This window comes from Nyctibius grandis, chromosome 1 (genome assembly GCF_013368605.1).
Source record: "Nyctibius grandis isolate bNycGra1 chromosome 1, bNycGra1.pri, whole genome shotgun sequence".
In the NCBI taxonomy this organism is placed as follows: Eukaryota; Metazoa; Chordata; class Aves; order Nyctibiiformes; family Nyctibiidae; genus Nyctibius; species Nyctibius grandis.
Genome location: NC_090658.1, coordinates 28,589,978 through 28,662,066, shown reverse-complemented (window position 1 = coordinate 28,662,066; position 72,089 = coordinate 28,589,978). Strand labels below are relative to the sequence as shown.

At 40.0% G+C, this 72,089-nt stretch overlaps 1 long non-coding RNA gene across 2 annotated transcripts; it reads left to right on the top strand.

Moving 5' to 3' along the window:
* Positions 1 to 22,308: 22,308 nt before the first annotated feature.
* LOC137665976 (uncharacterized) lies at positions 22,309 to 60,914 on the top strand. 2 transcript variants are annotated; one of them, XR_011048572.1, is made up of 3 exons: positions 22,309 to 22,383; positions 23,538 to 23,629; positions 60,829 to 60,914. It is a non-coding gene; the product is annotated as an uncharacterized lncRNA (long non-coding RNA). The 2 variants fall into 2 exon arrangements; XR_011048573.1 differs by lacking the exon at positions 60,829 to 60,914 and adding an exon at positions 24,233 to 24,308.
* Positions 60,915 to 72,089: the final 11,175 nt, after the last annotated feature.

Here is a 72,089-nt window from a genome sequence, read left to right as displayed (position 1 = left end):
AGAATATTCAAACTAGCTCGATTGTGATGCAGTGTCCTTTTCAAGTGAATGGAAGATCTCAGAGTAATGCATACAAGTACAGAGGCTGGGTAAGTTCATTACTTTGGAGTTTCTGGTGTGGCAATAGCAGTGAAATAGTTAAAAGGTTGGCTTTAAAGTGGTCACAATTAGGCTTCAAAGTTAACACCCCACCCCACTGAGATGAATAGGAGCAGTTGACATTTCTTAGTGCTATTGTTTCAGTCTGGCTTGCTATAGCTTCTAAAATAAGACAACAGTACATCTGTTTACATTCTGCTTCCGCAAACCCAGATGGGCTAGCAACTTCATTGTTTTTTAAGTGGAAGCTTAGATTCTGGAGAATACAGCAATATCCACGAGGTATCTGTAGGAAGAAGAGCTGAAAGCCGCCTTAATCGAAGACATCTCCCCCTTCCCTGTAAACTTCTATTGTCCCAGGACAAATCTGTAAACCACTTGGGGGAAAAATGAAGTGTATATTTGAAGTACTTTTTACTTACTACATGACATGCACACAATAACTTCTCAACAAGTCCCTAGCGTGCAAATTTTCATAAATGGATGTGGGGGTTTCAACTTTTTTCTCTTTTGTAAAGTAGTGTGTGCTGTAAAAGAAGATAAAGCTCCTGCTTTTACTGAGTGTGGTAGCTTCTCTTAACCTCTTCTAACAGAAAAACTCCTGTCTCTAGAGAAGCCAGAGTTTCACCCAGGAGCATTTGAGACCAGGTGTTACTTTCTGTGTTCACATGAGTAGAATCCTTTAATTTACCTCTGAGAGTGATATAAGAAGAAATAAGATTATTGATAAGTATGTCTTGCATTTTTCCGATACTTTAATAAGGAAGCTACATGAACTGCAGTAAGATCTTAGGAGCTGGAATGGATTAATAAAGGTGCAAGTAGGGCCAGAATTTGTAGCAGATGGTCTCTATTACCCCACGCCTCAGTTCGTGTAGGGAGTACACAGTGTCCTCTCTGACTTTTGTTGAGGGGTCTGCACAGTGGCAAACTGCCCTCAGTAGCAGCCAGAACCCTCTGAGAGCTTTTCTGATAAAGGCGGTCCATTAGATATGGTTAGGCTGTAGATTGAAACCAGCTGTGAATCTGTCAGAAAGATTTTCCTCATTGTGCTTTCATCAGGGTGGAATGTTTGTGGCTCATTCTCATATATATGTATTTTGGGCTTCATTGCTCTGACTTTGCAAGTCCTAGAGTCTGCCAGAGCTCTCATGCATATGGGCTCCTTTTGTACGCTGGCACCCAGAGACCTTGCCTGCCTTTTGCCTGTGGACAACACAGCTTGTGCTTCAGAAGTCACATCGTGGGCGCTTCCAAATGGTGTCTCCCAGATTTCAACTCCTGGTGAAGCGTATGGTGAAGGCAAGTGTGCCATCTGTGGTTTGGGCTCGTGAAGTTTGTTTCCTGCCCAGCTTCAAGCAGCATTTTCATCCAAGTATAAAATAAAGCAGCCCTGAGCCTAGAGAGGCCTCCAGGTTGAGACAACAGTGGGCATTTCAAGAGTGTAAGTTGTCTCCTCTCTTGTCCTTCTCTTCAGTTCCTGTGCCAAGTGGAGGAGTGCAGCGGTCTGGTCTGTATGAAGAAAATACATGAGAAAACCCAGGAGGAATATTTATTTTGAAAGCTTCTTTCATGAGTTTGTTTTATCTTTCTATTTAAAGCCATTGCTTTACAAGTAAAATAATGTTAAACGATGCTGGAGAAAAGCAGTTCCAATGTGATAGAACTCCTACCGTGTACAGCGTGAGCCACTCAATACAGCTACAGGAGGAAGGGCATGTTATTTAATCAAACAGAGGGTTAGAGAACAGCATCAAATATGCATTTGTTATATTTGTTTCCACTTTCCATTTCCCTAGTCCATTTCTGACTGTGGATCTCTAGTGTTACATAGACGTGAATTATGTCTTCCGCATCTTGTGGAAGCAAATAGATATTCTATTAGACCTTTCAAATATAGTAAAAGTGACTTCTGCAAGGCTACAGCAGTTCAGTGGCAGAGCTTGGAAAAGAAGTTAGGAGACCTGTTGGCCTGTTCTATATATTAACTGGCAAACCGACCTGCCTCTCTGTATTACAATGGCATTGTGATAACTACGTGTTCAGAAGCCTAAGCTTCGTATTCTCCCTTAACACGGAGAGTTTCCTGAATAGACCTGAAGAAAGTATTACTATAGCTTCTCTGCTACTTGTACCCTAACCTGCTTTTTTGCCTCATATTCAAAGGTGATTTTGATAACAGAATTATCTTTTAGGGAATATGATATACTGGGGATTCAAAGGGACAAATCCGAACAGGGCAAGAATCCACCATCATGATCACATTATATTGCAACTTCTGAAAAGTTAACATGTTATGAGAAACAAAAAATAAATTTTTTAACTTTGTGCTGTTTTATTTTTCTTTCAGAAAAGAAAATTGAGCCTTCCATTTTGAAACTATATAGTTTTGAGTAAATTCTGCATTTCCCTTTTATAGTGTATTTCTTTAGTTGATTTATAGTTTGCATGCCTACTGCTTCCAGTCTCTTTGCTGGTCTGAGCTTTCTTGCCAACTGGTATTTGCCACTAAGCAGCAGAATCTTAGTTCTTTTTGAGGAGCTTCGTACATTATGGCAGTTGTTATCCGGTAGAAGAGGATGAGCGATGCAGACGGTCGCTCTCGTAGCTCTCATGAGAAATGCAACAGGAAGTGTCCAGCAAATTGAAACTAGATTTTTTAGTTCATGAATACTAAAAATATGATTTTTTTTCCAAAATAACCCCAAAGTTTTATTTCTTATTGGAAATTTAAAAAAAAAAAAAAATTTGAAAAAAGTATATATTTACTTAGTCATCCCAGTTTAGAAAAAAAAGTTGACTACCAAAGTATTTTATAGGATTAAATTCATATCTTTTTTTTTTTCAGCTCTAATTATGATAATTATGTACAAAGATTCCCCCCCATTTCTTTTTCTCCTTCCTTTTTCCACCCTAGACAATGAAATTAATTTAATCTAACAGCTTTTACATTGTGGTCTGTGGACCAGAGCTGGCTTGTAAAACTTTTTCTTTCAGTGGTTTTATTGTTCAAGAACTGATGCTTCCTGTTACTTCTGGCTATGCTTTTTGATTTTGTGAATGAGTATGCTTAAAGAAAAGAAGAATACTACTAATCAAGTATGTACCTTTTGTACAACTTTACATTCTTATTAAATTAAAAATGACACCAGAACTGCAGAGGTAACAACTCCTCTGAAAGATGGAGTGAAATCAAAAAAGACAGAAATGGCAGCAGTCAATAAGAGAAATCTGGGACTTCTTCACTTCAGGTATTCAGTAAGGAAGAGAAAACAGCACAGGTAAAACATAACACAGAGTATTGGCTCTTACTGCACATATTTTATACTTGGTAGCATAGGATCTGTGTTTTGGGTTGCTTTTCAATGAACAGAAAGTCAGTGGGGTTCTGGTTCATGGCGGTGACTAACAAACTAAGGAGCGATCAGTTACGATTTAAATAGATAACTGAGAGCTGCGTGATCTTAGCTGCTGCATCATACTGAGTTTTTTGTTTCTGTATTGCCTGTTGTGGTTTTACTGTTCGAATGGTTAATTTTTGGGTAATTTGAAGGTTGTTGTGTATGTGACTAGAGTCACTCCCTATTGGGATATAGGCCAAGATTTTCAAAGTGATTGTTTATTTTGAGCACCTCCATTTTTTAAGGGTCCAAACCTGAGAAATTTTGGAGTAGGGTGCCTTGAAAGGAGTGCGGAGTATATGTCTTCTAAAACGCAGTTGTCTGTGTGGTGTGTCAATATGGCATGGAAAAATGAAAGAAGAAAAAAGGATGCAATCAAAATCCTTGTTCGCTCTTCATCATTTCAGTGTCTGATCTTTGGTTTGCTGGATTGAGGTGAATAGATTTGGATACTGCTGTACTGGAACCTGGAACGCATACCCTGCTGTGGTCCAGGCTAAAGGAAGCAAAGCTGTGCAATGTGACAGCACCCTGGCTCTGCACTTCTCTTCTGTAACGTCCTAATTGCTCTAGGGCTTTATCTAAGATTTAGATGTGGTCTTCTGCTAAGATGGTGGTGAGATCAAGTGCTGACTGTACCATACGGGGAATAGATGTAATGACTACGCAATATCTATTGTAATGCATATGGTGGTCAATGGGACAGAGTCCAGTTGGAGGCCTGTGTCTAGCGGAGTCCCTCAAGGGTTGGTACTGGGACCAGTACTATTCAATATATTCATTAATAACTTGGATGAGGGAATAGAGTGCACTGTCAGCAAGTTCGCTGATGGCACAAAACTGGGAGGAGTGGCTGACACACCAGAAGGCTGCGCAGCCATTCAGAGAGACCTAGACAGGCTGGAGAGTTGGGCGGGGAGAAATTTAATGAAATATAACAAGGGCAAGTGTAGAGTCCTGCATCTGGGCAAGAACAACCCCAGGTATGAGTACAAGTTGGGGGCAGACCTGTTGGAGACCAGCGCAGGGGAAAGGGACCTGGGGGTCCTAGTGGACAGCAGGATGACCATGAGCCAGCAGTGTGCCCTTGTGGCCAAGAAGGCCAATGGCATCCTGGGGTGTATTAGAAGGGGTGTGGTTAGCAGGTCAAGAGAGGTTCTCCTCCCCCTCTACTCTGCCCTGGTGAGGCCGCATCTGGAGTATTGTGTCCGGTTCTGGGCCCCTCAGTTCAAGAAGGACAGGGAACTGCTAGAGAGAGTCCAGCGCAGAGCCACGAAGATGATTAAGGGAGTGGAACATCTCCCTTATGAGGAGAGGCTGAGGGAGCTGGGTCTCTTTAGCTTAGAGAAGAGGAGACTGAGGGGTGACCTCATTAATGTTTATAAATATGTAAAGGGCAAGTGTCATGAGGATGGAGCCAGGCTCTTCTCAGTGACGTCCCTTGACAGGACAAGGGGCAATGGGTGCAAGCTGGAACACAGGAGGTTCCGCATAAATATGAGGAAAAACTTCTTTACGGTGAGGGTGACCGAACACTGGAACAGGCTGCCCAGAGAGGTTGTGGAGTCTCCTTCTCTGGAGACATTCAAAACCCACCTGGACGCGTTCCTGTGTGATATGGTCTAGGTAATCCTGCTCCGGCAGGGGGATTGGACTAGATGATCTTTCGAGGTCCCTTCCAATCCCTAACATTCTGTGATTCTGTAACCTATATATTCCATCTTTCTGTTCATTGTGTGGGTGAATCTAACTAATGCAGGGGCAGCAAGAGGACAGGCTTTTTAAAAGGACAGCGTGAGCATGGATACTGTCAGGCTAGTTGGCTTAGAGTTAACTTTTCCTTCAAATTCTTTCTTGCTAATACAGAGCAGTACTGTTTGGGTTGCAGAAGAAAGTTAGTTTAAAAGAAATACTGGCATTGAATTAAAAAAAAAAAATCCTGGAAGCATTTCTGTAGGTTTTAGCTATAGGTTTAGAATGCCTATTTTTAGGACTAGATGTCAGCTGACATAGCTCCTTTAAAATTGCACTTTGGATTCAAGGAAAGAAAATAATGAAGTGTAAGCTGTGATATCTTAATTGTTAAAAGTGCAACAATAGCTTAAAAACAGGCTGCAAAGTCTGCTCTCACAGCTGGAGGAAGGGATACTTTATTAGTAGTTGCAAGGAATGGGTGGATAGGGCCGGAAAGAGGTAGCAGGGGATATAAAAAGAAACCTTCTAACATGAAACCATTGCCAAAACCCCTTACTGAACAATTTATGAAAGAGCTTGCATTGCATAAGCATCAAGGTAGTACACGATGAACAGGTTGTAACAGCCTCTGGCTGATATGCCTCACTGAAGGGTGCACCAATGCTGCACTCCAGCTCTGCTGTGGTAGATAGTTTGGCGGGCTGGAGTTGAGCACACGTGACTCACTAGTCAACAGCCTCTGTTTTCATGACTCAAAGTTTCTGGCTGGTAAGCCACAGATGATGGTTGTGGTGACTGGAGAGGGCACTTGATGAATAATCATCACGCTTCAGTATTTTATAATCTGATAAGTCCCCCAGGCATCCTTGCAACTGATAGCCTAGCTGCTCTGCTAATATGACCTGGGACAAATACTCCTAAATACTCATTTCCTGGGGGAGGTGGCATGGAAGATCCCTCTCTACAGATATTTCATGTAGCTGCACTCCCCTCCAATTAAATTCCCAATCTAAGCACAACTGCATGTCTTCTGTGGCCAGGAGCTGACTGCATGGGAGATAAGGGGGCTGCAAAATCCCCCTCGTCGCTCCAGCCCCAGCTGCAGGGCCTCTGTGCTCCCAGACCGCCTGGGAGCCCAACAGTGCCTTGTCCCACATTAGGCTTTGACTGGTTGTTTATGACAGATCCAGACTACTGCAATTTTCCAGTCATTCCTTAAATTAAGTCATTAGGTAACTGCCAATAACCCCCAGAAACTGGGAAAGCCTTGGGAGCAGAAGGGCTGCCGTGCTAGGGAAGTTTTGATTTCATTTGAAAGCATATATCCATAAAATCGCTTTAGTGCAGACTCCCTGTCTCATGCCGTGCTGACTCTGTGTGAGATCTGACATTGTTCTCCACTCTTTAATCACGAGAGCTCTGGGCAAGGGAGGTGGGGGTGGAGGGGTGGGCTAATGGGGTGGGGAGGGAGAGGAAATACAAGCAAATATCTGAGCCTGATTTTTACCATCGTACAGATTTAATCCAAGTTGCCTGTGCCAATCATAATCCCTCCTTTCAGGTTTGTCCTTTGCCTGTCTGACAATGGCAACTCAGTGCCTGATACATCAAATCCAGAAAGCTGCTGAGACTGTCAGTATCCCTGGCAGCATCACATTGTGCAGATGACACTGATTTTGACTCTGGTACATGGCAAATGTATTCTCAGGGCCAGTCTTTGCTGTGGGCATGGTATCAGTGTGCCTTCCCTGCTTTGCCTACCACTCCCCTCTGTTGTAGGTGTGTTCCACTGACAGGAAGTGTTGCTTGTCTTCACCTTAGCTTTAGCCATGTTGTTGTGTTGGTTTGGTTGTTGTTTTGCTTTTCCTAAGAAGGATATTTTCCTTTTTCACAAGTGATCTTAGCCAGCTTCACTGGAGTTGATGGGAATCTCTGCTTCTGCTACTCTGAAGCAGATGTCGTTTCTAAAATATTTTGTTTTCTTTCTGTATGCTGTACAAAGCAGGTATACCCTTTGTTTGTTAACTAGTGTTTGTTTGCAAGGGGAATTGACAAGGTAGGTATTTCCTTGCAGTTTTTCCTGCACATTTTTTCTCCATCCTTATTGCCTTCTCTGGATAGCACCAGTAACGGCAGCAGCAGAGCTGCCAGACGAGCTGCCATGTTGTTCAGATTTGCTTTGGGTTGTATAAGCAATTAGCTAGTTAGAAGATCAGCCCTGCATTCATGTTGGTATTTCTGTAGTTACAAGTGAAGTAAAAATGTGAAGGTAGATGTTGCTGGTGGCATTGCTGAGGAGAATTGGTGTTGCTAAGGTGGGAGAGTATTGCATTTCCATGAGACATTTGGATTCTTTACTTTTCCTATACCGTGCAAGATAAATGTTTAAGGGGTTACCCTTTTACATACTGTGTAGGAACTTGTCCAGTCTAGTCATAAAAAGAGGGTGATTGCAACTGCATTCATAACTTCTAGGTTGAGAATTTGTTATGGTAGACACTGTAGAACATGATCAGAAGGAAAGGCAAAGACAAATGCTCTTTGTGCAGCCACTGATAAGATGTATACACACGGTTTTCTTATCAAAGCCATGCTGGCATGTGACAGAAGGAGGGAGAACACCACTCCTCATCCTGTTGAAAGGAGTACATATTTATTATTCCTGTTGGCACAGCCTGAAGTCTGGTTGGATTGTCTTCCTCTGCTCAGGTATGCTTTTGGTGAGAAAGGGCTTCCTTTCTTTCGTACATCCTGCCCATGAATGTGAAGTCATTGTTTGATTCCATGTTTCACCTGCTCCATACTGAAATATGTCCATCAGAATTTCCAGTTTGGTCCCAGGGAGGCCTTCCTTATGGTTTTCTAAATGATGAAAAGTTAATGTTAGAAATCCTGCTAGCCACACATCTGATGCATAGAACATACAACTTAAGTTAAAGGAAATAATTCAACCTTCTTGGTTCTTTTTACTCCATTTGGGTTTAAAGTGTGTTGAGCATCCCAGCTATACTAGAACATATTAATTGCTGCTGTACGTTGTTAATGTTATATTCCAGGAGAAACAGCTCCTTTCAGGACCTACTCCTTATTTATTAGATTAGAAAAAAAATTATGAAAGACATCACATGAGGCTGAAACTGTAGTCCATCTGTTGAGAGACTTCTTGCTGACATCGAAGAGGCATGGTGATGCTGTGCTTCTTGAAATAGCAGGACTATTATTTCCAGTGACTGAGGCATGTTCCCAGTGTGCGGGGGCCCACACCCTGATTTTTTTTTTTTGAGGTAGGCAGCACTGAAAGTGAGGTTATCTCCCTGCCTTTCCTTTACTGGCCTTTTTACTGCTTTTAGGCATCTGTTGCCTTCATGGGTCTTTTTTATGATTATAGTTACTGAAAAATGCAACTGGTTTGGGTTTCCCACCTAAATAGCTTGACTGAGAACCTATGATACTTGCTGTTCTCCCTCTTCTTCAAAGACTGCGATTAATGAAAACTTGCAAGTGGTTTGTTTAATACACTATTTTTTAAAAATATTTTTTTCTTATCTCCCACTCAGCATTGCAAACTGTGCAGCTTCCTTGTACTTTGTTTCTTTAAACGTTATTCAGAGTAAAAAATAATTTTGCCCCTTACTTGGACTTTAAACCCTTTGAAATAAAATCAAGTGAATTTGTCTGTACGCAGCTCGTTAGGATCTTAAGAGCTTTTACTATTTTTCCATGTAAGAAGTGCCATAGCTGATTAAAATAGATTAGATCTTTTGTTTAATCCTCTCAATCAGCAGGTTAATTTGTGATTTTTGATCTACATCAGTATCACAAAGTTGTATGGTATCACTGCAGTCTGACACTCCCATAGGAAAAAATGTAACTGCACTGGGTTTAGCCAGGGTTTGTAAATCATAGTGATTCATATAAATGTATCTGAAGTTAGAGTCCACGAGTGCAGCTAGGCTATTGACTCTCCTCAATCTACAGAAACAGAGAAGATGGGAAACCGATGATAACCGATGATTCCCATCACTGTCTCCAAAACCAGGACTAAACATGATGACATAAACACAAATATATATATGACTATATACACAAATATATAAAATATATAAAAAATACATATAAAATATATATATATGTGCAATTCTGTACATATTCTCCGTCAGCTCTGGCCTCAGTTCATTAAGTTACTAATATGCATGCCTTACACATGTGATAAACATTTAAAAATTAGACACAGGAAAAAATGCTCTGCAGAATTTGTGGTCCGAATGACAAGATTTATCCCATATGAATGCCTACAGTGTGGTAGTTTAAGTTCATTCCTCTGCTGTTCTAGTAAGTGGTAGCTGCTCTAGAAAGCCCTCTAAGCTTTTCATAGCCAGACGTGCCACTAGTAATCTTTCCAAAATGTGATGTCAATGGAGCTGCAGCTGGTTAAAGGGCTATGCAGGGCAAAAAGTGGTATTAGTGGCTAATAAAGGCTAATTCTTTTGCAAGCAAAATTAACTCACTTCACTAGCTTGTTATGACTTGAAGTGTCTGGCCATTGAGCTATGCATCTGGCTCATTTGTTGCTCTCAAAGAGATCGCACCCTGACTGACATCTGTACTGGACTGGAAAAAAGTAGCCCAAATGAGTAAGAACAAGGGGACTTCAGTTTGTGCGACTTTAGGATAGTAGCAATCCATGCAAACAGCCTTAATAAGTAAAAGAGATGAACCCAACAAAGAATGTGTGTGATATAGTTCCTGGCTCAAGGCACTAATTTTCCTTAAATAACTGGTTCCTACTGCAGAACTTTGTTGCCCACAGGTGCTGTCTCCTGCTCATGTTATACATGACTACCTAAAAGACACAAATGACCAGTAACTGGTTGAAGCAACCCTAAATAATCTCTAGAAGACTAATTTCCAGCATGTCCCAGATCTTGTGATGCTCTAAAGTGATTTAAGCTGTACCAGAATAGCCTAAGATCTGTGGATGTGTATTTATTTTTACTCAGTGATGTTTTGTGGTAAATGCCACATCAGAGTGTTTTTATTATTGAGTTCCTGTTCCTGCACAATGCAGCTGTACCTATTCTAAACTCCTTCATCAAAGGGGACCATTTCCTTTTTTTCTTAATCTCAGATCAGTTTACCGAGAGCAGTTGTCCCTGACTTCCTTACGCTTGCCCTGCATAAAAGCTTTTTTAGTCTTCCTACATCCTTTCTTTCCTTAACACATGCTTAGAAATGTGTGTGCATACATATAAACACACAGACAGGCATGTGCCCATGCATATTTTAATCAGTTTCTGCTTCAATCTTGCAGCCTTGTGCATGGTCAGACTGTCAAAGGACTTGTGGAAAAGGTTACTGCCAGACAGCAGTGAAGCACACGCTTCTTCATGTACTTCAAGTGCTTCCAAATGGTTTTAATGCCTTCTTTATTTATGAGAGGGTTCAAATTTCTGAACTCTGTGATAGTACCATGCAGACACATGTGCACTAAGGTCAGGCCTGATTACTTTTTCACTGTGGTATTGTTTTTGCAGGTGATTTGAGACTCAGTGTTAATACAGGTCATTAAGAGTGAGAGGTTGGTGATGTTGTGATGTTTGTAGAAACCACATGGAAATATTGGTTTATGTTGTTAAGTAAATTCTGGGTCCCAAACTTTTTTTTTGTTATCAAACAGTATCTGAGTTAAAAGGAGACCTTGGAGTGATGAATGAGTTTGGCTTCTGTAGCATGCCTGTGACATTGCTGTCTTTGCACCACAGATCCCTGCGAAGTGCTGCCACCAGCATTTTGGTAGAGGGTGGAACAGGAAAGAGAAATCTCCCAAAAGAAGACCCATGGGTCCAACTCATCACCCCAAAAATGGCAAAGGAGAGAACTACTAACTTATATAGAAATATGATGCTTGAAATTGGGCTTTTGCATCTGCATTGTTTTGTTCCTTGTGATTTTTTTTCGAAGTAGCCATGGTTGGGTACAGCCTGGATGCCCAGCGCTGTGAGAGGCTGAGAGATGGTGAGAGACAGTAGTATTGAATGCTCTTTTCTTACTGAGGATCTCAGGAAATAATGCAAGATGAAACCCCCAATATTTTCTTTTCACACCAAAAGGGATTTTTCTTACACATAAAAAGAAGTAAAGGCTTTTTGATACAGTGGTAGACATAAAGATATAGTTAAGTATTGCATGGAGGGGAGTCTAACTTAGGGTGTTTGGTAAATGATAACTTTGCACATTGAAAAGATAATGAGAAATTACAGGAGAGAGAGCTCTTGTAACAACCAGGATGTCAGAGAGGAGAACTGGAGCTAACATTGAACCCAGAACAAAACTAGCCAACCAGGAAAGCTTTTGTGGAGATAAGTTTCTTGCCAGGGTACACAAGTTATTGATGCTGAAGAGCCCCCCTCTGTTTAGATGCCACCCCATTTAGAATGGCAGAAATACGTCAACACTGCTGACCATACTGAGGCTGCAGGTGACAGCCACTTCTCCTCTGAATCTCAAGTATAGAAGTATTAGTACTATGTATTACCAGCAAAGACTGGTAGAAAACTTTTAAAGTTATCTTGACCTGACTGAAAAGTCAGAGTAGTTTGTTTCTTGCTGGATCAGAGAGTTTCTCTGTAAGGAGGCAAAGTAGTACTGAAATAATGTACGATTTGACATCTTCCTGCTCCCCTTAGCTTTTACCATTGTCCTTCCTTTCAATTTCTGTCCCCTAGTAGAATAAATCTCAATTTTAAGTCCGATACAGGGAGTGGTAGGCTGGGATCCTCTTCACCTTTCTCTCAGTATGGGCTATGCTGTGGCCAGTGTTGTTACCTTTCCCTCTCCTTTGCCTGCTGAAGAAATTCAGCTCTATATGAATATTCCTGATTATGTTCTTCGGTTATTACTGTACCTCCATGGTTTCAGTTCTTCTCTGTACCCTCTCATCAAAGGCGACAGAGCTGCTCAAACCTTTTTTTACTTCTACAATCTCCCTGGTTTCTCCTGCTGTAACTCTACATCTGAAGTTTTTTCTCTGCTTTTCTGTCTTTAGTCTGTGAAACTGTTTTTGTGCAAAAAAATAACACCATGCTACACAAACAGCCAGCACTGGTGCAGTTACCCCGGTGCTAAACTGATAATGCAGGCAGTGCTGAAGCATTTCTACTGCTGTGCTTTGAACATCTCCCTGGAGCTAGTTTCCTGATTTGTCTTGTTAGCACTGATTTGCTTTGTACTCTGAGGGCAGTTGCTCTGTTGGTAAGAGTTACAGCAACTAGATCTCCATTTTGCCCTAGCATAGGCAAAGCAGCAGTGACGACTGCCTCTCCCTGGTTTTTCCTTGGCAAACTTCCCAGAAAGATGTGTACTTAATTGTAATTTGCTCTCTGTGGTCAGCAGCAATAACTCAGCTTTTAGTATCTCTACAGCATCTCTGTATTTAACTCTGTATGTGTCTAAGGCCTCACCTGCTCTCATGCAGAGTAACTCTGTATTACAATTACGTTGAATATAAGCAGCAGAAATGATCGCATTTATTGTATATACAGTTAATTCCCCTTTCGTTTGCTCCTTCATCTGCTTGTTATGACTTCAAAACAAACCAACAAAACACCCCCCACCCCGCCACACCACTTTCTTTGGTAAGAATAATACAACTTTCTGGGGAAGGCTTCCTCTCCTTCCTTGTTAAGAATCACAATGCCTGTGCATCTAGTATATCATACTAAGGCTGTTACTGAGTTTTAGGCAGAGAAGCAATTGTCTGTCAAAATGCTTCAAAAGAAACCACGAAATGAGCAGGCCATAAATCCAGGAGCAGCGCCAGAGTGGGAATATGAGACCTGCAATATGTAATATGAGTCTTTCAGTGTAACCTACCCTATTTCCACCCTGGTGCTAAATATACTGCTGATGTCCTTGCAAGAAAACAAATGCACTAAGCTTGGACATCAGTGTTTTTTTGGAAGGGCAATGGTCACTGTTAGTTTAGGGTTAGTTTCATTTCTGTAAATTTCCTAGATGACACACTGAGAAGAGAGAGGCTAAATTCTTGTAATTGCATTTGTGACTATGGTGGTGAAGTCTGGCAACTATCGATCATCTTAATCAAATGTTTAATTTTAAATCTAGCCTTTCAATTTTAAAATACATTTTTAATATAAATAAAACTGTCAATTTTCAGTGCAAGTACATACCATGCTCTTAAGGAACTGCTATTCTGGATTAAGAAAAGTAAAATTTGCATTTGAAATGAATTAGTAACTGTTGTAAGGTAAGAAGGTTTTTTTCAAAATATTTAATTTGTCTGTAGCATTTGCATCAGATAAGCCAGCAGTACTTTGCTAGCCACTCTTGTGGTGTGTTTTATGTAGGAGACAGATAACCGTCCCTGTGTGTCCTGGAATGAGCCTTTCTCTACTGTTGGTCAGGTGGTAGCTTTTTTTTTTTCTTACCTCTAACCTCAGGGAATGGAAGGAAAAGTGATATTGTTGAAAAAAAGAAACAGCTTCAGGTTAACTTGAAATTAAATGAAAAACTCTGCTCAATTTTTTTTTTTGTGTGTGTGTATAGATAGTATGTCATTTTTGAAACATAATTATCAAGCTTTTCCAGATTTCATGTCTTTCACCCATCACCATCTCTCCTGTCCAATTTTATAATTGTGATTGGTCATCCCCAAACTGACTTTTTGGGGAAATGTGTGATTTGGCACTTTGTACTCTTAGCACTGTTAATGCAGAACAGAAAGCCCATCCAGCGCTGTAAATGGCACCTCTTCAGGATTTTGCAGCTTCTTCTGAAACATTCTGCATTAATGACACCACTCTTGTTTTGAACTTTTATATGTAACTCTGCTTTGTTTTGTAATAGCTAACTAGGAATGGTTTATCTTAAAAATGTTGATATAGCTTTGCAGCAAGCTTTTCAAGATCTCTTTCAGAATATCTTTCTGTTGCCATTCAGTGAATATTCTAGTAACTCCATTGTTAAATGAAGTGTTTAATGGGTTTTAAAGTAATGCATATTGGATACAAGTTGCTTATGAAATCAGGTAGGTTTTGTTAATGTGATTTATTTCAATGTGTTTTGTATAAACAGTAAGTTTCACTAAATAATTATGAGTGTCTCACAGATGAGTAATACTTTTTATAGTTTTTTTGTAAAGACTTAATGTGCTTCCCCAGTGCATGTGGATTCCTAACATCTGAATCTGATGCAAATCTCAGGGGTAAGGACTGGCCTGTGCCACATGTCAGACGTGGTGGGTCATGGCTTGTGTGCGGCAGCACCCACATCAGGTCATGCCTCGCTGTGCCCCTTTCTTTCCAGGGGCACAGTGTCAAGTGGCAGCGGAGGGGCTACAGTGTCAGCTTGCCGGGGGAGCAACCCTCTCCCTGGCCTCTGGGGGCGACACTCGCCCCTGTTCAGGGATCCCCCCCAGAGGCTGTCGCCTCTAAGGGGATTACAGAGCAGTGTCTGGCAGATCGGGATCCCAACTTCAGCGAGGAAGCAATGCTGCCCTGGAGATGCACAAAAGCAGCATTGCTGTGGTGCAGATTAGGGTGATGCGATTAGAAGTGTAGTCTTTTGTGTGTGAGACCAGATAGGCTCTGTAAAGTTTGGGCAGCGCTGCTTTTTGCTGTTTTTTCCATTCTAGGCCCTACAGCGAGCTTACTGCTGGCTGACTCCAGAGAGTCATCTCGTGATTCTGAGCTGCAGTTTCTCCATCTATAAAATCAGGGTTAAGGATCAAAGTATCTTGAGATAGTGGGATGAAAAGAACCATGGTTATTATGATTATACTGCTTGCTGTTAATATCAGAAAGGGAGATACTATGTTCTTACATTCGGAAAGAATCAAATGCTGTGAAACTAGTGGAATTGTAACAATAGCATGAGGAATGCTGGTAAAATACCAGCATGACATGGCTTGAGTTAGAAATATTGTATTTTTTGCCACATGTTAGGAACCACTAACCCCAGTGGCTACTGTAACTGATTAAGAATTGTATAGGAATCTGTTTTCAATATCTGTGTTTTAAAAATACCTTGGAATGTAACTTTGGAAAAGAAAATATATTTCCTGAAATCTGCTTCAATGCTGTTTTGACACTGTCTGATTTCTGTTTTTCTTCTGTTTTGTGGTTTGTTTTTTTTTTTTTTTCCCTTTTTAATTATTATTTTAAACACCATTTCTTCATTTTCCCAATGAACTGACATTTATCAGAGGTCAGTATAACTGTGTAGTTATACATGCTCTTTTTTTTTTAGGGGGAATGTAAGCATTTCAGGGAGAAGAAATCACGAAGACACAGATTCTATAAGACAAAATGGAAGGAAACTTGAAATGTTTTCTGTATACTTCTGTTATGTCTATTGATTATTTTTTTTTCCTTAAAAATTTAATCATGATGGCTGAAAGGATCTGATAAAACACGTCAGGTTTTTTGCAGTTTGTATGGTCTCTACTTAAACTGCATTAAGCACTTAAACTCAGCCTGACTAAGCTGGAATGGATGCTTTAAAGTAAAAATTATCTTCCATTTTGTAATAAGGAAATGGAAACTGTAGAGCTACAAGTATCATCATGGCCACTTTTCTTCATAAAGAACTCAAAGAGCTTTAACTCACTGATAGTACCGTTTCTGCCCTGTGGACTTGAAAGCTCACTGAGAAGACTTTCCCATGCCACAGAGAAGAACAGGATATCAACAGTTCTGAGTCCAATTTCTAGCTCTGACACAGATTTCTTCTGTGGCTTAGAACAAATTATTTCTTCCTCATATGTTTTAGCTTACTCACCAGCTATATAAAACCTCTGAGGTGTATGTACTTCCAAAATGCTTTAAAGCAGTGAGGTGAAGTTTCAAAAATTCTTTAAAAAAAGTTTCTGTGAGACCTCAGTCTGCTTCTGCAATTGTCAGTGGTAGTTTTACCATACACATAAATGGTCAGCGTTAGGTTTAGACTAAGTTTTGTTAAAATCCCAGCTATAAAGAGCTACGTAAATTTAAAGTATTGTTGTCAGCAATTGCTTTCACTTAAATCAGTGACTTTATGTATTTATTCATATTAACAAGGTTTCTAGTATTCCTGACACTTCTTTCAGATTAGAACTTGATTCCCCTGAGCTGTACTAGGAAGTATTCAGGCAATTAATTCAGTTGTCCCGATTCTTCTCCTTTCATCCACCTAAAAACATACCTTCCGTCACCCTCAAAGCCATATCAAAAAAGCAGCTCATGCCTGAAATGTTCACCGTATTTAACTGTTTTTTTTTTTCTGGAGGTGGCAAGGTCCAGTGTCGCTGAACCTCAAAAAGCAATGACAGTATTCCCTTTGTTTAATAAGGGATTCTGGCTTTAAAGCCCTTAAATGTGATATGGAAGTAGGAGCAAGTGCTGTTCAGATACCAGAACATAGGCTATAAGTGACTCAGTAGGACCAGAGGATTGGCTCTCCCAGCTCATGAGCACTGTAAACCTCCCAGGAAGGTGTCCTGGTCAGTAAGCAAGGAAAAGCGTGGTGTACTAGCACCCATGTCTGCTGCTGAAATTGATACTGCCAGGAGGTTGTCCCGGGACTTGACAAGTTCAGCATCTACATATCTGTCTATGGACCAGCAGTGAGCTGATTATCTCCTCCTGCTAATTGATCCTGGATCTCTCATATATCTGTTGGCTTCCTAAGGTGTGTAGTAGGTACCTTGCTGCTTTGGAAGGCTCAAGTGTGTAGGTCATATGGCCACATATGAGAGGGCTGGCCACAGCTATGCAGATAGTCCCCAGTTGCTTCCTCAAGGTCACTGTGCTCAACTTTTGTTTTTGTTGAACTCCAGTGAGCTTGCTCTGGCCAGTGCTTCAATGCTTTGTTACTGGCTGAAGCAGATAGGACCTGAATGATAACATGCATCAGCTGCAGACCAAGAGCATGAGGCCTCCTGCTGCCTTGCTGTCTGTCCTAATGGCCACGTAAACATTTTATGCAGCAATGATTTCAAAGTGGCATTCCTCTACACTGCACGTCAAGAGGAACAGTTCCACTAGAGAGCAGGCCTGTCTGCCTACTTCTATCAAAGACTGCAGTTGAAGGCTCCAGATAGCGAACTAGATATGTGGCATCCTATAGTAAGCCAGTGGAAGACGCAAACCTAAATGCAAAAATAGGAATTCCATGAAGGCAGAACTTTTCTCAATGTCTAAATGAATCTAGTGGCTCTCCAGCCTGGAAGCAGTGCTGCCAAATGGTTTGTATACAGTAGTAATGCTTAGCAGCAAATTACTGAGCAGACAGATGGAGGCACAACAAATTCTTATAGTCTCAAGAAAACTTTCAACTGCACTATTCTGATTTAGGGAATTTTGTCCTCAGTGTCAGGAAAACAATTCCCCTAGATGGACTTGGTTTCTTAAAAGCTCTGTGATTTTAATAAGGTTCTTTTGGACATCAGAACTTCAAAAACTGAGAAGATAGAAGGTGTTAGAATAAATGTGTATGCAGAGTTCGGTCTTCGTGGCTTTACAGAATTACTCAGACTTCCTTTATTTAAAAAAGGAACCACGTTTCCCACGTCCTAAAAGTAACAGTCCTATAGTGAAAAGAAGAACTTGGTAATCCTCAGCTTGATAATAGGGGTCAGTGAGATGCAGAAATAAGTGTTCCTTGAACACACTGACCCAGATGCATATGCAGGGGTTAAAGGGTTCACAACTCAGAGGAAACGGTATAGTGGCTAAAAGCTACCTGGCAAACAACATCAGCATTGAGGCTATTGTGAGTTTTCTACTCAGTGGCCATAACACTCCTACTCTAAAACAACTTATTTAATTGTCACTACAAGTGATGAATGCCCAGATAAAGCAGTTCTTTTATATTTGGAATTGTCTGAGTTATTTTTCATGGTTGGAACTGAACTAGAGAAATGGTCAAAAATATTTGAATGGTCTTGTCAAGTTAGGTATGTTTGTGTAACTACTGACAAAATATAAATGATTACATGGCAGCTAGAAAGACACATGCCAGGTTAGTAGTGTGAGAATGTCTTGGCAAATTAGATTAATGACTGCATGGGAGACACTATGATAAAGGTCCTGTTAGTCATATGAGCGTGTTTGATGAGAATGAGATGTGTCCAGAAGCTTGAGCAAACACAGTCTGAACCAAGTGCTTATTCTGTTAATAGAAAAGACTCCCAGAGTCATACCATTGTGATCTGTCTTTCCGTATGTGTTCACATATCCTGTTCTCTGATCCATGAAGCTGCAGTGACCAATTGGGGCACTTGCAGTCAGTTGTGCAAAGACACTTAGAGCAAATAGGTGTTAGTGGAATTGCCAGAAGCTATCAGGTACTTACTACTTTTGACTTAAGAATGATTTTGTGAAAATCCAACCCAGGGCTAGGTCCACCAAAGAGCTTCTGTGTTCCAGTGCACCTAATGGAATTTATCCAGAAAAGATGTACTATAATGCACCAAGGAGCACGCCTGGGCGCCTTGTGAGGGAATGCACAAAACTCTGCACATACTGAGGAAGAAACTGCTAGCAGGTGGGAATTGTTTGGAAGAAAGCTAGGACTTGGTTTACTTCACCTTTCTCTGCATTCAGGATGCAGTTCAGCATCCTTCCTCCCGGGATCCTCCGCCATGAACTGTTGTTGAGTGATGCAGCTCAGCACTGCATGGCTAACATCTTCTGTAGCTTCCCAACGTACAAACAGCTCCCCAAAACTCTTTAGACAGTTTTAGGCCCTTCTTCGGCTCCTAAAAGAGTGTCCTTTTCAGTAGCTTTTCAAAGTGCTAATTTGCAGCCCACTACTCCTTTTCTCATATTGTCTTTACTCCCTCTAAAATAAATCTATCCTTCCCGGACCCTACTTAACTGTCTTGTAGCGGTTACAGAGGCACCAGCCTCCCAATTCAGTGGGACTAACACTGATACTGGTCTACTATTTAATTTCTTTGCTGATTAGAATTAGTCTCTCCAACTGTCATCTCTATGATCAACGTCATTCTTTTTGTAGCACTGATATTTTTCAGCTCTACAAACTCTTGCATTTTCTAGCCTGATGAACAGTCCACATAATCAGCTAGTGTAACCATTTATACAACATAATCCATGGAAATATACATTATGTGAAGGGAAAACTTCAGTCTTTTTTATGGTCATTTATGGTCATGTGCTGAAGTACTGTAACTGGTTTTAGATATTTCTTTAAAAAAACTTGGCTAAATCTTGAGCTATGTAAGAAAAGCGATGGTAGGCTTGCAAAATAAGACCCATGGTATGATGTTGAGAGAATCATGTTATTTCCAGGAAGTTTAAAGTGACCTATTGTTGTCCACAATAGAAAGGAAATGAAAAAGAGACGATATTTGATTATTCTCATTAGTTAACAATACAGAAAGAAAGAAAAAAAAAAAAAGTGGCCTAAGCATTGTGAGGGAAAAATTAGGATTATATATCAGGGAAAAGTTCATAAACATAAGGACTCATAGCCAAGGAAATCAGCTGCCAAATGAAGATTTGGAGTCAGCACCACTGAAGATATTCAGGGCTCAGCTAGATGTCCATCTATCAAAAAAGGATAAAAAAATCAGTCTAGCCACAACGTAGAGATAATTCAACAGAGTTCCCTGCCAAATTTCTACCCCAAATAGAGTATGATTTAGTTGGAATGGAAAAGGAAAGCATGTTGACTTTCTAGATCTTTCGCTGATATAATCTTAAAAGCACAAATTCTTTTGTCTTTTTAAAAAAAATATTGCTAGTAACATTTTAAAAAATTTTATCTATTGTAACAGGAGAGTGTAGGCTTTGCTGTAGTTTCAGACACATTGATCCTGGCTTAGATAGTCGTTACATTTTCTTGAAATTAAAAAAAAAAAACCTATTTAGAATAAAAAAATAGCTCTTAGATTGAAAAATTTTTTCACATCTTTTCATAGCAATTTTCTGGATGTTATCAGATCATTCATACCAAGCCTGAAGAAAGACTGTCAGGAAGATATTTATTTTTTGCATGCTTAATTAGAGCTATGAAGGATGGTAAGACTGGAGGGTTAGGATGGCTATATGGTATGGTTAGCTTTTTACCTCTATGTCACAACTTCAAATACAGGCCAAGAGGGATATTTCTCATTCATTTACTTCTGAGTTACTGTTCAGATGGGTGATAATGACCTAGTTCTAGTGGGTAGGTAGGTACACTCATACAGTACAGTGTTCAAGTCTGAACTGAGCTGGCAGGCTAAGACTACTGGTCCTCAGGAACTGGGGTTCAGATTTTTAAGAGCATTTAGGCGTTTGACATTCTAGTTGCTTATTGCAATTTTGAGGAGTTTGAAAGCACTCACCTTGAGCTGAAGTAAGTAGAGTTAATGTACCTAAGCTCTTTACAGACAGCTAACTATACATTTATCTAGAACACTAAACACTTTTAAAATTACAGCCTAGCACCCTCAACAAATTTTCAATGAAACTCTGGTTCACCACTTCTCAGTGCAGTCTCAATGAGCCTCTGATTTCCCCATTGTTTATATCAGCACATACTGTGAAAGAGAAGATGGATGGCAGTTTGTTAGCTTTCAAGTACACTGCTGCAAGCATCGTCTCCTTTCACGGCAATGTCTTCCAAAGCATCAGACATATCAGAGATAGCAGGCTAGCACAAAGATGAAGCAGATAATACAGTTTTAAAGAGGCTGTTTCAGAAATGGAATTAGCCTTAAATAACAAATGAATCTTCAGACTAATTGAATGAGTACTGATTTTCTGCAGAAATGTAACACATAGAATTTAATATTTGCAAGCACAGTACCATCCATACCTTGCATTCCCCAATTTATACTCTAAAAATTAGTGCTGGTTTCTAAGAAATGCTGTAAAGTAGATCAAGGCTAATCCTTTGCAAAAGTAAGTCTGCCACGTTGTCACTCTGCAGTATGAAAATGTGTCACGAGATGGAAGGGAAGTATGAGTATCTGATATCTGATGTATACAACAGAAAAGGGAAAACACAGAGTGAAATCATCAAGCCACATTAGCCAAAGTGAACAGATAAGAAAGGGTATAACACTGGAATTGTAAACAATCAAGCAGAGATCACACCTCTGTGGAACTGTACCTGATTTTTAGATGTGAAAACTAAAATGGTGATAGTAGAAAATAAAAAAAATCTAGCACTGTTTATCACAGAAAATGTTCAAAATGTTGTATAGATGGGGCAGTAATTATGTGTATAAAAAATGCTATTTTGTGTGTGACTTGAAACAGGTCTGCAAACGACACAACTTATAAGCAGGGAAATTAACTGCCACTGGACTCCAGTTGGGCTCCTGTACGTATGTGCATCCTGTGTCCCCACACACAGCTTCTTGCCACAACTCCGACAGTGTCACTGACTGTGTGGCACAGCTATCGCTGCTGCCCCACCAGCCTGGCCTGGCATGCAGCACACCCTTCTCAACCACCACAAGAATCAGGTCATGCATGTGCTGCTCATCGCCTATGTCTTCCCTTCTGAACGTTTCTGTGAAACCACATGTGCTCAAGTTTGTAAATGCGGACATCAGATAAAATGCAAGAAAGCCTCACCATCGGATGATCTTGCCTTTGAATGTGGCAGTCTCTGTTTTCCTCATTCCTTCCCCCTCCACCACTGAGAGAGAAACCATGATGACAGGAACAGCACACTATTTCCTCTCGAAGAGACTCATTACTGCTGTCAGTAGCTCACATTTACCCAGATTTTGCTCTTTCAGTGTTGACACAGTTTCAGCTGCACAAAATAGGAGACTTACCTGCACAATTTAGGTTGCTTAAATAGGACGTTTTGGTAGAGGAAACAATCAAATCAGGTTACCACATAATGGGAGCTTTTACAGTTGACCATTCGGGCAGTGCTGCTGACTGCTGAGCTAGCTCTTAGTAAGAATGTGCAAGTTGTGCTATTTTTACTTGCTACTTGTCTAGCACTGGACTTGTTTGGAATAATTAATTTATTCTTGCATATATAGGTGTATATCTAGGAAGAAGAATTTAAAGAATTTTCTGAAGCTAATAGTATTCTCACAAGACTTCCATTGAGGAGGGAGAGAGAAAAACCTTGCTGAAAGAAGCTTTGAGTGAACTTCAGAAAAAAATATCCAAATATATTTCACGTTCCTCTCAAAATACTCATGTTTTTGCCAGTGGTGAGCTAACTTCTTGTTAACTTTTTATATTTACCTGCTTGTCTATTTCAGTGGGTTTTATTCCCTGGTTTTCAGCCACTACCCTTTTCCAGTTTTCACTGTTTCCATCTTGCACAGAGACACAGTCTGGCTTTTCCCCCAGGGTTTCCTAGACAAGGGCAATCTAGTTAGCCTTGTGAAATCCAAACCCCAGGCGAAACAAAAACTGTAGAAAGCCTCCACAAGACAGGCTTTCTCACTTCTGTGTAAGGGGCATCTACATTACCCATAGCAACTGTCAGAACAGAAATCACTTCTTGAGCAGTAAGATATCTTCTCAACCAACCTACTCTTTTCCCCAAACTTTTCCTTTCAACTGACTGGAGTTAACTACAAGTCTGTTTCAGTCAAGAGAAAGTTTGACCAGTGTGTGTGTGTAATTACAGAGCTTCAGAGTAGAACATAATGTAAGAAACTGTCTATAAAAATGCTTGGAATAAAGTAGATTGAGAACAGATTTACTAAAGAAATTAGGAAGTCATTCCAGTGTTCTTTTCTGTTCTAAATAACATAGTGCAAATAAATCTCTGAGGCAAGATTCTGGACAAAGACATTCCTTTGAAAAGAGACCACAAGATTCCTGGTCTTCTTAATGGAGAAAACAGAATTGGTCTCGGTCTGGGACACTCAAAGTGCTGATCCTTTTGAACAATGTGGACAAGTACAGAATATTGTCCAATGTATTCATCCTTAAGCAGAAATAAACTAAATTTGTGTGCTCTGACTGTCTCATAGGAGCTGGAAAAAAAAAAAAGAACACTCCCTGTCTTTTTTATGTTTGCTAGTTTCCAAAGTTTCTAATGGAATTTATTTGGGCAAGGCATTTTGAGCTGTATATCTGTTTTTCTCTGAGAAATTATGATTTAGTTGCACAGTTCAGTGGTTTGGAGCCAGATATTCTTTTACTTTAGACTTTACGAATCTAAAGTCAGTAGGGAACTGCATATGTACACAGGTGCGATTCCCCCTGGCCACAGAGTGAGGACTGAGGTGAGTTCTCCAGCACAACACAGCCATCCCAACTTCTAAACTATAAAAACTTCATTTTTATTTTTCATCGTTTGTTGTATTTTGTTGTATCTCCTGACTTAAGTTACTCCTGTGTGTCTTCACAGGAAGAATGTGTACCATAGTCCTGCTCTGACAGCATAGGCTCATTGAAATGAAGACGACAAACAACTTTTCTACTGTTGTACACGATGGAAAGGTAAAAATCTAATCAGCCACTTTCTCTGCTTGGCAGTCACAAGATTGGAAAGGAGGGTGTATGTAGCAATAGTTGGGGACCATTGATACAACTAGTAACTTTCAACTTTGTTAAATGCCCTGTGAAAAGCACTATACATTTCTGTCTGCTCTCAATATGGCTGAGCTTGTATGACATTTAGATGATAAAAGATGGTCATGTAAGAAATAGGTGACATATCAGATGTGCTGTCTTTGCTTTACAATGTTCCTCAGTGAAAACCACAATTTCACTTTGGTTTAATGAGCATGCCCTGACAACATTGGTGGGTTTACATTTTGACATAATCAGAAGAGTTAGAAGTAGACTGGCTAATGTTAGCAGGAAGCAGTGTCTGATATTAATTAGGTAGTTAGTATTTTGCAGTCTAGAACTGGGTTTTTTGTTGCTCTATGAGCTTTCTTCTAAAATGGTGGCCTTTTCAGTCAATGCTGTACAGAGAAAAATCTTGCTGGTTGAAGTTCTTGTGTCAGTTAATAAACTCAATTATTTAGCAGCAGTCTTAGAAGGGTGACTTTTAAAGGATGTGAGTTGTAAATCAGTAATCTCTGTTTTTAATCACAGCATAGGTTCCCTTTGAGTCCTAGTGAAGGAGTTTGGAGCTGGAGACGACAACACGTTTAAATTAATTTTGATGTCCATTTCGCAGATTTCCAAGGTATCTAAGATGTGGCTAATAATAATAGCAGGTGTTGTCTGTTTCTCTCAGCATGTGGCATGAAACTAGTGTGGTCACACAGCTAGACATTATTTACATGGTGTCAACACGTCAGCAAGTAGGGTGGCAGAGAACCAGATTAAATCACTTCTGATTTTAAATACAGGACACTGAATAATAATGCTGTGTCACACTTGAGGACACTGGAATCTTGCAAATCAGCAGTAGCTCAATGTGCCAAGCTCATTTGAACAGCTTCCCGCACCCCCGAATGATGAAGGAATCAAAATCAAGAGTCAAGAAAACTATATAAAGTTGGTTGGTTGTTTTTCTTTTTTTTTTTTCCCCTTGAGGCAGAAGATTGTGTCCAGTAAAGAGACACTCTTTGGTCACTTAATATAAAGATGTATGGGTCTCTGCCCTCATGCAGGAGTGTCTACTCCTGAGAATGGGCAACCAACTTATGGTACATCTGTTTGCCGTTTATCTTTGTTGTCTCTGTAAGTGGTAAATCTGTTTGGTAAGATTACTTTCTTTCATTACTCTTTTGTAGAAGCTAGTGCAACAGGTCCACAGTCTCAAGTGGTAAGTGTATTTGTAAGAGGCAATCACTTTATTCAGAATGGGTGCTTTAAGGGTTTGAGGTCTCCCAAGAAAATCTAGGAGTGCTGTTCTCAGCCATTGCTTCTGCACCAGCTGTGATTTCTGTATCACCCTTAGAGCTGGTTCACCTTTCTAGCTGGTAGATAACCAACTCAGCAAAATAAAAACATGAATACTTTTCTCTTCGTTTAGTAATCCGGTGGGGTTCACCAAGGAGCCACATGAAAATCAGAGAAAGTGGAAGGGAAGGAATGGGCCTGCATGCCAGTGAAGGAAGAATGAAGGGAGAAGTGGAGGGAGCAGGACTGTTAGATGAGCAACTCCTGCACACAGCAACTGTCTACAGTAGTTGAAGGAAAAAAAATGTGTAATAGAAGTACTGTAAAGAGAAGGCTCTGTCATGGGATGTACCTTCAAATACTTGACCCAGTAAAGTGAATGTCACTGTCCTCATTTTATAGGTGGGGTAACTGAGGGTCTGATGCAACTTGTTTGTGGTGGCACAGTAGAGTTGGGACTAAAGCAGAAATGGCCTTAACTCCCAATCAAGGACACTGCTTGCTGGCCCTCTGCAACGAGTATCCCTGGGACAGTGAAGTCAGCTGTGTTCATGGGGAAGATGAGACCCCAGCAGTGCACTCTTTTAGCTAGTGCTCAATGGTCTCTTGGCAGTGTTGTGTTGCTTCTCGCAATCAGCTCTGCCAGGTAATCTTCTTTGCAGATCTTATCCTCAACAGCTTTCTTTTACATCCTTTGCATAGAGCTGAACTCTGTCCTGGATAGGAGCTGAACATTTAGGACGAGAGGAAATGGCCTCAAGTTGCACCAGGGGAGGTTTAGATTGGATATTAGAAAAATTTCTTCACCGAAAGGGTTATCAAGCGTTGGAACAGGCTGCCCAGGGATGTGGTTAAGTCACCATCCCTGGAGGTATTTAAAAGACATGTAGATGTGGTGCTTAGGGACATGGTTCAGTGGTGGACTTGGCAGTGTTAGGTTTACAGTTGGACTTGATGATCTTAAAGGTCTTTTCCAACCTAAATGTTTCTATGAATTCAGCCATACTGCAAAACCTCACCCTAGAATCATTAATGCATAGGGAGGGAGCTGTTGGAAGGTTAAAAGAAGCATCCAAACCACTGGGATTCATTTTACCTTGTCACCATAATACACTTTTTATGAAACTAGAGCTATGTATGCTCATAAAAACCTTTTCCTTTTTTTTATTTTAAAGGATAATGCAACCATTGGAGTCTGTGCACAGTTTTTTCAAGTTAAATGCTTAGTTCAACATTCCACTTCCATTTCCTGGTAGAAAATGTTTTATATAAAAGCAACTTTAACCTTTCAGAAGGGTTCATTTACTGTTACGTTTGGTATCAGCTTTCCAAAAAATGCAGTCTACATTTGGCGTGTTATAAGTTCTGGTTTTAATATTGGTTTAGGAAAAAAAAAAAGAGCCATATGCCATAAGTCAGAAATAAAATATTGCACCAGAATTCTCTCTATACATGAATTCACCCCATGAGCAAGTGGTTTAAAGTAAGTCTGACCACTTAAAGCCAAGACTTGGGCTAAATCTATCCATGAACCAGCTGGTAACAAATAACACATTCAACTCTCAGTCACAGGAAGTTGTTAGGTTGCCTTTTTATAGACAACTACAGCCCTACAGCTCCTGAAGCACAAGGGAATATCATAAGGAGTTGGAAAGTGTTGAACACCTACCATATGCACATAAAGAAGGGCAATAAAGATGAAAGGCCTGAACTGAGCTTTAATTCCTATTTTTCTGCTTTTGATTTATCAGCTGCTTCTGCATTGCTGCAATTTTCTTTGGCCTAAAATTAGGTGGAAGATGCTTGAATTGCTTAGTTTGATCAAATCAGTCAAACTTAGGCTTCCCTCTGTCAGTGTAACAGATGATAAACGTAAAACTTTAAAGTACTTTCTTGCTTTCTTTTCGGCATTATTGTGCATTCATTTCTCAAGCGCTGACTGCTATAACAATTCACTGCAATGGGCAGTTCCCGGCCCTGTGTCACTGTTATGGAGGCGCTCCAGTCATGGTGAGATGGGCACTGAACTGGTAGAGCTGTATCAAGGTGACTCTGAGCTAGAGCTAGGGCTGACTTGATTGGGTGTAGGGCTATAAAAAACATGGCTGAGCTGCTTTTGGGACCTTAACAGCTTCTCTGCATAGTCTGCAGTATGCTGTGGGACTATCTCAGCTGTCAGGTTTGCTCAGGAGTCTCTGCACTGTGGTCCGTTGCCATGTATGGATGTATTCTGGGAATTACCCTCCACAGGACTTCTGCCATCAATAAGCATCTCTTACAGAAAAAAAGGGCCTTCAGACAGGCCTGTCCATGAGTGAGACAATAAAGGCTAATCCTCTGTGCTGCTGAGCCTTAACTTCTAATAAAGGACTTAGAACTTGTAAGGGTAAAGCTTCAAAGTAAGTACAGATTTACAGAGGGAGAGCAGATAAGAGGGTTGTAGCCCACCCATTAAGACCACCTGGTCTTAATATATGGTAGCAGTCAGCATTTGCGCGACACACTTTCCATATACTAACCCTCTTCCAGGGAGTGAAATTTCCAAGAATTCTGCTGGTGATGTACTTGTCAAAGTTGGGTGCACTACAGAGGCTAAGTCTGTCAGTCATATATCATAGTTTTATCACCCCTCGAACCATGGCAGCTAAATCTGCCAGTGATGGTGAAGCAGAACCTTAGTAAAGTAACATTTATGACATTTAATTTCACTAATCTTTTCTGATGATGAATGTATGTCCAATACTTTGAACATGGAAAGGTCTGCAAAAATGCAAATTACTATTTTATCTGGAAATGTGTTTTGTGGCATCCCAAAGAATATTCACATTTCTTATTCCTTTTTTGTGCATGTGCAGGAGTTCTCATGAATTTTCAGCAATGAGTCCATATGGGAATAATTTCATTGTGAGAAGAAGGCTTCCATTCTATCATGAAAAAAGGCTGCATGGAAATCACAGAAAGCTACAGAAGAAAGTATCCGTCATTGTTTGAAAGCATTGTGGCCTATGGAGATGGAAACCAGAATGTGGATTTGCCTCCAAATTTTATAAGCTTCTAGAAACCCAAATGATGAGAAACAAATGTGAAAAGTTCACAGAAGTAGTGGCTGTGTAAAAAAAAAAATTAATTCTTAAAGCCCTGTTGCTTTTATGATGAACAGACCTGGTGAGAAGGATATTAGTTATCTCAAATACCATTGTTTAAACAGGTGGAGCTATTCCCAGTATTTTTTGCTTGCCACCTAGATTAGTGTTATACTCCTCAGTGACTAACAATCATTATCAGCCACTGGAACAAATTATTAAGAGGAACAGTGAGCTTACCATTTCTTGAAATCTTCAAACTGAGAGTGGATGGTATGCTTTAGCAAACAGTGGAGACACAGCTGGGTGAAATTATATGGTTGCACTAAAGAGAAGGGAACATGTGATTTTCTATGTGGCCCTTTCTAGCCTGAAGAGCTATAGGTCTATAATTTCACAAATATTGTTACAGAGAACTCCTTAGAGGTAATGATGACTGTAGCAGCAATGTGAATCCATCTCCTGATTTGGGGTGGCTTATTCCAAAGTATTTTAAAAAATTACAGACTGTAGTACAGTTTCTACATGTTTCTGTCACTACAAGTCATATTACTAGCATAATTTTACAATATTGGAAATCCCTTTTTGAGGACTAGAGACCCTTTCTCTCCCCCAAAGAGCTCAATGTACTTCAGTTCATGAAAGAGTGCATAAACCAGTAAGCATGCATGCTGCTGCTTTCCTACGTGATGTATTTCAGTTATGAAAATCTGAAATAAGTAAGCTAGATTCACTCAGTGAAATCAAAGACAATCCCTGAAGGAAATTCTAAGATGCTTCTCATTATTGTAGACCATTTCTAAGCTGAACTTTAATTTTCTCCTCCGTGTAGGGTGATCTGGCACGCTGCTTAAAAGAGAACATTAAAACAAGATTATTTCTTTTTCCCCATAGTAGTCCTACAGTAGAGAACAGCTAAACCATTTTTTCCTCAAATTTCCAGTGTTTTGGGGCATCAGGCACAGCAAAAACTTAAATCTAGCAGGATAGTTGGAAGTTTGGGAAAGCTGTACCTGACTGAACAGCAGGACATGAAGAGAAATAGTTTTTCAATGTTGAGGTGTATTTTTCTTGCTATAAAGAAAGAAGGAATTAAGTGACTACATGCTTGGAAGAAAGACCTTGCCATTTCACGAAGGCTCTCAAACATCATCATCTTTGTAACTCCATTGAACTGTTTCTCTGATAAAAAACCTGTAGCCTATGTTACAAAGGGCTTTGAGTATACATATAGCATATACCTTTATCAGCTATCACCACAAGGGTCACAAAAGGTATTCATTCAGTACGGTTAAACAGTCTCATTAATCAAGACAAAATTACTCCTGTGCCAGTATGTCTTCCACCCACAGAGGTGGGTTTGGCAGCATAGCTAGGACAGCATAGTTGGGATGTCCTAGCTAACACTAGAAGATCTCAAAAACCATCATGGTATAGCTTTTCAACTATTTCAGGGAAAGCTGACGATTTCATGTCCAGAATGGATATGCATAATTCCAGAGGCCGATTTTTAGTTTTTAGGTTGTAGTTTTAGGTTGTAGTCAATGGCTAGTTACCCTTGTTTCTGTGGGTGTCTAAAACTGTCTTCGTGGCTCACCTCTTCTATATATGTACGTTGTGCCTAAATAAATATCTCAACTGCCCCTCAGCTGGAGAGCTGTCTGCAAGACATGCTTTAGCCAAACACAGTGTGTCACTCAGATACAGTGAAGGGAGCACAATATAAGAGAGCCCAGAGGAAATTTGATAAGCTTGTCATATGCAGGTATTCAGATTGCTTTGTCAAGCAGTGTTTTCTGGTCTTACGTTCTATAAATTTATAACTTGTGCTGATTCAAATAAGTTCAGCTTTCTCTTGCTATTGTGTTTTGTGCTCTTGAGAAAAGATGATTGGAAAAGCTGGATGCTGAAAAAGAGAAGTGGCCTCTGACTGCTCTTAAGCTTTTCAAATATATTGTCCTTTTAAAAAAAACCAACCCAGTTTGTCATAACAGTTTCGGCATCTACAGTGACTAATGTATTTGCTATGCAAAGGCCATACTAAAATATAGGTGTGTATGTTTAATACTTTGATTTCATTAATCATTAATTCATTTGGGTTGATTTGGTTGAAGAAACTCCTCAGTCTTAGTCCCCTAAAGACTATCCCTGTAGCTTCTTCTAAAAAGTATAATAATAAAAATTTAAAAAAAAGGAGAGGAATAAGAAGTTCACAGAATCACAGAATCAACCAGGTTGGAAGAGACCTCTGGGATCATCGAGTCCAACCGTTGCCCTGACACCACCCTGTCAACTAGACCATGGCACTAAGTGCCATGTCCAGTCTTTAAAGTTGCTAAACATTTGAAAGGTTGGAGGTCTAGACTATGTTTCCATTCATCAAGGTGGTTCTCAAAAGTAATTTTTGAGCCACCCTGCAAGGAAACTGGGAAGAGCTTGAACTGCTAATGTTCCCTTTGTTGTGTGGATATACAGAAAACAGTTTTCTTGTCACACAAGGATTCTGTTGGTTTTGAAATTTTAGGCCTGGCATGGGGCTTAGTGAATATATGAGTGACTTAAGAAAGAAAGAAACAAACAAACATATTTCATTTTAATGCTGACCTTTTTTTTTTTCTTTTTTAACCTTTTAGTATAAACTAAATTAAGTTTCAACAGGAGAAGATGCTTTTAACCACAAAAACAAGACTTTTTGTTTTAAAAATGTTGAAATGGCACATTTCTAGAATTTCAAAACCTGTTTTTCCATTTTTTTGGAGGACAGGAAGCTCTTCTGGGAATAATTTCAGTTTTGATGAATTGTCAGTTGTGACCATCTCTCCTTTTCTCTATGAAAGCCCTGTTCTCACTCCCAACACTAAACCCAGGCTCCAATATTTTCCAGAAGTCTAAGGTATGATTGCCTTAGTTACCTTACTGATGCATTAAAGTGAGACATAGGTTTTGGGCAACTATCTTTATCCACTGGTGCAATAAGACAACAGCGAGAGTGTTGTGAGGGTCTTAATTTGGATTCTTCTTCCTCTACAAGTCTTTGAGATTGCAATAGTTATGTGTTTTGTGTTTCTACATTTCACATACATTTCATGTCAATTATTGGCTCACAATTTGTAAACAAGAAGATATGAGTTACATGTATGCTAGAAATTAATTTTATTAACACAGAGTGGTTTTTTCCATTACATTTGTTGAGAAGGATTATTTTCCTGTAACTAATGACCAAGGCTGTGTTGATAGGACAAAATTTGATACCGTCAGTCAAGGATTATTAATAAACCCTGCTTTAAGAAGTCTGGATGTCTCTTATACCTGGAAACGAACACTGGATTTTTTTTTCACTTTTGATGGCAATATTTGTATATATTTTGCATTACCCCAGAAATAAATTCCTTTAATGATTTGACTGAATAGACCATCTGTTCTGCTAGGAAGAAACTAAGGCAGCCAGAGGACGCACCTGCTCTGGAGGTGGAGGAGGCGCCAGTGGTGGAATGGAAGCACCAAGGGCTGGGTAGGGTCTGCACAAATACTGCTGAATTGTTCCAGTGAAAGTCCTCATGTTTCTCTCCCATGTAAGAAGAGAAATCCAAGTTGAGGTGTTCAGAGCTCTGAAAAAAGAGGGGCTGGTTCATAGGGATTGAATAAGAAAGTTATCAAATAAGTGAGAAGGGGTTTCTTCCTTTCTGAAAACTAAAAGGCCTGGCACTCCGCAGGCTCTTCCCTTCTTTCCTCCAACCGAGCATTACTCTATAATGTCTACCATTTAGTAAATGTATGTTACCTTATATGTGGACAAAGTACTGGCATTTTTAATAGCTTTAATGTCTCGTAATCGTGCTGTTCGGCAATTTTTAAAATGTGTTTTATTCATAAAATTCCATAATTTACTCAGCTGTACTTCCATAGGCATTGTTAATGAGGACAGCTTTAGAGTATCAGGGCCCTGAGAGCATCAATAGGCTGCAATGTCCCTGCCTGGCCCCCGGGACTCCCTCACCTTGCCCACAGCCCAAGACCCCATGTCAGCCCCCGGGGCCATCAGCCCCTGCCCCAGAAACGCCACTGCAGGGCCGGTCTCCATCTCCCCATGGCCCTGCCCTGCCTGACCATGAGACCCGATGAACTAGGCCCACTCGCAGGCCCACAGCCCAGCCTGGCTTCAGCCTCTCTCTGTCCCCAGGGAGGTGCCCGATGCTGGGGGCTGGAGCTGCCCCAGTGCCCCGCAGCTGCTCACTCCTGCCTGGGGCAGTGGGACAGGCCCTGGCTGGTGAGGCCCTGCCCTGATGGACCCCTGGAGAGCCCTCCACTGCTACCAGCACCCCTGCTCCAGGGAGCCGCCGTCACGCATGGCACTCTGATATAGAGTTTGTGGTCAGCTCTTGCTACCCACAGTGCGTAGAAGTACTGCCCTTGTGTCCAGATACAGCAGACGCAGCCTTTTCTAACAATATATTCTTGTGAGGCAGCGTTGACCTCCAGAAGAAAAGGGCTCCTCATGGCAGAGGTGCTATCCTTCCTTCTCAGGAATTAACCATGCTTCCGATGAAAGCAGGTATTGGAAACTGCCTTTTATCTTACATTTGTTGTAGTGTCTTCCCTTGAAGTACTCTGACATGCTGTATGACAAAAACGCATCTGGACGAAAAGTGAAGTTTTCAATCATCAGCTTTCTGAAATTAAGTACAGGTTTACAGCTCTTCAGACTTGAAAATAGCTCTAATCTTTTGTTTCAGGCTTAGTTTAGAAAGAGATGAGATTTCCTAATGTAGATATTATCTTTACGTAACAGCTTATATCACAAGTTTTCCATCAGAAGTGGTGAAGGCCTTGTGTGGGGATGCCTGGCTTCAATGGGGCTTCCAGTGTGCTATTCAGTCACAGTAAGTTCCAGCATAACCCATTCTGAAGCTCAAATGGCGTTAAGGATACACTTTAAGATACATATGCATTCTCAGGTCTCTCTTTACTCTTTCTTTTCTTTTTTTTTTTTAAGGCAAAATTTTGAAATTGTAACAAATAGTCTGAGGCCCATCTGGAGACCAATTAACACTGTCTCTGGGATCAAGATGTCTTCATTTCTAGACAGCTGAAGGGAAATACATTTTCTCCATTTCAGGGTGTCTGTATATCCTGCATATTATCAGGAGCAGTGTTCTGAGCCAGAGAAATTAGCAGTGGCCTCTGTAAAGCATCAGCACTTCTCTGTGGTTCCAGAGAGGGATGGTGCTTCATGATGCATCTTTTTCCAAGTAGTAGTTTTGGAAGATGCATCTCATTATCCTTGCAGCCTAGGAAACCAGAGTTCTTTTCTATTTTCTGTGCTAAGACCTCCTTCCACCCATACTGCAAACTGGCAATGCACAAAGAGCAGCTAGTGGAATATCCCATTAGCCAAATGTATTACCAAAATTAAATGCCCTACTCATGAATTAGCCTTCACGTAACAGAGCATCGAGTTTTGTCCCTTGCTGTCTGTGCTAATCAATAGCACTCTTTTGCTATCCAGTTCATTTCGTATTGTTTCAAATCCTGAATTTGTAGCATAACACCAGTGTTGTTTTTGGACTGACAGAGCACCAGTGCATTGTAGAAGATCAATGGAGATAGTTTGGCAGCGGAGTATGGAGCAACGGGGGCTTGTGGTGCTGCCCTTTGTGCTTGGAGTGGAGGCTTGTGATGGGGGACAGGACTGCATGCTGCTTTCTGTCGGACACAAGCAGTTTGCAGTTGAAGTAGAGAGGATTTGGTTTTTGTGCACCTCTTGAGCGCCGTGAAAGTGACTAACTGCTTTTTAATTTTGAAACTGAAAAGGAAGCACATCAGCTTGTGGTTCTGCTGCTAAGATAATTTGTTTCAATGGAAATTCTTGTTTCTGAATCCTGATGATCATTTGATTGATTTTGCTGATTGTGAGTTTGGAGCATCTGCAGACTCAGGAAAATTTCAGCAGCTTCTATCTGACATCAGTTTTAGTATCTTTCTTCATGACTATGGGATAAGTACTTCTCTATAAAAAGAATAATATTGCTTCTTGTGTACAGTTATACGACAATTAAAAAAAAGGAAATTATTTGGAGGTTAATGGTAACAGCATTTAACTGCATTATCTACTTTGCCTGCTTACAGCTGACTTGTGGCAGTGTCCTGAACCTACAGCTGCATAAAATGAATGGTAGGCATTATAGTACCTAGAAACCTTGTTGAAAGTAATATTGTCTCTGAAAATCAAATGACCTCTCAGGAGCCTAGTCATAGTACTAAATTTTTACTCTGATCATATTCATGCCTTGCATTCTCACTGTCTGTTGGTTCAGAAGTAGGTATGGTTGTTGCAACCTCATCCTGTTGTTGCATTACTTAAATAGTATATGAAATAGTATGTAAATACTTATGCATGGATGTTGTCAATATATAATATGCATCCTCAAAATTGAGAATACAATTAAATGACTTTATAAATCAGGAAGGCATATAACATTTTGTAATATTGATTTAAGTACCATGCAGAAGGAGAGGCAGTGATGATATATAGTGTGAATCGTTAGGTTTAATTCTTTGTTAGGATAAAACCGAAACACTGATTCTGAATAACTTTATATTGGCTGAATTCACTAAGAAAGGATGCTCCTGACTATTTCAGGCATTTGAGCAAGGGTATATATATACTACAAACTGAATCCAAGCCTTTTCTGTTGTTAGGAAATCATATGCTTAGTACTTGAAGAAAGACACAGTCTTTATGTTGGGACATTTTTTTTTCTTTCCCACCTTTGGCAGCGCATCTTCTATACTTCCACACTCAGCTCAGAATAATATTTGCAACTGTTGTTGTCTAAACTAAGATACCTACTATCACAGATTGGTCTTGACCTGACTTCCTCATACCTCAGCTCCTGCCTTCAGCTTAAATACTTGCAAGGGCAGCTTAAGGGTTTGACTGAAGGAACCTGTTGTTTGTAATACAGCTATGAAGGGCAGCATTTCATACTGGCCCGCAAGAAGAGAAGATTTATTCTGAACTTAGGAGATGTTACTTTTATGCATATTTTGGAAAACTGGGGGGAAACAAGTAGCCTTCTACCCCCTTCCCCCTGAAGCAAAGAAATTTGACAGCTGCAAATGGAAGAGGCTGAAGCCATTTTGGAGATGGATGTTTAAGTTGTACAGTATGGATGGGTTTCTTTAATAAGTATTCTCTCTTTTTCTTTTGTTACATGAGGTTTTGCTTTTCTTGGATCACACAGATTCTTGTAAAAATGTAACAAGCTACTATTCTGAATATGCCAAATAAGAAACAGATGGATCTTTTTAAAGAATAGTCTATCAGTAGTATTAATGGGATCTCATGTTTAGGGATCAGGCACCTCCCTTTCCTCATGTCAGCCTTCTTGGCCTGAACAAGGAGGCCCTTCTAGCCATGACTTGCACATGGCAAAGGAGAAAAAGGAGGTTTTGGTAACTACAAAATAAAGCATGGCATTTTTTCGCTTTTCACAATGTATTTTTAAGGTGTTATACCCTTGGGTATTATGCACAAGGTTTTCTGTGGTGGACTGATTTAAACACAAGACTTGACCCTGTTGTCAATGTCTCTTTCACACAACAATTCAACTGGTGTAACTCCATTGCCTCAGTGGAGTTCCTCTGACTTAAGTGTGATCCTCCCCTATTAATACCATGTAGAGCTATAATCATGTGGCTAAGCAAGAGCCTTCTGAATGAAGAAAATTCCAGTTGGTATAGTGTACAATAGGATGTACATAATAGTCCTTAGAGACCAACTCATGCATTTTAGATTAGAGCTTTACTTCAGGTTTTGCATTATCTTTTTGCTTTAGCTGAAGTGGCACTGTACTCTCCTGTGCTCTTGACTTGTGACACCTTTCTCAATAAAGAAAGCTTAGTGATATGAATGACTAAGTACTGTGTGGATGGCCATCCTCTACTTCTTCATGAACAACAGCTTCATATCACACATAATATATATATTTCTGTGCTAGATACAATCAAAACCTGACTTACCTGCTGTGCTGAAAGTAAACCAGAATAGCAGCTTCAGAAATGGCTGGAGTATGCCCTTTTGAGCTTATTAGACTTCATGAGTATGCTTGGTTTGTAAAGCCTTGGATTGCCTGTGAGACAGCCAAGTGGGTGAAGGCAAGCGTGAGATGGATTCTGTGATTCTTGTAGCCACCCTGACTGCTCCCAAGATGGTTATGGGCAAACCATGTGAGTTGCATAAATGGTGCACTTCAGAAAAATCAAATAATAAAGCCGAGATGTTCCTTTACTGTTGTTATTTTCTTTTACTTGGGATATTTCCAAAGTTGGGCGGGTGGGATGTACAGTACTTGTTTGTTGATGAAATGATAACTTAACCTAGATAAAGCACATACATACTGTTATTTTAATAAAAGAAACAAGGCTCACGTTTAAAAGGGAAATATAATACAGTAAACATCCTTTTGTATGGGCCTAGTTATTTTTCTAAACTTGTGTAAGGCTGAGGTATTTGCCTTCCAAAATAGAATTTTTGCAAGAGTCTGCAAGTTCTGTAATACCTTTTCCAGTATCCGTTGAGTGAGCCAAAGTTCTGTGGTCAAGTGGTCATCTCAGTTACAACTCTTTATTGAGCGTCTAATGCATTAGGATTTAAGTCCCACAGACCTTTCTCTTCCTGAACAATGCTGTTGAGCATTTAATTTTCAAATTCATTGTAGTTCCAAGGAAAACACCAGAAAATGAATCCAGTCTTCAACTGGTGATATCCATGAGTTTTGGATGCCCATGATGTTTTCGTTTAAACTATCCAAAGTGATCAGGAAGATTTTTTTTTAAATTTGATTTTAAAACAACCTGAAAACACAGGGAAAGAATGTACATTTTCAAATTTTAACCCTATTTCCCTTAGAGCACTCTTTTTTTTCAGTAGTTATTGAAGTCTTTTTAGGATGTCTTATTCAGATTTTCTCACCTTTTTGTGCATCTCACCTTTAATGCATTTTTAGAATGATTTTAAAGTAAATATTTGATACGTCCAGTCTTGTTATGTAGATGTTATTGCCACTCCTCTCCAATTGTAGTAAGATTATTTGTTGTAAACAACGTACAGTTGGAATGGAGGTAGATGTGCGTGCTGCTACCCACAGTACCTGGGATGCTCTCACTCAGTGATAGCTCTCATCAATGCATCAGGTTTATAGTAGAATTTCAATGTTAAAATGAACATGTGCCCTTGCTACCTTGTGACCTGTCAGAAGACTTCAAATGGAAACACCCTTCTTAGAGAGGAGAGATTAGATTAGGGACTGAGAACTGGTGTGAAAATAAGTCATATTGCCTTCATAAAGACGTCTGTGTTCAGGATCAGTCTGATGTGAGGCTACAGGAACCTGATGCCACTATCTGTGCTTAGACCTGCTACAATAGCAACCATTACAACCTACTCCAGGCCTTCTGCATTTCTGTTTCCAGCATCCCTGGGATCCTCCCAGATGGCTTAGAGGGTGTTCATTAGAGACATCAATATGGGCTCCCTGTAGAAGAAATAATGTTTCCTTCCTTTACAGCTGGAGCAAATAAAGGAAGCCCAGCAATGCTCAGCCATGATAATGGTGGCCTGAATATGTCCCAGAATGAAGGTATCGTGTCAGTGTGGTGGAGGGAGTAGAAGCATTTGCTATATCTTGCAGGGAAGAAAAGGGTGCATATGGAAAATTGCCTGAGTGTTTTGTATTTGGTATTCTCTTCCTGTAACACCAAGTGTTCTGGTAGCACAAGCTAACTTGCATTTAGAAATCTTCCTAGAAACATTCAAAATAGTTTGTCTTTGCAGTAGATGAAGATTGCTTAAAAAACTGAGCTCCCTGCCTGGTGGGATGTTTGAGGTTTCAGAATATATGTAGTTTATTTTTGTCTTGAATTAGAACAGAGAGTCAAAAGTGTTTGCAGAAAAAAATTTGAAATGTTTCTCTTTGATACTATGAGGTCAAATAAAAGAAAAATCCTCGCCTTTCAGAGAAGAAATGCTGGATATTTGATGATGACAATATTAATGACCTTTGGAAATGCATTATAAATCCAGGGCAATGTCAACATTGGTATTAGTGGTGGATAAGTTTGTTTAAATAGCATTTAAAGCAGCTTATTCATGAAACACAATCTTTTGGATGTTTATAAATGTCTTATTATATTATTATGCTTAGAGCATATAGTTATTATACTTAAAGCTGACCTGTGGCTCATTTAGCTGGAACTGAAAAGTTGTTCTTGTAGTCTATCATATTTGCTTGGAAGGAAGAAAGGTTGGCAGAAAAGCATTGCTGATAACTTTGTTTCCAGTGAGGGAGCACCAATAATGTTCAGGTAAACATCCAAAGCATTAGGCCTTCTCCATCAGAATGGTATTGTGTACTGACATGTTCCACTGTCAATTGTAGCCAAAAAGATCCTAGTTTAGTGTCTCTGAACAATGCTGGTACATTTTTTTTTTTGCAAAGAACAATGCTGGCCACATTTATCCATGGGATAGTCAATAGTAGTTAGATTAGCATTGTTCTGAAATATGGTTTTCCAGCCAAAACCTACAACCTTCCCCTCAGTCCCCCTCTGTGAAAACTATGCTAAAACTCTGTGAGGAACAATGAAGTTTTACAATCATTTAGTGAGCACACTTTTGTTCTTCAGTCGTGTCTGTACAATAAGGGGAAATCTGCAAAGTGATGAACATCCTTATCCCCCACTAAGTTCAAGAAGACGCACCAGAGTTTAATCAGTCTTTAATATCGCTTTCTAAGAACCTTCCATTCAGAATTATCAAGATGACCTTATCAAAATGCTCTCTTTCAGAAATGAGGGAGTGTGTTATATTTTAAACAAAAGACACTATGACATGCTGGTTTGCAAAAGCGCAGATGATTCCATGGCTCTGAGAAATCTGCTGTATGTAAGGACCTATGTACAGGTTGATGGGCAATTTTGGTATTAAAAGCAGGACATAAGTCCAGCTCCCAAATTGAAGAGGCCTGATGCTGCAGCAAGAGCTTGGTACTGAGACATGTCTGGATCTGAGCTTCAGTAGTGCCTGGTGGAAGAAGTGTTCCTTTGCTTTACGAGTTTGGGGTTGATTAGTGTGAGTGATTGCCTCTGCAGCCCGATTTTCTCTTTCCAAGGTCAGCACAAGAGGAAAACCAGGAAGAGACAAGACTAATGCCTTTGGCAGATCATGCAGTACATTAGGATTGAGACTTCCCTGCTTTCAGTCTGTGTTACAGAGGTACTAACCATCATCAACAGGAGTAGGCCTGAGACTTATGTGTCTCTCTAGGTCTGCAGAAAATTAAGCTTTTTGCCAATGGTGGATAAAACCACAGGTATGGATCTATTATAGTCTGAATTTTTAATCATGTCAGGTGGAGATAAGTGGGGAAGAGATAAAGAAAATTTATCTAGTAAAGTTTGCTTCTGTGTTTTAAGGCTGGAATAATACTTAGAATACCGAAAGATGCATGACAGCCTCCTCTGTATCTGCTATGGTGGCGAGCACTGAGCTCATGGCATTGATCATGCAGTTGCCACTCAGCAACAGAAGCTAGCAATTCCCAGCTTTTAACTGTCTATGGACAAGACTTGATATCATGAGGTCAAGGGTTGGAGCCTGTTGAGAAGTATGGAAAGCTGTGAGAGATAGTTGCCCAAGCTATCTGCAAAAGAAGATGTGTGAAGGCCAGGGGTGGCTTGTCTGGCTTACCCCATCTGTTCCAGGGGAACTGAAAGTATGCACATCTCCAGTCTCTCTATTGTAGACCTGGTGAGGTTTTCTATTAACAGGAGAGTGTTTTTCTCCATCAGTCTGTGAGCCATCACAAAACAGTTCTGCTCCTTCTGTATCCATCAGTGATGGCAGATAGGGTAGAATGCATGACGTCTGAGCTTCAATAACTTGTTTGTAGCTATGAAAAGTTGCATAGTGGAGACATCCCTTTTAGCTGGCCTCGTAGAGATCACAGAAATGAGTGGACTACATCTTTCTCCTTGATAACCTTGCCTACTCTTTTTCTCTATATCCCTGATGCAACTACAACCTGTAGGATCATGGTGGAGTGTGCATTTTGCTGGCAAAAATCAAGATGTCAACTGATAGTTGCAGCACTTGCTACAGCACTGTACTTCATCCACAGGATTTTTGTCATGTGTTGCCACCAACCTGGTATTGGCTGAAGACTTAGAATGGTAGACATAGAAGATCAGCTCTGTGATCTGACAAAGCTGCCTTTTCTGTGTTCTCTGACACAGCCTTGGGACACCTCCTGCCAGCATCCCTGGCATCACTACTTGCCTTTAAACCTGTAGTCTGGCTAAGGGCTGTGCCATAGTGGATGCTTTAGAATGATGTGTTTCAGCAGAATGAAGAATGCAGTTGTCCTAGCGTACCTCAGAGATTCAAGTCCTCATCCTTTTCTGACATGCAGTCCTCAGAAGCATTTTTAAGGCTTGGGAAGAACTACAGGTAAGAAAAATACTTTTTTCTTTTAATTTGGAAAGCCTCAGCATAAGGATCAGGACTTGGACTGTTATCCCAAACTCACAACAATGCCACATGTCCAAGACTGAGAGCTGCAAGAAGGTGCTAGGATTTTGGTGTAGGCCAAATGGTGGCGTCGGACACGACCTTCTCAGAAACAGTTTCAAAGATAAGCAAGAGGGAGCAGAAAGCGTAGCTATGATTAGCTAAAGTTGTCAGTGACTAGAGAATGGGAAATGCAGAAATGAAAGAGAGAGGTAGTGGGCACTTATCTGCATTTTTTTATTATATTCAGGCAGCACTGCTATAATGATATACACGACATCTTGTGTAAGGCTGAAAAGCTCTCTCTTCTTTACGAAGTTAAAGAGGCTTGTTTCTGCTGAAATCCTGCAGAGATGGAAAATGATGGCTGCCTATCCTGCTGCTGAGAAATGCTTGCAAACCCTGATAACTGATCTTGCAGTACTCACTTCAGTGCCAGTGTGTTACTCATGTGTCCTGTGTTGGCAGTCACAGACAATTATTTGAGCTGGAAAGCTAGGGCAGCATGCATGAGGTGTCTGTTTTTGTGGTTAGAACCTGGGTTTTGGCTTGTTGCAATGTTAAATTATGAGTATTAGTAATCTTCTGAATCTGCTAGGCTGAAAACTTAACCAGCTAGGATCTGGGAGTGAAAGACAATGTGCCATTGAGGTTTCACTGTGGTGCTGCATGGAGCAGGTGAAACAGGGAGTTTGCAAAATATTGTTAGACTGGTTGCAGGGTGAGGGTGAAGTCACAACTATTTATGGAGCATTGCTAGGCTTGAGGAGCTTCCGTGACTAAAAGACAACATTAAATAAGAGCGATATACACACTCACAACCCTGTAAATATGTCCCCTTTCCTGTTCCTGCCTGGACAGATTGCTCTGACTCATCTAGATGCTAATGAATGCTCTTGTCTTCCTTTGTATCTGAGTTGCACCTGATCTCTCTAGAGATACACAGGATCTAGATATTGGGGCCTGTGGCCCTCCATGCCCTGGGCATCTATCCTATTCCTGTCTGAAAATTGTATCTGTCCCCGGATATCTGCCATGCCAGCCTGCTTCCTGCAGGTGCCCATAAAATAAGAGATTATATGACCATGTTCCTGGTTTACGCATGACCAAGCTCTAAATCCTTTAAGGCATGGCATTGTTTTGGCTTGCTCTCTTGCATGTAACCTTCAGTGTCTGTGGTTTGGTTCGATAATGGCCCGTGATCCTGATGGTCCACGTGGCATACCCTGCATGTAAATGTCTCCCATAGCCATTCTGTTCTGATCTAAATCCTTGATCCAAAGGAAAAAGAGGTTCCCCTGGGACCACTCTCACAGTGAGACAGATCAGATTTCGTACACTACAGCTGTGGCCTTACAGTGGTCACAGAGATGAAGGCATAGATGTGGCCATGAAAAGGTTAAAGGCTAGAAGAACACTGTAGAAGTTGTCCATTTTGCAGGAGAGTTGCACTCTGTACGTAGTTGAAGATGGTAGCAGCAGCATGCAGTGAAAAACAGCATTTCTTTCTCTGCAGGGAATAGTAGGAAAGGGGCCTTGAACTTACTTACAAAGGAAGCGGGACATCCAGAAACATCATTTCCAAATCTTTCATGGCTGGAGAAGGGGAAGGAAGGCCTCCAGCTGGGTGCAAAAGCAGTTCAAGGCACAGTGAAGTACGCAGATGATCACAAGTTTTTCCAGAAGAAATGGGTGTTCTGACTTCATCTGAGATTTAGACTGAGTTAAGTCTGAGCTGCCAGAGCCAATCTTTGGTCTGTGTTATGGATCAGTGACCACTTTTAGGTGATTTTACTCATGTTTCTATCATTTTATGAATCAGACAGTATGATGTTATCCGTGTATGAACACTACCCTCAAATCTTTTCAGCAGTCCATAAGCTTGTTAATCTGGGCAGAGGTAACTTGTGATGTCAAAAAGGCACAGCTTTATTAAGCTCTGTTAAAATGGGAAGGGATTTTTTTTTAGCCAATTAGTACTGAAGAAAAAAAGCAAAACCCATGTCTTCCGCAAACACAGCACACCATGTACTCCTCATTAAGGACAATACGTGTGCTGAGTGTCACATTTCAAACTTCAGCTGTTTTTGCTGTTGCCCTATTCAAAAACAAGTATGGTTAGAATTACAATGGGAAGAGTGTGTGTGTATATTTGTTTCCCACTGTTCCATAGCACAAAAACTGCTGGGAATTTTCTCCCGTTTTAGCAAGATGTACTGGTGTTGTGTTTTGTTTTGTTTTTACCCTAAAGTATAAAAAAAAATCAGCTTCAAAAGTGGATAAAGGTGTGAAACCAAGAGGCTAAGGAAGAAATTATTTTCCAACTTTAACTAGTATTGGTGCTATTACTGTGATAGTTGACTGAATTCTTCAGCTAAGGATCTCAAAGTGTATAAAATTAAAGATATAATTAGCGTATGTATTTCTGGAGGTTCAACTGAGATCAGGCTGTTACGTGATGTAGTGTGTTACTTCTGTAAGTAGGTTTATGTGTTTCACTGCAGGAATCTTTTTGTGGCTGGATACGAGGCTTTTAGGGCTCTCTTACGTTATTTCAACCACATTATGTAGGGTGAAAGGGTTAGTGTACATGTCTAATTTGACAAGACAGATGAAGTGAAGGAACCAGTCTTTATTGTTGAGATAGGGAAATGAGGTGAAGGAGACATATGCCAAAGATCAGATAGATTAAGGCTAAGAACTCAGGCCATGTCTTACAATTCCCTTAATGATAAGAGAAAGTATTTCTGTTTGGTTATGGCAAACTAAAACAGGTAGTGTGCTGTACTGAAGTGATGTCTGTTAAGGTCTTTTGGGTTTCCCCTCTTTTCTCCCCTGCCTATTCACAGCAAAAAGTATTTACACTTATAATGATTCTGCAGTGCTTTTGTACTATATGTACAGGAAGCTGAATGAGTGTCTGGGGAGCTTTTAACTGGATCTATAAAAAGTCTGTGTCAATAAAATCCTGTCAGATCTATCCTTCAGTACTGTGATTACAGAAGAGGAAAAAGAAAGGCATTGCTCAATGTGACTGCAATATTCCAGCGCGTAATCTTCTCCCATGTGGTCATGTTTCCTCAGATAAGAAAAATTGCCGTTCTGGTGTCAGTGGGGATGGGGTCACTGAATGGGAACAGGAGCGTTTTGATTTTTTTCACAATGGACAGTTGTTTTATGTGTTTTCTTGACTGGATAAACTATGTCCATGGTTACTGAGCAAAGTTTATTTCTGTAGGAAATAGGTAACCATGTTTGTGCAGTGGGGGTATCAGAACACAGAGGATTTGAAAGGAAGGGTCCAGAGGTCATCAGCAGAGGGGATATGATGAGGAAATGCAATGAGATATATCGTGTGGATTCTGGCATATACTTCATGGGATGCTTCCTTTCAAGCGCTGGTGAGCAAAAGAGGTGAATAGAAGTTCTTTGATAACACAGCAGTAGGGTAAATTCATTTCAGGGCCAGCTCTTCACCTTATATAAAATAGTGCAACTGATTTATGCCCACAGAGGATTTGGCTTGAAGCTTTAATTGCTTTCTTGGCTAAATTCTGTTTTCCTTATGTGTGCTCAGATTATCAAGAGAGTGTTAAATTTTATATTTCACCAAAACCTGTTGCTCCTGCCACCCTATTTGTTCATTATGTTCTCTTGAAGTATTGCTGCAGAGTAACTTTAATTCATAGCTCCAATAAAAAAATGTGTCCAGAACTACAAATGACTTTGTGAATGCCAACAGCGTTCCTAAATTGTCCTTTCTTGTTAAGTGACCAGTGGAATGCTGATAGGCTATAACTCTAGAGTTAATCTTACCAGATAATTTATGCCATTGCTACACTGTTTGTATCCTGTGTTTCCACATTCATCTGCAGGTTTCTATATTGCTTCAGGTGTAACGTGTGCTGTGACCTTGTGTAACATTACTGCCTAGAGCACCAGTTAAACTGTGACTGCAGCTCATGCAGGTATGAGTGTAAAGCCGAGTGCTGTGGAGAGTGAGAAGTGTTTCTCAGAGCAGACTAAAGATTCTGCCCAAAAACTGTGATGGAAACTCAGGCAGTTGTTTTCTGCTGCATGCTATGCAGTTATCCTGCCTAACTTTAGGATCTAAGGCCCTTCCAAATTAACATTTACTTGAACTGGATTTGCTCTTGAATACTGTGTAGCTCTTACAAGGAGAAAGTGATGGTACTTTCCCCAAAGGGTTGACAGTATAAAAGAATAACGGCAAACAAATAGTGGACAGCAAAAGGGACATTTTAAAATCACTTTTGCAGGTAAGAATCAAATGCATAGTGAGACTAAATGATTTACATAGGATCATGCTAAAAAAATGTGAAATGTGGAGTTAAACTGAACTTTCAGGCCAGCGCCTTAATGGCAGGATGCGAACTACTTTTGTTTCACTGTTCCTTTGTGCTTCTTTTGCAGATGAGTGTATCCATATTTTCATTATACTTGAATCATAGTCAAATATTCATGGTAGAAAAAATGGCTATGACAAATTCAGATGTGACTGTATCCCTGGCAGCTTGTTACCATATTTCTGAACCAGGTGGTGGAATGAGGTGCAAGAAAGTGCCTTGTCTGCCTCAGTGCAGAAGCCTTCTGTGTCTGGTTTAGGAGGGAGCTGGTTACCTAAGGGTGTCTGGCTGATGTTGTGGTGGAGCAAATCAAAAAGCATTCACTGAGACCATTTCCATTATAATATATACTATGATATTGTACGATAGGCTAGAAAAACTTGTACTTATTAGAAAACTCATCGTTACATTCCTCATATCCTCCAAAGGATCTCAAAGTTTTTAGATCTTTGAAGTCTCTCTAGAGGTGGTTAGAAAGGTGTGAAATTGTGCATTACACTACACTCATAATAAAAGATCATTTTAGCATGGGTAATGTACCTGTCTGAACTGTAGCAGACTTTTCATGTTACTTTTTCTCTCATCGGATGCATATTCTTGGTATTGGGAAGCTGTAACTCTATCTGATACTAGACAGTTCATGTTGTACAATCAATTTCCTACTCTTATAGCCATAATAATGCCTCATAGTTGCAGCATGTTTTTATGCAGCACAAGAAAGTCAGTGGTCCTCACAGCATGCCTGAGGTGCTGCTGGAGGCTGCAATGAAAGAAAGTGAAATTAGGAATTAGAGTAATTTTTTCATTCATCTGGGGGAAGCAGACAGATTGGAGCTTCCATGTCAGTGGTAAGCCTTTTCCTTGATCGACACTCTTAGGGGCAATGTCAGCTGAAGTTCTGTGTGAGCTGAATGCAGGAGGATTTATGCTGTTTTGTATTACAGATCATGGATTTGATGCAAATAAATAATGGGTGGTCAGCCTGGGGCGGAGGCAGCTTCAAGAGTGGACCAATAGAAGCCCCCAGTGCCTGTATGAAGGTTACCGAGAGGGTGGTGCCAGGCTATGCACAGCAGTGCATGGTGCGAAGGTGAAACCCAACAGATGTGTATTGAAACAAGAGAGGAGCAAACTCCCATGAGGGCAGTCAGGCAGTGGAGCAAGTGCCCAGAGGAGTTGTGTAGTCTCCGTCCTGCAAGGTTTTCAAGACGGAGTTGATCAACAGCCCTAAGTGTTCTGCTCTGACCTCATGGCTGAGCCTGCTTTGAGCAGGAGGTTGGACTAGAAACATCCTGAGGTCCCTTCCAACCTAAAGTATCCTCTGATCCCATGACAATTTACACCACAGTACTTTACCATGTAATTTCTTGAGGAAGCCAATACATTTTTGTTTTAGTGGAATCATACATCTCTTAGAAATTATTACAGCTTTGATTAAAAAATTCTATCCTGTTATAACTATTTTGTTAATTATGCTTGTGGTTTAAAAAACAGATGACAGCTTAGTTCAAAACTCTCCATTCCAAAACTCATAGTAAAACTAAAAGCCTCCTACCTTTTCTCTGATTTTCTTCTCTTCCTCCTTCCTCTCCAGAAGAAGCCCCCAAATAGAATTCAAAAATCCCCTGATTGTTAAGTGAAATACCAATATAGAGGACAATATTTATTGGTCCAGTCTTTGGTTATGTTTTAGTGGTTTTAGTTTGGGCCCTTAAATTAAGGGTAATGTCTTTTGTTCTTATTTAAAGAAGGTTCTGCTAAGTCATTGGGGCACATCTTGTAGAATAAGGGTGAGTTATGGACCATATGGGGCTCATTTTTTTTCAGGCTTACATTGGACTGGCAGCTGGAAGTTCCCATCACCTCATTTTAGGGGTTAATACTGAAGAATAACCAATTATTTTTGTCTGCAAAAGTCAGAGAAAAATATTTTTATATTCTTAGAAATTCTGTATTATATTGCAGAAATGAAGTTGCAGAAACTACAAGAGGAGAATAAATAGCATAACATTGTTCCAAGATATCTATTAGGAATTCTCTAAGTTAAATGCGTGCTAGAAATTCATGCATGCTTTTTGTTTGGATCTTGAAATGATCTAATGATCTAAATGATCTGCACATGGCTCAGTTTTTATTCACCATGTACAAGACTGGGTGTATATTCAAGTCATGAATGAGAGGACAAGATTTTGAAATATTTGGCTTGTTTTTGACATTTAACTAGAAGAAGAACATGAAGAATCACATTCACATGGTATTTGAAAAAAAGAATAGGGTTATATCATGCTGTCAACTCTGCCAGCTTTATTCACCTAACTCTTCAGCTAATACCACTGATATCTCAGTAGGGCTATTCATTTGGTAAACGAGGTTTTAAGCAAGTAATGGTGGCAGAAGTAACTTAAATTTAACTTGTTTGTCCCTACACTGTGAAATAAATCCTCTTTAACAAAGGTCCATCTTCTGCCTCTTTTTCTCATTCTCAATGATATTGTACTTCAACTGTAGTAAGGTACTTAGCAGTGAAACACAAACACCAGTAAGGAATGAATTAATCTCATACAGTTTAGCTGTCTAAAATCTGCACCTATCTAAAGCAGTTGCTTTGGCTACTTCTAAAACTGTGGCAAAGTAATAGGTTTTCTATCAAAGCTCTTCATCCCGTTGTAGGAATATCTAGTTGACTAACTTAAAGTTTGTTCACCTTTTAGTTAGTTAAGGCTAAATGAGATGAGCCCCACTGAAAGTATGGTAGAATTTAATCTTCTTTTTGCACAAGTGGTCATATTTTAATATATTGAGTTTTCTAGGTGGAGCTGAAGTAAATTAAGATGGTAATGCAGTATTCAAAAATAGCCGGTGAGTAATTACAGCATAATATGTATTCTAAGAAACCTACATTCTCCCAGCTATTAAAAATAATACGATTTTTATTGTCTAAAGTAGCAATCATCTGTTGCAATTTGTATATTATGTAGCAGATTCATTCTTGCTCAACAGCTTTCTGAGCAGTCATTTACTTTACTGTGCCACAAAGTGGGAAGCAAGCCAGCAACATGAACAACATAAAATAACGATAGTGCATACAAGCCTATCAGTAGCACACCTTCAGCTCAATTATTTAATGTATGTAATGCTTTTGGTCCTGCAGTGCACAAAGAACCTTTTGTCCAGACAGCCAATAGAAATCGTGGAGAATCACTTTATATTTTCTGCAGAAGGCACTAAGATTAGCCAAATCAGAAAAATATCAAAGTGTCAGTCCTGATTATGCAAACATTAATTCAGAACAAAGATTTTACTTTTATAGCTGTATTTTTTTTAACAAGTATACAGTTTCTCAGAAATCATAGAAGGCCCCAAACCCAGTTACAGTCCTAAACACACTTCTGCACCAATTTCCCCAGTCTCTTGTCTGTATATTTAAGGTGAGCCTGTTAGCCAGGGATTACTGAGCCCAGCAAAGACAAAGTGACGTTAAAAGTGGTAGAGCTATGCAGTCAGAATTACAGCTGCAGAATTAATACACCTGACGTGTTCTCTGTTCTAAGATCTGAAAGGGTTAATTATAAAATGGATTAGTCGTTAGTTATAAAATCTTGCAGTGCTGACTATAACGAATATGCTGCTTCAGTGACACTAGTGCTGAGGGAAGTATTTTTTTCACCAGATCTCTATTCTCAATGGGAAATATCTGGACCTTGCTCATGGTCAAGTGGCTGAGAGACACAAATAGCTTGCCCTACAGGAATTAGACTAGTTTTATTAAGTTACTTTTTTAAACATCTCATAAGCCAACTTTGTGCTTGGAACAAGAGGAGGTCCCCTCTTCTATAGGTCCCTTGTGTCTGACAGATGAGGCAACCCCAGGGTTCCTCGACACTGCATTACTTGTGTTTGACTTATTTGGAGAACTTCAGTCCCTTGCTTTATATTGCCAGTAGGTCCAGCTTTCAGCAGACTGTGCTGGCTCTTCAGATGTTTTAAATGGAACAATGCATTATTCATATGCCATAATATGAATTCATGGCCCTTCCGCAAAGGAAATTACTTCTACCTACTTCTAAGACTTCTGCCATTCAAGAAAATTAAATGAAGCACTCAGAGTTGTTTTTAATTGCTTACGACTCAGTTGAGAAACTTCTAAGAATGAGTTTCTTTTTGTAATGTAACTTGAGAGCTCCTTCGTTGAATGTAATTATGCTGTATGATAGATTGGGAAGTATAAGTGGAGAGCTAAATAAGATGGAGATGACAAAATAATGGTAATAAAAATAATAGTGCTTGGGTTATGTGATACTTCCTCACAGTGTACATCACCACACTGTCACTGTTGTTGAATACTAATGTAGCCTTGTGGCTTCTTCCTGTAGCATATATTTAGCAAACTGCATGCATTGTCTCTCTTCTGGTCTTTAGTGTATGCATGGCTTGGCTGCATGCTTTGGAGCTCTTTGGAGAGGTCAGAGTGCGAAGGCATTTTGTCCTCTGTGGAGTGACTGCAGACCTGCATCGTTGGGGTCAATGTGCTACCCCTCTCATCTGTGAGACTGGGTGGTAATTTTCACAGTTATGGAGACTAGCCGTGCGTCTGTTCTTTCCCTGCCCAGGGGCTCAGCTGGAGGCCAAGTTGAAGCCTCCAAAGATCTGTAAAGGCCGCTGGGTGCAGACCCATGTATGTAACACCATAGCGACCCAGATAAGGCACTGAAGTTGTTTATCACTGATGAAACCTCCATGACTTTTTCAATAGCAGTGTTGGAAAAGGCTTTTATAGATTCTTTAGCACAAAGCAAACACATTTTATCAGTCACATGAATGAATGTGTTTGCCTGTCTAAATTGCTGTATGGTACAAGGGCTGTTCCTGTTAATCTGTAACTAGGAGGCTGGCTGGAGGAGAATCACTTTGCCACCTCAGTTAAGTGTTCACTGGGGCCTGCAGAGGAAGAGAATAGCCCACACATGCATAGAAAGTAACTAATGGAGGTGGCTGAGGTATAGCTTCAAAGAGAGAACAGGAGCACTTCTGAACATGAGATATATGGGGAGGAAGGACTTACTGCTGAATGTTTTCTTTCCTGAGCACTAACTTTCGCTGTAACTTAAGAAACCAGACTACATGTGCTTTCCAGACTCCCTGGTTTTGTCTAGTGAGACGAATCCAGCCTTTCCCACTTTTCTGTTTCTCTTTTCCCACCCTATTCCAGATGTGCAGGCCTGCATAAACCAGCAGGATTCCAATTATAATGATACTTTCCCATTCACTATTCATCCACTTTTTTCTTGATGTGAAAATGAGATGTGACCCAAAATAACCCAGTTGTGAGGGGGGGACAATTCTATCATTACGTACATGCGATTTATTTTTCCAGAGTGGTTTTTTAATTTTATCTTTTTTTTTTTTTTCAAATAATGAAACAAAACAAAACCCCACAAACAGGAAGAACAAAAAATTGGATGTATGCAGAAGACTCCTATTCAAACCAATGGCATCTGAGGACAGGAATTATCTCCAAGATGGAACAAATGAGCAAGACCGTGATACATAATGATTACTAATTAATAAAAACAATATCAAGACCCATAGTGATGAGACTCAGAAAAATGACTTCTGCAAACAATACCAACATTCTTACTAGGAGGATACAGATGAATAATAAGAAATATGAAGAGCAAACCCTCTGACACTAAGTCCTGGAGCAAAATTTTAATTTACCTCAATATCAGCTTTTCCAGAATCACAGAAATATGGAATAGTATAGAATAACTGAAAAGTAAATATTATAGTATTTATCCCACTTTTAATACTGAATGGGGGATTGTAATGCTGTTCTATTTTTCCTTTGCAGGTAAGTTGTGAGAGCAAAAATAATACATTGCTTTTTGTTGTGCAGTTTGTACATCAGAATTGGGATGTGTGGCATTTTACAGGCTAAACAAACAATATCCAGAGGCAAGCTGAAGTATAAGTCAGGAGTGTTTCTCTCAGCTCCTGCGCACTTTCCAGAAAAAAAGCAGTTTTTAAAGAGTGAGCCATGGTATTTTGAGTCTGGGCGGACTGAATGAAGGTATGAGGACTTTGAAAGAAAGGCCAGAAAAGGCCCAAGAGAAGAGAGTAAAGAGCTTGATATAACCAGTGGTCATGTATCTCCAGAAAAATTGATCATTTAACATCTATTTGAAGAAAGCATGGCTGGCTTTCTTTGGCTTTCTTTTGCTTTTATCTGAAAAGCTCTCAACAGTGCTTTCCTACAACCGCCTTCTGGGTTTTGCTGAAGACAAAATCTTTATAAAACTTGTTATAGAACAGTCAATGGGGAAGCTGATTTGATTTTTGTTGCTAAACAATCCAAGGTTAGAAGAGTTTTGTTAACTGAGTTACTGCTCTAACAGTTAAACTCACCAGGTTAAATAAGAATGTGCTGAACTATTCTGAAGAAACGGTTTTAAAAATCAGCTGTTTCCAGTGACTTTGGCTCTGAGGTGTGGATAGCACCTGTCCTGTGCCAGAGCTAATTGCTAGTCTTAAGGTCAATGCAAAGGTTTCAGGAGATCCAGAGGAGAAAGTTGTGTCCTGATGTAAAGCCCAATGGATCCAACCAGCTTCTCAAAGCAAGATTGTCAGGCAACGTTGTCAACCTGATTGCCCCATTTCTGCACCTCAGGAGGTCCTGGCCCTTAAACAACAAGATTAAAGCTGTGTTCAACAAAACTGTCACATATCCATTAAGCTCAAGAATTTGTTGACCTTAACCATTTTAGACACTTTGGTCTCATTCCTCTTTGTGTCCTCATAAGATGCTAAGGTTTTTAATGATTGCAGCTGGTCTCACTAAGGGATATTATTACCTCTGAAAAACTGAGTCCCTAAGTACTGTACCCTTCCAGGAACATGCAAGGTGTAACTCTGCAATAGTAGTGGAAGGTGAGGCTGCCTTTTCCTTTTTTTTCCTCTCTTGACATTTACTTAGTCACATACTTATTACTTTCAAATCCTATTTCTCATGCATTTAGAATAAAAGACAGTATAATCTTGCAGTAGGGGAGAACCATGTAGTTGGCTGCATATCTGTTCATACCTTACCAAATGTTTTAATAGTTGTGCCATACTTTGTCATAATTCTGAATACAGGACTGTAGGTTTCAAATAACTTCAGTCTTATTAAAGTTTTACTGTATAATTATCATTTTTTCCTAGAATATTTTCTTTCTAAAACACTGGGGTACAGCTGAAATTTTTTTTGCTCCTCTGCTTGGCTAATATTGTCCGAATTAATGAAGTTCTGTGCCTTTAGCAGTTTAAATGATTGGATTTTTGCAGAACCTGATGCTTTGACCAGAGCAGAGACATACCCAATCATATACATTCTCATGGGCATACATATATCATTTTAATAGATTGGTTTGAAATTTAGTTCTTTACCATTAACACAAAAATTGGACTCAGAAGGTGTTATTCATGTGAAAATTCTTGTTTATACCAAAGGCTAATCTATAAACCTAGAAATAACTTAGATTTGCCTTGCAGCACTTATTCAAGGAACTCCATAGCAAAATATGCCTTTTGAATTCACAGCAGCCAGAAGAGTTGCCTGTTGGTATTACTACTTATTTCTTCTCAATGGAACTTGTTATTCTAATTTTTCTTACTTTTGTAGATTAGAAAATTAATATAAAGGTGGCATGGGTGGGAACAGAAAGTCACAAAGGAAGTCTATTGGATTTTTATGACTGAAGCCTCCATCTCCTGATACATAGCCTTTTCCTGTGCTGGCCAACAGTACCAGCCCAGGAGTTCCTCCTTTCACAATGGTGCTGAGCTACCTTGTGGAATGAAAATAATATATGTTCTCTCTTTCATTCATTCCACTGAAAACTTTCTTCCAAAATTAAATGATGGAACTCCTTCCATGTTGGTTTCAAACTGGTGAAACTCTACTGAATTAATGAGTTCTTGATGGCTGACAACTGGTGGGATAGGAGAAGAATCAGGCTCACGAATTCTGCTTTAGAAGGCTAGTTAAAAATAAAAAAGTCACATTTAAAAGGGCTAAGCACTTGCCTGTGCACTTGACAAGATTTTAAACAATTAGGCAACCAGCAATGGCTTCTGATCCCATGGAAAGAGCTGTAGAAAAAAAAAGGCCTTCCTCCATTGAAAAGTGGTTAGTTTAAAGCATTCTGTCTCATTTTTGGCAGTTTGATGGCAGTTTCCATGGGGAAGGGAGTAGAGGATTGCTGAAGTGTTATCATAACTCCTGCAAATGACACAGATGGAGGTTAAAAGATGTAGATTATATTTCAACAGCACCTGTAAATGTATTAATTTTGGGAGAGGGAGAAGGGAAAGACAACAAAATGTTTTTCCTCTTTCTCCATCTGCAATACATCTCTGATGAACGACACAACTAGTCAGAATAAAATAAATTGATCTTTTTGGCTTCTCATTCATAGTTCTGCGACGTAGTAATATTTGCCGCTTTGAGAACATGATGACCGGGGATGTCAAATTTCTTCAAAAGTAGATAATGTTATGCTCATTTTATAAACTGGACAGCTGAGTCAGAAAAAAGTTTAAGTGGCCAAAAGACCAGGGATCGGGGATATCACAGAATCACAGAATCACAGAATGTTATTGCTGGAAAAACACTGTCTGCTTGTTTCTAAAGCCCTGGCTGGGTGACTGCATAGCCCAAAAAATGGCATTTTTTTCAGGACTCCTCTCTTAGAGCCCTGAGAGCACCAACAGGCCCCAATGTCCCTGCCCAGCCCCTGGGGCTGTCAGTCCCTGCCCCAGAAACGCCACTGCAGGGCCGGTCTCCAGCTCCCCATGGCCCTGCCCTGCCCAGCCGTGGGCCCTGCTGAGCCGGGCCCACTTGCAGGCCCACAGCCCAGCTTGTCCTCGGCCTGTCCCCGTCCCCAGGGAGCTGTCTGATGCTGGGGGCTGGAGCTGCCCCAGTGCCTCCCGGCTGCTCACTCCTGCCTGGGGTGGTGGGACAGGCCCTGGCTGCCGGACCCTGACTGAGGGATCCTCTGAGGGAGCTGCCAGCCCAGGCAGCACCCTGGCAGTGAGCCCAGGCAGGGGATGATGGCCCCAGGCTGGGCTGAAATGGAGTCCTGGGCCATGGCAGGGTGCAGGAGGTCATGGGGGTCTGGGCAGGATCAGGCAGGGCTGCGAGTGCCCTCAGGGCCTCCCCTCCAGTGACAACCAGTGACAACCAGTGACAAGCACAAGAGTTTTCTTGGGAGTTGATTTTTGAAGCTTTTCAGCTCCAGCAGTCCCAAAACAGAATAGTAAATTTTATAGCTTCTGAAAATGACCTCAAATACAGTGCTGCACCATCGCAGCTTTCTGACATCTCACCTGTCTGCGATGTGGGAAATGATGGCACTTGAACCCGGTGCTCTCTCTGTTTCAGCCGACGGTTGGGCCTGAAACCTGAAGGGTTTGAATTACTCGTGCTTTGATAATGTTTGCACTCAGTCAAACAGATACCTAAAGGGGTTTTTTTGAGAGGAGTAGGGGAGATTTGGGAGGGGAGGAAGAGAGTACACAATTCTCACAGACCCAAGCTGAGAAAAGGCCTTTTTGTCACCCTTCTTTGTTTTTCTAGTTGGTAAAGTTAAGGACGTTGTTTGTGACTGTGAATTGTGAAGTATCTGCATGGAGATTAAAATCTCTTCAATAGATTCATGACGTGAAAAAAATTACTATGTGGATTGCTCATGGAAAATCTAATTTTAAACAGTGTTGCTTAGCTGGGATTTGTTGGAGAGATGCACGGCATCGTTCCTCTGCTCTGATGTGGTGAACACTGAGGTGCTACTACGTATTCTGTAACTAGCTCGTAATTTCCTATGAAGGACATAGGACGCACTGAAGAATAGATATACTGGCCTTAGTTTAATGTTGTCTCAGTAGTGCGTTATGCAAGTACAGTGTTCTTTTGCCTATGGGTATTTGTGACAAATACACAATTCACTATTACTAGTTCTGCTTTCTTTTTAAAAAACATATTTGTCAATCTTAATGCATTTCAGTTTATCTTTATTCTTATAAGTTGTGCTGTGGAATTCTTTACAGTTACAGCTGAATTTCATTTTAATTTCAAGCTGACTCCTAATCAACATTCAGCGCATTTCTATGGTCTGCCTAATCTATTTAAATGAGGAAAATATTCTTTCCACTGTCCTATTTGGATAGGAAGAGACATCAATCATTTCACAAGTGGTAAGAAACCGAGAGAACAAAGGTTTAAAGGTGAACGCTACGTAATTACTTAGTGCATGACTCTTGATGCGAGTGATTCATGTCTGTTCGTTTTCAGACCTTCACTGTAGTTTTATGACTTCATGAAGAGTCAGCTTTGTTAGAGAGAATTGCTGAATCAGACTGTGGAAGTGTCATTTCTAAAGTACAATTCTGAATTTTAAATTTTCTGATTTTTATTTTGGATAGGTATTTAAATAATAGCAGACTTCTTTTGATCGAATAATTTATGTAAATTGTTTAGCTTTGGTCAGCAATAAATGGCACAAACAATGACTAAAGAAATGCTTGATCTCACAAAGAAATCCAGGAGTTTCAGAAAATCTGTGAAGAGGATAATCACAGGTTGAAGTGCAGGGACTATATTAGGGGGAAAAAATATGGAGATCAGCTGTGTTTGGAAGAGCTACAGAAAGGAAATAAAGCCATTGGTATTTCAATGGCTGACAATGTCTAAAATCAAATCAAGGAAGGGGGGCACCTATCTCTTCTTCAAGAATTAGCCTTAATTTCTTTAATTATCTGTAAGTGTGAGGACAAGAAAACATGCAAGTTTGAACTACATTATAAAAATCATTTGCACATTTTAAAAACAACTGAAACTCTCTCCATCATCTCTAGCTCCCTTCATGTAGAACTTAAAAAATGTAACTGTGTATCCTGTCTTAAGAGTCAGAAGCCATTTCTATGAGCTGGAAAATATTCTATTATTCTTTCAATAACTGTGGGGGTGTGCTTTGGCAGTTCTACATGCTCAAGGTAAAATGCACATTATACTTAAATAATTTTGACAAATTTTTGTTACATGCTGTTTAGGGTTGAAGGATGACTTACTGATAATGCAGGTTGGTGGCTGTTTAATTGAAAGCAAATATTTATGTTCATTTTCAGTTAATTTGTAGGCAGAGTGGAATTGCTAATGGTAACACCGCTGCCTATAAATGGTGCTGCGTTGTCAAAGTTGAAATAAATGGAATTTTAGTTTATGCTATATTTTAAAATATTCTTAGTTACATTCACTGTTGACTGAAAAAGATCACATTTAAAATTAACTATGAACCTTTCATATGTATATTAATAAATAACTTTCAAAACTACACTGAGATTGTTGTGACTGGACACCTCAGTCACAACAGAAACTTAAGCTCTGTTACACTGAGTTTTTTAGTTATATACACTGCTGAAAGAAGAGCTAATACAATGCTCAGAATAGTAACCTTTCTTCTAATAGGATATATAATTTAAAATCTGGTGAAACGTGGAAAATTATATTACTTACTTTACTGTTGCAATCAAGTGGTTTGTGTGAATTATGTAAGACTAAAGTGTGATACATTTTTATCGCTTTTGTAGCACTTAGCTTTCTTTCATATAATTCAACATTTTTGCAAAAAGAAGAAATTTTTTTCTTAGAGCCTATCCTTTTTTTTTTTCTTTTTTCTGTTACTTGTACCTGAGAGTTCACTGCTGTGAACAACTGAGAATCTTCTGCATAAACTGCAGCCCTGTGGCAAATATTTGTCTTTACTGAGCTATGTGAAATGATCTTCCAACTCACTCTGGAAAGAACAAGTTGTCTTTTTAGGGATTGGATGTTGGTGGGATGTAATTATTAGAGTCACTAGCATGTCTATGAGTTGTGAAAGGAATGCAATAAACTAAAATTTCCCAGTTAGAGACAGCCTTTGGTCCTGATCACTTTGCTCTGTACTTTCAGCGCATTGGGCCAGTAGATCTAGACACTATGCAGAATCTTTCCCACAGAAAGTATGCAGGATAAATCTTTAAATATTAAATGATTAAGCATACAGGAAAATCCTGGCTAAACTAATTTTAAGGCAGACTAGAGCTATTCTAGAAATTTATTTCACACTTCTTTTCCTTTGCCTTTCAATGGCATTTCTAAAATAAGTTCATAAAGCATTTTGAATGTTTGGATTTTAAAGTACTGCAAAAGTGTAAACTATTGTTTTGGAGAACAAGTGCATTTGAATGAATTTCAGACAACAGTTCTTTGGAAGGAGGGGGAAAAGAAACATTTCCAGAAGTTTTCTTTCTCTTTATATGCTATTTCTATACCTATATGTACAGAAATAGAAGTCTGTGGTATCATAAAGATTTAAAGAGTAAAATTTGAATGATGAAACTAGATAATTGGTTTTTATTTCAGATGTGCAAGTTACTGTATCAATGCAGATAATTTATTTTAAATATTTTTTTTATTTTTCTGTGTTTAGTTTTTGTTAGTGAGTTCCTGCACTGAAATTCTACACTGAAAATAAGGTTACTTAATGTTTATATTTTGTTTTGATTTTTAAAGACAAAGAAAGACAAGAAATTAATAAAATAAGGGATTGTTCTTAAAATAAGGGATAGAGACTCATTCTGTCTGATTTAGTTTCAGGCAATTTTTGACTTTTGAAAACCCAGCTGACTTTATTTTTCCACTGTAACTCTGTTTCTTGTCCCCTGGTCTTCAGTCCTTCATTATATTCTTTCCAACTGAAAAATAAATTTTTCTGGAATTCTTAGATTTACATGTAAGACAGACTACACAGACAGGTCTCAAGAGTGGATGCTGCTTGCAGATCTCCTCAGTTATCTTTTGAATGTAAAGATTTTATTTGCAAACAGCAGGTTACTCTTCAGTATCATTATGATTAAAATAAGCTGAAAGTTCCAATACTTAGAAATGTAGAAAACAAATAATCTATGTATGCATATGTATGTATGTAGCCTGCATACGTATTAATTTCTTCTTCCCAAAATATCAGAAGGATCTTGGGTTCCGAGACTTGCTTATTAAGGGCAATGAGAAGCACAATGCAAAGCTTCACTGGTGACTTTGTATGATGAATCCTAGCAGTTGATACAACCCATCACTTCTGGAAACAATGTATGAATAGCTGAGTGCAACTCTTGGTGCAGTAAACTGTGTGTACAGAGATTTCTAAATATAGATGTAGTAATTCAGAGCCAGTTACTGTCAGTCAAATCAATATAGATCTTAAAAATGTCTGAATCTATTTTTGATGTTGAAAAATAAGAGCAGCTACTGAGATTTTAGCAACTATGTGATGCGCTTTTAAGAAACTGTGTGTTTATCCATGCAATAGTAGTCTGTGGTAGAAAATGATGTGATTGACCCGATATCTGTGTCTGTATTTAATATACATACCCATACACACAACACATTTTTTTTGTCTAAAAAAGAAAGGCCTGTAGTGGAAAGTGCTATCTATTGCCATGTCCAAAGCTGGCAGTGCATTTTGAGAAGCTGATATTTGCCTTCACATGTAGGACATTCCTTCTTCGCTGTACAAAGCAATAAAGAGACCTCGTGCATTAACATATTTTCTCTCTTTTACTTTTATCTTGTTTTAGTGCTACAACAAGCAGTCTGAGTTGGACCTGTGACTGCATTTTATGAACACTGTGATTTTTTTTTTTTTGGCTGAAAATCTGGTAATTATGATGAAGTTTAATCATAGTATAACCCCAATATTCTCATAAAAACTCTACAGACGTTAAGAGGAGAAAAGGGAAGAAAGACACAGAAGGCAGAGCAATGGATAACCACTTTTCAGTCCTGATGATTTTCTCCTTACATCTTAAATATTTGTTGTGTGCTATGGACTCTTCTGTCAGATCAGACTGACATATGGGATGGGGTAAAAGTCAGGAGAAAGGTTATTCTACAAGCCGTGAAACTGTTCTGCTCTTCCTGGGGAAAAAAAAAAAAAGTGTTAGCATATTTAGAGGAAGCTTTCATCCTAGGGAAATGCCCCAGTATGATTCCAGTATAGTATAGATTAATTTCCCTTACATCTGTTTCAATATATTCTATGATATGTCTATTGTAAAATCTATTTGTCCCACTGGCAGTTTTCAGCCTCTAATGTCCACCATAGCCCATCTGCTCTGCCCACAAAAGCAGAGTCCAGAATAGTGAATTGACTGTCTCACAGTTGCTTCCCCAGCAGCCAGATGTCATCCGAAATCAAAACGTTTGGCTGTGAGTGGTCTTTTTAACCAGAGAGGCTACAGTCCTTCAGAGAAAATAAGCTGAACCTCCCAGTCTCCCCATGGAGAAGATAGAGCTATTGTCTTCAGACTGGAAGCATTCGTTTGGTTAAACCACTATAGTTGAGATAAACATACTCAAATAACTGGACTCACAATTAAAAAAAAAAAAACCAAACAAACAAAAAAGGGGTTTTAAGTGGGACCAAACCCAAGCAGTTTAGCAGGAATGTTGAGTATTCCATTCTCGGCCTTATATTAACAGGAGGTGTAGTTAACCTCAAGGGAACCCTTACAGGAATAACACAATGGTGTTACAAGTATCACGATGGGATAGAAGAGAAAGACCAGCTGAGACACAATGTAGGAGCTCAAAAAACATTTTTAAAGGCTAAAAATTCCAAGCAGAAATAAGCACTATTCTGTCTAACATGAAAGGTGTAAGGAGTATGGACTCTTCTGTCCCTTTCTCAGCTAAGCAATTTTTCAGTGTAATCTGGTGTTCTCCTGTGATTCTTTGGATTTTTTTCTTACTAGGCCTGGCATTATCAATTATTATGTGACCCTGTCTCCAGCAGGGCAGGTCAAGCTTCTAAAGTCAAGTGTGTTCAGCTGCATCAGAATGGAAATAAGAAAGTCTCATGTAAGCGTAAGAGTGAAAAGCAGAGGAACTCTTGTTTACAGAGCTGTGAGCGTGTGCACACAATGCAGCAGAAAAACATACTGAATGGATCCAAGCTTTAAGGCAGAGAAGGAAGTAGACTAGATGGTTTTAAGAGGTCATCTCACCTCTAGCTTGTCACATAATGTCTAAAATGACACCTGTGTTCATAATTATATGAGTTTTTATCTGTGACGTCAAAGTGCTTTTACAAAGTCAGGTAATACTGTCTAAAATAGATATGTATTTCCTTACCAAAAACAAAAGTCAAAGAGCTGTGTAACAAAAATCTGTAATAAAAAAATGCACCACAAGATCCCATCAGAACAAGACTCCAGGCTTGCAGTCACAGGGAGCACTTCCATGCGGCATGGCCCCAAGTTGAAATTTCAGTTTTTGTTCCACTGCTGTGTAATGAGGAATAGAAGCTGTCTCTTGCTAAGACAGCTCTAGGGGGCAAATATTTGATCTTTCTAGAGCTTCAGGACTGCTATTGTTGCTCTGCCTGACTTCCCCGTGAGGAGCTTACCTTTCTCTCTTCCTCACTGTGTCTGCAAACAATTCAGTCAAAAATTCCTGATGTACGTCCCTCTTTTCTAGTGGCTGTACCTGAGTACAGTATGGGGCATACTAATTACATGATGGCACAGGCTGGATCTAATACTGTTTTAGATTCACCTTGCACAAGGTGTAATGCATTTGGAGAATGTGATCCAGCCTTTGTATTTCCTCTCGCCACCCTCCTGCTCTTGCTAGCAGCTATCTTCAGTTGGAAAAGCTATGGAATTTGAGTGTGGAATATAGCATATACAATGTTGCAGGTTAAAAGATTTCTTGGTAAGTGAGAATTTTGTTTTGTTTTTCAGGAGGAAAAGTTCAAATTTACTTGGACTGCCCTGACTCCAGGATGAAAACTACCCACATTTCTGTTAAGAAGGAGCTTTTATGAGCAGTAAGCATGTAAATTTTTAGTAGAAATGAGAGATATAAGGAAAAGTTTTTTAGTAAATGGAAAGTCCAAAGAAATACAATCACACAATAGGTTTTAATTTCTTAAAATGTGTTCACATTCATGCTGCAGATACTGTTCTCTTGCCGTTTCTTCACTTCACAAGTAGAGGTGTAGAGGTATGCAGTTGAAGTGGCTTTTGTACAATTAATCATAAAACAGAACCTCAGTTAATTTGTCTCACAAATATATTTTTTTCTGCAAGGACTCATCAGAGCTTCATAGCAGTAGCATTAATTGTAATTCTCAGTGTGTAAAAAAGAAAATGTGGATTTTTCTGCGTGCTAAGCAAATTCTCCAAATACTGACTATTGTGAATGAAAAAGTTTACCATCTAAAAGGTGTTTGGCAAGTTGGGGTGTATCTGAACCCTCACTTCCCCCTCCTCAACAGTGGTTCACATAATGTATTTGTTTTGTACCTCTATGGTCTTGAAAGAGAGGGGGAAATACAACTGTGTAGGAGATGATGTCATCCTCTCTTATCAAAAGATACAGTGAGTATGTGTGTGTGTGTTTGGAAAAAAGGAAAAGATACTGGCTTTGAACCCAAGTAAGACAGCTGTGTCTGCCATGCCGTTACTGGTGCTGTATCAGTACTAAGAGAGAGGAAAAAAAGTCCTTTGGACCCTCTGTTTCTGCAGCTGTCGGACAAAGGTCTGAGCTTCCTGCAAACACTGTGAAGACATCGTCTCTCAAAGGGTCTAGGGAAAGCTTTGTAAAAGCAGAGAGATGGAGGGGAAACCTCTCCCTTTCTCCCTCCTATCTACAAGGGCACTCATCCACTGGTGTGCCAGAAATGAAGTGATTTTCTGTCTGCTCTGCCTATACAGCCTCATTTCCTGTGCATGCTTGGGCCCAAATCCTTAGCTAGTTTGGCACAGCTCTTCCCAAGTCAGTGGAGCTGCCACACTCAGGACCTAGCAGCTGAGGATACAGCCTTCAGTGTTATTCTTAGGCTCTCTGGCATGCTGAATGCAGAGAGGAGCATCATGCTGGTCTATGCACCCTTTCACTAGGTGAGCTGATCTTAAGGCTACGAAGATGAGTGGATGTGAGTTTTGCAGAGGGGATGTACTGTTTTCTGGGACCCAAGTCCTAGCTGTTGTTCTGTGTTTACTTCAAGGGTGGAAATCTAGACTGCTGGGTCAGAGTTAAATCTTTCGGGAAAGTGCAGTTTTCATGAGTCTGATAGTCTGAATTAATGCACTCTGATTTTTTTTAACCATTTCTTTCTCTCCTGAGAGAAACTAATCCCAAATCTGGATTTTTGTTTTCATATTTGTATTTTATGCGTGAATTTCTGCCAGATTACACCTAGGGGGGACTTGAGCCTTTAGCCACATAACGGGTGAGTGAGCTTAAGAAAGTATACATTTTCTGCACCTTAATCATTCTAAGGACCACAAAACTACATATAAAAGCAGTCACATGGGAAGGAAGGTCTGGAAGTATTGAGCAAACTGTAATAATTTGCTGAGTGTTTTGAGAAATTCTTCTACTTTTTAGGTGGAATGTGGCAACTATTAAAGAGTACATGGCAACCACAGAGACAGTCTGGGACAGGATGGGAGACAGGAATACAATATTCTTGTGGGAACTGTGGGGGAAATAGAGAGAGACAGGCTGCTGTGCAACAAACTCCAGGGTCTGTTTGTGCAGAGGAATGCACAACTGGAGGGGTGGGGGGTGGAAGGGAAGAGAGGAATAGGAAAAATAGATTTCCCCTCCATGAAATGGATATTATTTCAAACAATAGATGAGAATTTCTCAAATTACCAAAAAATTTGATGCTGAAGAATACAGAGACAAATACATAACTGAAGAGGGAAAAGAGAGAGCGAGAGAAATCTCTAATCATCTGGATAGTGCTGGTAATTTAAAGACTACAGGAAGAATACTTGTTCCAATCTATGAGCCTTCTTGATACTGATTAAAAAGTACCTGGAAGAGAATTTTACCAAAATTGTTATCACGGAACATAAAACCATGGGGATTTCCAAGTGAGGACTTCCTAAGTTGAACTTTAAATAGGATTTTTTTTTTATAAATTTCTCTTTTTAAGGCTGTTGCTTTGTACTTGCAGTTATTTTCAAGGGAAAATGCTAATTCTGAGCCTACAAAAACATAACTAAAAGGCAGGTTCCAAAAGAATTTTGCTCCCACTTTTATTCTAGGGTATGTGACAAACTTTCAAAATCTTTTAGTGTACCTTTTGCAAAGGACAGAGCCTTAAGTGTCTGGCGGTAAGCTTTTGGGTACTGAACACTTTCAAAGATCTGAGCCTTCTTTAGCTGCCTGATTAGGCACCACTTGTGAGTTGTGGAGCATGTGAAAAATTGCTCTTTGCCCCAAATGTCAGAAAAGATGCCACTCAACCTCTCTTGCACGCTCTAGATTCCACTTTGTTCTGAGACTGTACATCACAGATGCGGTACATTGCTGCTTAATCTTCAGGTTTGCTGTGTTCCCAAGGGCTTGAACTGTGAGTTTCTGAGTACTGCTGCTGAAATCTTTTTAGTTTAGCTGGAGAGTACTCCACTACTCATCAGCCCATGTCTGATGGTGTTATCCTGTCATATGCTTGTCCTTCTTCTGGAAGCACTGCAGTATTTTTTTCTTTTTCCTGGAGTGAATTTAGAATGTGATTTCACTCAAGATTTTTGCAACTGCTGCTGTTATTGATGTTAGAAAGTGGGGTATGTAGCATAAGTAAACCTGCTACATTTGAAGAATCTTGATCTGCGTGGCTGAACTTCTGAGCCTCTGTCAACTTCATTGAGTACAAAAATCTGCTTGTACAGCTCAGGCCCTGATTTCGCAACCAGGACTGTTTCGTTTTTCCATAATACAGCATGTCAGCAGAAATATGAAGAGTAGAGCCAAGGGATCCTGGCTCCCAGGCTCCTATGCTTTCTCTGGACAATAGTTTTCCCTTAGAAACCAATAAGTTATGGACTAAAGACTGCTCCATTTGAAACTATCTTGAGCTTTATGGCTAAAAGGATTTATTAAAATAGGAGTGATTACTAAAGCATGTTACTGCTGAGGGGGGTAGGGGTAGTTAAAACGTATGAAAACGCTTTGCTTGCAGCAGAAAAGCACAGTAACCACTTAAAATATCTCTGCTAATGTTTTTATTTTAAAAATGGAAAAAGTGAGTCAGCACTGAAGGCTCTGTATTCACTGCTATGTCCAAACTCAGCTGCTCTGGAGAGTCTCCCCATTCCCTTCCCCCATCTATGCTGTTGGCACAAGTGAATATAGCTACTCCTAATTTAGCAACATGCAGTCGCTACCTTTGCATGGGCTCTAACAATGATCCTGAGAGGTTTTCTGCTGTAGGAATTACTTTTCCAAGGCTATAAGCAATGGTGGCCTATCTGCAAAAATACAGGGGAAATGATATACAGGAATCATTTTCAGGTGACAAGTATCTTCTATCTCCAGACCACTGGAACAAGAAAGTGATGCTGGTGGAGCATAGCTCCAGTAGCAAGAAACCAAATGTATTTTCATATACATTTATCCTCATTTATACTTGATCTAGAGGCTAATTCACTGTGGCAATAGGTCTGGGCATACCTATAGAAATAAATCTTTCCAGATTCTAGGAGATTTTGTAACTATGCTTTGGGCTTGATCAGCTCTGATTCTATACTGTATTTTGCATTGTGATAAAAGGCAGAATAGCTGTATTAGTGGGTCTCTAGCCGTTATTGGGTCCATAGGAAACAAAGAAAGGTGGACTGTTTTCTATCATAAGAAGTAGACACAGTGGTGTTGTCGCAGAGGTGTGTATGAAAATGTGGAACACGCCATCTTCCATCTCCTCGTGCAGAAAGTCTTCCAGCTTTTTTTCCTAAGGAAAAGCTATATTCCATATTTTTTCGCTTCAATATCTCCTGTGGGTCCCAGTCTGACAGGGCTTTCAATGCACACTGCAAGCCTAAGCGAAATACACCCCACGCTGTGAAAGAGATACGTTACATAAGAGGCCTCTGAGGCTTACGCAGTGCTGGACTGCAGTATAAACTGTCTCCGGGATGGATAAAAACCATCTTGCAACCTGGGATTAACACTGATTCTTGTCAGGGGCTCTTGATTTGAGAGAAGGGAAGGAAATTTGTGTGTGCTGTTGTAGTGAGTTTTAGCAGCTATATAAACCACAGTTTGAAAGTCTGATGTGTATCTAACCATTAGCATGCCTGAACTGTGTTTGATAAAAGGGGCAATGAGCTCCAGTTATGTGGCCCTTACTCCTGTTGCTTCTCCTCTGCAACCAGAGAACAACCAGGGCTATTTGCATATAAATCCTGAGCATTTGGCAACTTTTGCTGCAGCATGAGAGAAACGGAAAGAAGTACAAATTCTTCATAAGTTAGTTTGTGTTTCAGCCACGCTACAGAAGATTCAGCTCATCCACAGCTTGGCAAGTGATCCCAGCAAGGCAGCTGGGGGTCTGCCTGTTTGCCACTTCTCTACAATGACCAGAGCTCAGTATCTGGAATATTGTCTGAAGTTCTGGGGTGAAAACAGTGTTGCAGTTCGACCCCTCAGATACTGCAAGTTTCACTTTATGGAAGGCAAGACGGAGCTTTCTTGGAGATCACTCTAAAGCTCCTGACCAGACATCCACAGGGTCTCCTTGCTGTGACAGAGCTCACTTACTTCCAGTCTTAGCAGAAGACAGGCTGCTTCTGCTTTGACTTGTCTAATAGCCCAACAAGCTGCCTTCTAGCAGCACACACAGGCTTGGAGATGTCCTCGCAGACCTCCAGGCAGGGCATTCTAACACATGCACCTTGTTTCTTCAAGGGAGAAAACAAAAGTTGTACGTTACTCAAATTTCCTAGTGAACTATTGGCAGGCATTCAGATTGCATGGTAGAAGACAAATACTTTAAATGCCTGTGTTCAAAAAGATCAAAAAAGTAGCTATACACCAGAAACAAATCCCTGTAGTTAGTGACCCCATTATCTTAAATATGAATCTGCATGGGAGAGAAGTGGGAGAAGTTGGATCATGGTAATCACTGAACACCTCAAGTCATGCCCGCCACAATACCAAACATTTCACTGGAGATATTCAGCACCACATAGAATGATATGAATGCTACAAGTTCAGTTTCAAAGCACAAAGGTTGATTAAGGAATGGATTTACAAGGAGGATGGTATAATATCAAAATATCAAACTTATTATTTTAGTCCTGCACACCATCACCGTACCATATTTTTTCTTCAAATTTCTTACCAAAGAGCTGCAGAAAGCTGTTACATGGAGCTGTTTGATAGGGATATATAAATGTATCCTCCTGGTACACAGTGCTTTCAGAAAGCCTAGAAGCAAACTATAAAGTGCTGCAAGATATTGCCTATTGCAGATCACAGCCTTATCTATCAAATCTATTAGATATTTTTAGACTGCTTGTTTTTATACATACTTATGTCTTAGGTAAAAATATTTTTAAATTATGTCTGCTTTTTTTCCTCATTTATCAAGGGTAATTCTTGGCATCTTCCAAAGGACTGCCACCTTGCTGTTCTGTAGGTTTAGCAAACAGGGGTTTGCAGATATAATTGCCAAACTTCTAACAGCCAAACCATCTTCAAAATATGTTTTCTTTCCAGGAGAAAAAACTACACACAAAAGCCTTTTATGGCACTGTGTATTTATAGCTTTAGTCTGTACTGTGAATGAATGGGTCACTCCACAAAACACAGTGCAGAGGCATTTGATGAGCGTGTTCAGCAGTGTGTGAGGCCACTGGGTGGGGAGGTAAAAGTGCAAGGAACCTGCTTGGTTTTCCATTCTTGCACAAGTGCAAGAAGGGAAAGGCTTATCTGAGTTTGGGAATGATTGAGCATGTCACCGCAGGGCTGGCTTTCTCTGAACTGCTGAGGAGCCAAACCTCTGATCCCCACCCCTGAGTCTTGCACAGGTCTCCACAGAGAAGTGGGGGGACAATGGCAGGACAAAGGCTGAGCCATGGCTGTGGCAGCTGGTCCGTCAAAACTTGCCAGAAGATGGTGGGGCCTGTGAGCTGCTGGTGCACTGAGGCAAAACATGTACAAGCCTCACTGGTGCTCCACCAACTAGCAAGCTCGCTGTCCGCAATTCCCACTGATATTGGAAATAGCTTGCATCCAGAATGGTTTGGGTGTTGGTGCGTATATCCTGTCTCTGTCATCCAGTGATATGATAATATATTTTGCACCTTCGAATGCCTATCCTGCATGCTGCTCACAACAGTGTCCCTTGGGGCTCTTTCTAACATTGCAAACTTAGTATGGTCTCAGTCAGCAGCCATTTTTTTTCTGGATCCATCAGCTTTATTGAATTCCAGTGCCTGGAGGAACATCTGGACCAGCAGTAGAAATAAGGCTGTTATCTTACAAATCTGAAGGATTAGGAAAGATAGGATATTTTACCAGTTGTAGAGGTTTGGTTAAGTGAGAAGGGGCACAATCTTGTGCCACTGAGCGGTCTGAGCAACCCAGGCTTTGAGCAAGGGTTAAGCCCAGAGCTAGCCACCTTGGACTCCCCTTGCACGGTACAGAACAAAGAACCCTGTGGTGCCTGCTTCGCGGGAAGCAAAACTACATCCGGGAGGGGCGGGGGCGGTCACGGCTCTGAATATGTAAACCTATGGACCAATCACAAGTGCGATCGGGGCGCGTGATTAACATATGCATAGTCTATATAACCACTGCTTTCTTTGTTAATAAACGAGAAGCTTCCATACTCACATTGAGATCGTGTAGCTTACTCCGGTCCGTCCCCCAGCACCCGTGAGCGCGCCTCCCCCGGTTTTCCCCTTACTACAACCAGTGAAAAAGGAGATTGAAGTAATTGCTAATGGGAACTGTGACACAAAATATTTCAGTAAATCAAGCATACTCAAAACATGGTTCTGTATGTAAAGCTGTTATAAGAGAAATATTGGAAATACTGTTCATCTGTAGTTGGATCTATGCTAGCAATTGATTCTGTACAGCTTTGGTATTTTATGTTTTAGAACTCAAAACATTTCTAACTCTGCATGATACTTATTTGATGTGTATAGAGTACATGAAAAGATGCTGTACAAAAGCTGGCTAGCAACTGAATGACATGCCTGAACTATTTGGAACAAACTGATTCATCTCAGATCTCTTCCTCACCATCAGGTATCTGCCTTTATCTCCCATGAAAGTGTGGGCATCAAGAAGAATTTATGAGTGCATTTTAGGTAATCAGCTTCCATTATTATAGGCAGATTTTCAAAGAGTCTGGATCTCAGTAGTTCTGATAGTAAATGTAAAATTTTCAGTAGTAACTTCCCATGTAATTGTGAAAATCTGGTGTGTAAAGACAGTATCAGCACATAGCTCCACTTCTCAGAAGCATCCTCCCCAGTGAATGCTATGTAAAAGTGACCCTGAAACTATTTTTGGAGGTGATTTCTGCATGCTGCCTCTGCCACTTTATTCATCTGGCAACTTCCTCTTAATTAATATTGCATAACAGCAGGGAGAAGCAAGATCTAGGTCCCAGTCCCTGCCATAGAGAACATAAATCCTATCAACATAGAAACTAGAGCACAGGTTCCCTCTCTAGCAGGTGAGTGTTGCAGGCGTCAAGTTATGGAGAACTTATCTAATTTATGTTGTTTCTATAAAGCCAGGCTTTACAAATTACACTTGTAAAGTGTAATTTGTCCTAGAAGAGAAGGGTTCCAGCTCCTCTTAGGTGAAGGAAAGTTTTGAACTGGTGTCTCTTGGGAATGCAAATGAGAGCAAAAAGGCAAAACCTTTGGAAGAAAATTTGCAGAACCACCTGTGCAACATAGGGTCTAAAGATGTCTAGACTTGGGATGAAATTGCAGATTTCTATTTTATTTTTCTAGTGCTTTAGCAAATATTGCCAAAACAAGCTCTCCAAATTATCTCAACCTGTTAAACTGCCATCTACGCTGGGGATAACTGTCCTACTGTTGCCAGTTCTTTTAGCAATAAGATTTTTTAAAGCAGGACTCTGTGAACAAAATGTCTCTCAAAAGAATATTATCATCGCTGTGAAATCAAGCACCTTTTTTAAAAAAAGACACCAGAATAAAGATTTTCTTCAAAGAGTCACAAGAAAGCACGCACTTCTAGATAAGGCAGTTTGCTTACTTTGCAAATGCAGGCAGATTTGCAGACTCTTGTTGTTAGGGGGCATAAATGACGCAAACTGCAAGTCATAAATGTCTGTTGCCATGAAAGAGTGGGTGCAGTTTTGGGTGAGCTGCGGTGTGATATTTCCATCTGATACCTAAAGTCAGCCAATAGCAGCAGGTGATGAGAAGCTGAAGAGCACATCGTGTTCCCGTAGCACCTGAGGTTTGATCTCTGTGGCACTCTTGCTGCATGCTACACAGTGAGCCTTTATCATTGCTTCATTGCTTCCTCTGAATTTAGTGCATATAAACCAAAAGTACATTTATTTTGTTCAGATCTTCAATATGTAATGACCATTTCCTTAGAGGTACGATCCACTGAACCAAGAAATAGTTCTCAGACATCCTGGTGCAGGAACTGATGATTCTCTAGCAGATATGTATTTACTTCTTTTCATTCTGGTTTGCACTCAGGAGTTGTGCCTTCTGCAGGATTTTACTCCCTACTGTCTGCAGTAATTACAAATGATGGGGGTTTACATACTTGCCAAACTACGGTTTTCCTCTGCACAGTTTCGAAAATCACAACCTCCATGATCAGACAATAGGTAATATGTCTTGTACTATGTGGAATCAGAAGGAGGATGGATGTTTCTGTTCCCTTTGTGGCAAAAGAGAATGTGTGAGCAGTGTTATCTCAGGGATTGTAGATGTGCCTACCCATGCTATTTTACTACTTACAGCAAGATGTTCTCTGGAGGGAATGCATCACCCTGGGAACGTGTTTTGGTTTAGGAATGGGACTCAGCTGCCAAAAATGAAGGAACTGTACCTAAAGGTCCAGTTTTGCTTTGGATTCCTCATCTGTGAAATGTAAATCTTTGACAAATTGGAACGAACAGTTTTAACAAAGGTGATGTTATAGTTTGGCCTCAGGGTACATGGGGCTGTGGTGTAGTGCTCACTTCACAGGGTCCCCAAGGGTGGAAGATCACAGAGCTCATTTTGCACATGTAGCTGTAAATCCAGGGGGAACATTCTGTGACAGTTTTCTGTAGATGGAGCAGTCTGGAAAAGGGTCACCAGCCACTGAATCCAAGCAGAGGTAGTTTAGGGTGTTTAGGAGCTGAAAACTGCATTGTAAATAACCGTTTTGACCAGAACTGTCCTGCTTACCTACTCCTGCACTTGCTGGGTTTTGTACATTTTTTTTTTTAATATAAGTACACGAGTAGTTTTTTTCTCTCTTTTATTGCCTGTTTTGCTTTTTTTTTTCTCTTCCTCTCAAAAATGCAATTGTGCTTTCATGTCCCCAAGGAATCTGAGAGCCTCTAAGTGGGAAGAACCACAAAAGTGGCCTACAAGGTTGTATCTCAATTTTGCAGAATCAAGAAGAGGAATAAGAATCTGGTTGGGATCCGTACTTTCATTTATTTCAGGATGGTACCAGGTACTTGTAGCTGCCATACGGTTATTGCTGCCCACTGAACTTGCTGATGAACTGTGCAGTCAGAAGACCTCCTCAGCTGCATGAGGTTGTATTAGTCTAGGCAGCAGGCACTCATAAGTTGCAGAGAGGGGGACTTGTTTCTTCAGTACTTTCTTCTGATGTCTTCTAACGCTGGCTGTAACATTCTCTGGATGTTGTGGGTTTCAGTCTCCTTTCAGTTTTAGTGGTTACATTGGTTTGTTACAAAGCTCTTTTCCTAGTGAGGCTGAATTAATTTGCAAACTGTAAGTGATAGGAGAATCTAATATCTCTTTAATTTGTACCCCCTAAGTCTGTGTGGCCTTATGTGCCTTTTAAATCTCAAATGTGTAGTAGAACTGCGTGAAAAAACCCAACTGCAACTTTCTGATCTTCTGGCACATTGGAAAAATGGTTTTGTCTTTGACACAAGAGGAATCTAGCCACATTTCTGCAGAATCCCCAGTTTTGGACTCTAAGTTAGATCCAGTTTATACCCTAAATACCCAGATGTAGGTGTTACTATAATTAGATATCATTTGAGAATTTTTCTTTTTGGTGTAAGTTCTTTGTTTCCCTTTGCATTTCATCATGTACTAGCAGAATTTAGAGCTACACATTGTTTTCACAATGCAAACAAATGACAAGTAATTAAAGACAATCTTTTAAAATTAATATAGAGAATCAAGGTATGCAGAAGTAGATTTTTTAAGTGCTTTGCCCAGATGGAATTTTGTGGCTGTCAAAGAGCAAACGAAAATTGATTATAGGTGAAAAAGTAATTGGATATAGTTATAATGTATTAAATCTTTCAGTTTGTGCCAGGATAAGGAAGTGTAACTGCGTTATACTTAGCGGGAAGGTGCAAAGCTGAAGTGAGATTTATGTCTTATACATACTTCTATTCCATTGTCAGTTGTTTTCCCTTCCACATTTGTCTCTTCTGTATTTTTGGCATATTAGTCCATTCTGTACAGAAAACTCTAACTAAAGAAAACATGTAAGATTTTAAGTCAGGCTGAGCCTAGACTGTGCCTGATTAAGGACAGAATGGAGTTATGTTTTGGTGTTGTAATATCCCTTTCTTGTAATGCTCTATGTCTATTAAAGAGCTACATACATACAACATCTTTTCCATCGGGTGTCCAAACTGCTCTGTGAGATGGTCCCAGTGCCTGCATGCCCTTTGGGAGAAGATTTGTTCCTTTAGGCCAGAAGGAGAAAGGCCCATGGCCATTATCCAGCCATGTCAAAACCCAGTGCTGTATGCAACGTCCCAGCACTAAAGGCCCAGGCCAGGCCCAACCCAAAGCTCTGTAATTCCTGCTAATCTGGTAATGCTGTGAAACCACATAAAGGCCAGTCATTGCCTTGTCCTGAACTGCTGTAACAGTGTGTTATGACCAGTTGCGAAGAGGATCAGCTTACACCAAACTCCAATGTCATGAGGCATCCAACTTTCATATTGCTCTAGGAAGCAACCTTCTCACCTTACCCCTTAACCTTTAGC